At 37.8% G+C, this 58,052-nt stretch overlaps 1 long non-coding RNA gene across 1 annotated transcript; it reads left to right on the top strand.

Moving 5' to 3' along the window:
* The first annotated feature begins 13,152 nt into the window (after positions 1 to 13,152).
* On the top strand, positions 13,153 to 29,040 carry LOC118244055 (uncharacterized). Its single transcript, XR_004777436.2, has 3 exons — positions 13,153 to 13,346; positions 26,753 to 26,912; positions 28,913 to 29,040. It is a non-coding gene; the product is annotated as an uncharacterized LOC118244055 (long non-coding RNA).
* The last annotated feature ends 29,012 nt before the right edge of the window (positions 29,041 to 58,052 follow it).

Genomic DNA, 58,052 nt, shown 5'->3' with positions numbered 1-58,052 from the left:
TAAGTGTCCTCCAGATCTCTAAAATGTCTACAAATACTAGAGGAATCCATGGAGTTTCTCTGAAGTAAGGATGAAAAGAAAAAAACATCAGGCTGCCTTTTTCCCTTCATTTATTCCCAATGTCCCATCGTTAGGAAAAAAATACAATTTTCTTCTCCTTGATCTTGCTCATTCAAGTTATAGCTATTAAGAAATCCATACCGTCTTTGTAATGATGAAGAAAACATGCTGAGCTCCATGTTTTAGCCCAAATCTTATTTGAACAACTAGTTATCTACAATTCCTTATCTCATTACAAGTGTCTTTCACCTCAAGAGAAAGACTTCTCAATGGTGAGCAGCAATACACAGAACCTACATGTATGTATCTTAAAGCATTTTATAACCCTTTATTTATAAGGAAAAAAAAAAAAAAGAAAATAAAAAAACATTGTACAGAACAGAAAAAAAGACCCAAACCTAATAGATGTTAAGAGCTAAAGGAGGCATGGTCATCACTTATTCTGACCTCTTACAATATAAATGTTTTGTCATGGAAACCTGTAACTATTATTGACACAGCACTGAGAGATTTATTGCTACTTGCCTTTTCACTGGACTTCCAGTTTTTCAGAATATATTTTATCTCCATGGGTGTTCTGCTAATCCTCAGTTTCGTCCGAAGGTGGCAGCAACTTTCTTCAACAGAAAGTTTCAGTCTTGTTCGGTTATGTTGTAGACTGATCCTGATATTTTCTAGGTTCTCTACACTAGAAACTTTTAGCTACGCAAAAAGATGTACTTCTGTGCTTATCTTCTGGAGCAAAGAGCTTTCACTGTGAGATACAATATCCCTGAAAGTGTACTAATAGTTGTCTACAGATAACTTGCAATGTACAGTAATAAAAGTAGAGTAACTGAATACTTAGTTACTTACATTTTACATGGTAAAATGTCACAGAAGTCCCTTGACTGCAGCTACCAATTTCCCTGGTACGCTGTTATAGGATGCCTGATGCTATGGCCCCACACAAATTTGGGGTGCTCTTCTTGCTGTGCTGTACTCTTCAGTGCTCTTTGAGTTTTGGCTGCTCAGCATGTTGGAAGTGGAAGGATCTGGATGGGGCCCCAATACTCTGAAACAGAGGCATCTGCAGTTGTTCCTACAGTCATCATGCATGATTTGTAAACATCAGAAAAGCAAGTTTAACCTGGGTAAAGTTGTTACCCAGACCTACTACACCAGGGTAAAGAACTGTCAGTTTCACAAATTTCTGCTCCAAGACAGTTCTGTGATCAAAGTGCCTGAGGATTGGGACTTCAGTGGCTCCCCATCCTGTCATGACCTTCCCTTGGGTATTCAGGCCACTTCCCTCACCTCTGGGTGTCCCCCTTCCCCAGTTTAGGAGGAGAGAGAACAGCATTGTCTGCCATACACCTTTCTTCTGTCCTGCCAGCCTAGGCTGTAGACTGAGACCAGGAAGTGAGTCTCTGTCATTGGGCCAGGGACTAGTACCAAGAGGGAAAGTTCCTCATCCAGACAGAGAAAGCTTATCATTATCACTGTAAAATAAATAATGATTCATCATCCACTTAGCACTAGGACAGCCCCAACTGCAGCTTCTCTCTAAATGGGAGGGAGGGGGGAGCTTGCACAGCTGTGCGAGTGAAGGCTGTGCTGCTGGGGACACGCTGGGTAGCTGATAGTTTCCCAGCCTCTCTGGTAAATGTGTCTGTAATAGAGAAACTATTCCATGCACTGTTATGCTATCTGTAACACATCTCCCTGCTTTTTTTTTTTTTCCCCTAAATTTTATTTTCTGAAATGGCACTGTTGAGGACCTTCACAATGGCTAAACAGATCTAAACAATAGCTGTGCAGACCACACCAGCTTGACAAGGCTGAGTTACACACAGCCTATCCTTCATGCTCTGAGTTCAGAAGGGAAGAAAGTGGAAAATGTTTTGTGCCTCTGACCTCTTAAGTGTCATCTTCTTAGCAGCTCAAATCACTCTTCAAAATTATTCTATTACTCATCCAGCTCCCTGACATCTGTTTCATCATTTCCTATCCAGGCAGTAATCCAAATAACCAAAATATATATATATATATTTTTGAAGCAGAACACCTTTTCTGTAAGCTTGCAGGGATGACAAACCACAGTAAATATTCCCGATTGTGTGAAGTTCTATCATTTTGACTCGAAAATCCTAGTGAGAAAAGGGATGAGGTAAAGATGTGCTTTTGTAAGAAGCTGTTTTTTGCTGCTGTGTGCACACCACACACATCCCTCAGTGGTGTAAATAGTGACATCAGCAGTGATGTCACTGATAGGGATATGTCATTGATTTACACTCACCAGTCTAAATAAACACTGCTTCCTAAGAAGTAGTAAAGGAGAGTATGAGTGGATTGATAGTTTGTCTTGATCAGCTAAATTATTTGGACAGTAAAGAGTTGTCAACACCTTAGACTTATGAGTAAAGCTACAGGCAGTCAGAACATCAACCAATGCTGATAATTACAGAGCTAAGACAATAACACTGGGTGGGGTTCTGCTCTGTTAAATGGGCCAACGCTGATCTCATTTGCTGGGACAAGTGTAAATTCATTACTTCACTGAAGTTACTTGGATTATCAGTGAGATCAGAGTTTGGCTGCCTAACCATTGTTGATTTCTGAAGCATAATTTTAAAGCATTAACTGCATATTCTAAAAATCAAGGACTGTGTCTAAACCATCCACCACTGCTTTACATTACCTTTTAGTAACAGGATCCCCAGACTCCCTGGAGAAGCCGAGTAGAGATTATGTTTTATCAGAAGTGTGTAGAAGTCCCAGCAATCCTTTGGGCCACAGAACCCAGACCCTGCAATCATGGGTGGCCATGAAATGGGTCTTTTGTTGTGGAAAGCAGTCCTGAAGTTGCATGGCCTTTCCTCCTGTAGATCTCCAAACATTTTATGAAGGCAGTTAAGCATTATAACTACACATATGAGACCTATTTAAATAGCAATAAGCCACACTAGGCTGAGAATATGTAGTTTGCTGATGCACATTACCAGCGGCTGAAAGCAAGACTGCTCATGATACACCTAATACATATGCCAGTTAGTCTCTCACTACAGTTTGGCAGTTTAATGTTTTAGGAGAACACAACAAATTAGGTTCATCCAGAGTCCTAGGTGTGGAAAATGCAGTCAATATTGTATTTCATGCTTGTGGCATACCTTCTGATGGGGACCCAGCAGGCACCTGTTTAAATTAGCCGCCATGCATTAGTCTTGAAGATAGTTAACCTTTATTTATTTATTTATTTTTGAACTAAGATACACTTTAGTACATGCAACATAGGTCTTTGATATACTGCAGGAAATTTCTGAAGATTGCCCTGGCAGCATACAAAGGGAAAATGTCAGTCCCTTGTGCTTGTTGTTTAACATGAACAGTTTGAAAGGGGAAGGGCATTTAGACTTCATTTAAAAGCTGAAAATTGTTTCTGTTTGTTCCATGTGCTTTTATATGTGGTGTAGGCTTGCCCCCTAATAGAGGGGTTAGCTTTTCAAATGGGTAGCTTTTTATAGAGTAATCATGGCACATGTGAAAATGATGACAGACAAACCACAGGCAATTAAGGAATTGATCTGGCTCACTTAATCATGAAAAAGTTATGATGATTCTGTGAACCTCCAAGATATGTGGTGCATTTTGAGGTTTCTATTCCTGACCCTTGACACTGATCCTTGTCCTGTCAGCTGCAGCAATTCACTATTCTGAATGCAACTTCTCTTGCTCATAAAGAGATTCATGGGGTAACTCTGTGGTCCAATGCTCCCCATCAGCAGCAGTCAGCAGAAATGGCTAATGTGGTTGGATTGGTCAGCACTACATCTGAACAAACCTTATTTTGTTGTGTTAGACATGGCTGCAACAGTGCTCATGTTACATGGCATCACTAGTAGCCTCAGTCTATGTGACTTAGACTTGTTCCTCTTTTAAATTCACATGAGGACAATAAAGAGGATCATTAATGGGAGAGTGGCCAGTGAGACATACTTAGGGGAGACAGAAGATAATTTAACTAATATTGAACTTAAGAACACATCTATATCTATCTGCATCTGTTCCTAAGTTTATGGATATATATTGTGAAGTTAATTTCACACAGAAAAAAGATACCTCATATTTTAGTAGATTCTATTTTACTTGGTCATACTGACAGCATGGCTAAAGAATCCACAGTAAATAGTTGTCCAGCTGGCACTGAAGCAAGAAGATCTTTACAGGGAGTTTTACTCAATCTTGTTTCCTAAAAAAATGGACATGTTGAGGCAGGCAAATAAGTTTTCAAAAAACCTAGCAAGCTGTACTGCTTTGGCTACTAAGTCCTTCAGCTTCTGCCAGAATGTCCGTGAGAAGTAGCAAAACGTTTATATGAAGTATAGCAGTGAGATGAGGGTGCTGGAATGGAAACTTCATGCTTTTATTTCCACACATCACCAATTCAATGCCTGACCTTTGATAAATCCCATAGCTGTTGTACAACTCAATTTTCCTTCCAGTGGCCTTGTCTTTCACCTTCATTAATTCCTAAAAGGCTGCTAATGCTTCAGATACTTTGGTTGAAAGGTTTTAAGAAATTTGAAGCATTATACTATGCAGTAATAATGATGATAAATATCATATTATATATGTTTCTGATTTCTTGCTTTCTCAGCCTAAACAAAATCATTTTCATATTTTCTTCTCTTCCATTTTCCTTTCTCCTCAATATCCGTTTAGCTCCCCATCATCCAAAATGTCACTAGCTCTATTGCTCTAAGAAGTAAAGAATGCATTCTACTTTTAATTTACAATATCTCATATAGTCCTGTATGGAATTTACTGGGCAGATAAATGCATTTGCTAATCAGTCTGCAGTATTGTTGTCTGCCACGACACAGTACGCATCCATCTGGGGGCAATCAATGTATTTCTGTATACTTCTTTGCTTATGTCCAAATAATCTTTTATGTACATCATGGCTTTGCAATTATTTGAAGCAGAATATGGAGTGGAAGTACACTTGGCATTCAACTAGAGCACAAAAAGTTATTTCTGTGTTGTGTCCTATGGGTGAATAAAAATTCCCCATATTGGTGCTCAACTCATATAAAAGAGGAATTGGAAAGAACTGCTCTATGTTCCCTGTTGCAAAGTTGATGTTTCCTGATATTAGTGTTTCTGTGGCTGTAGTTCTGGCATCCAGAGTAGCAGAAACCCAGGGGAAAGTGTGATAAAATCATAGTTTCTGTCTTCAGTGTGTTTTCAAAGAATTTTTTTCTCTTAGGCATTCAATTCCTAATTATTTAAAGCCTTTTTTTACAACTTTTAAAAAGTTTATTTGCGAATGGAAAAATCTATAAATTCCAAGGAACTGTTGTAAAGTGGTTCTGCTGGTAACTGAACAAAGGACTGGATTGTGTTAAGCTATTCATGTGAAATGACTATTATTTGTTTCATTTTTGATAACAGAAAAAGAAAGAGCTAATATTAGGGGAAAAGCAACAACAACAAAAAACCAACCAACCTACTTTACACACTTATTTTTTATTTGTAAATGATGTTAGAGGCTGTATGTCTCTTCTGTGTAATACAAAGGTCCATAATATGAACTATATATACATACTATCCATCCATATGAAAACCATCAAGCATCTTGGAAGTCTTCATAATGATCTAAGATATCAGTGGGTTATCCAAAATTATCAGTAAAGTGCTCCCTGAAATCAAATTGAACCGTAATTACCACTATTTTTCCAGATATTTGTCTATAAAATCCTTGTCTGCACACACAAACAAGAGCTTACCAACCCAAATGTGAAAGTTATCTGTCCAGCCATGTAAAGTGCATATTGTGCATTTGAAGAGTTTTGCACGTACAATACATATGTTCATCTGTCTAGAGGTATGAGAAATGGTGCAAGCAGCTCTCATATTCTGCTTGCTTTTTTTAAGACAGTAAGGAGCAGGACTGTGTATAAAAGATTAAATGTTTTCCTTTCAAAAATCCAGATGAATGTATTAGTTTTGCATATGTGCCTATCAGAATATCATGGCAATCTTGCATTCATATCACCACAGAACTGGAGCTTTCAGAATCTAATTTCCTCTAGAATACCATGGCAGGTCTGAAGTGTAAATGGTACTTGTCTCTTCACTCTCTTTTTCCTAACACACATCTGACATATGAAATTTTGCTTTAGTTGTTGTTGTTACAGCATTATTATTATTATTTTTTAAATGGAGAGCATGACCTGTTGGCGTGCCCAGTTCTAAACTGAATTATATCTGAACTCTGCACATGGTCAGGAAACAATAAATGAAGAGTCCACAAAGACAAACAGAAATGATCTTCTGACACTTTTTTTTTTTTTTTTTGAGAAGTATTGGAAGAAAAGATTGTGATAATGTAGGAAGAGAAAACTGTGAGAAAATTAAAAAAAAAAAAAGAAAAAAAGTTAATACAATGTCAAATATGACTGTAATGAAAAATTGCTTTCCTTAGATGTACATTTGCTTTGAAATCCATGCTGGGTCTCCTAGTACCTGCTGAGCTTAGCTTTAAACCCTGAAGCTATGATTTAAAATAATATATATTTGCTCTTTCATCTCTATGCTCTATTGCATCAATTTCCTTGAAAACACCTGGAAGGGTTCTTAGAGCTCCTTATGAACTTTGACTCTAGAGATTTTCATCTTTAGTTCCTGCTGTGAACTGATGCTACACATGACACGATCTGACGAGCTGTCTGTGGTTTCTTTCTAATCTTTGGTATAAAATGTAACACATATTACAGGAACCAGTGCAAACATATTCACCTAGCCTTCTACAAATTTGTTTCTTTTAGAGATTCCAATCTGAGCTCATTTTTACTTAGAAAATCAGTATACTGGGCTGATCTCAAGAAATCTGATCTGATAATGACACTTTTTTAAAGTTATCATTAAGGCTTTTGCTCTCCATGCCAGTGAGAAGGGCCTCAGGTCCCTCTCTTTATCAGATGCTCATACTTTTCTTTTGCAAAGCCTTTATTAATTGAAATCCCACAAAACTTTCAGAGTCTGTTTTGTAAACTGAGGAATACTGATTTCATTTTGAATATGATTAGTCACTAATCTCCTACTGTTAATCAATGGGCAAAGATAAAAGCATCCTTTAGAGAATAATGTGGATTACAATTATTATGATGATGATTTTATCAAGGATCTTTAGTAAAATATGTCTGATTATCATCAGGTGATAGTATAATGATATCAACAGCTAAAAATTTATTATATAGCTATATAGTTTTAGAAAGGTGCTTAAACGTCACTTCTTTTCCAGAAGTCTTGATAAACAGAAAAATTGTGCTATATTTCAAACGTATAAACTGCTTCACTGTCCAAAAACAGAACAGAGGCACTTCAAGACTTATGGGAGGAGGACTTTTTTCATAGTTGTTAAAAACAAAAAAAATAATTCCAACTGTGTTGTAGGGTGGCATAACCAGGGAAAGTGATACTATGATACTATCAGCCATGTGAGCCAGTCAGCTATCAGTAAAGTAAATTCATATTGCTAATATTGAGGAGTAAGTTGTCTTTTGAACATAAAAGGTGCTTTGTGAAGTTTAGGCCCTTGACTACGGTCTTTTGTAAGATATTTTGCCAAAATGGGTGCTGAAATGTACCTGTTTCTAGAAGATGTTGAACAATGTTGTGCTCATCCATATGTGTTTCTCTGTGCGTGAAGATAAGGCCCCTTGGCATTTCCTTCCTCATCCTGCATTAGAAAGAGAGTTGCCAACAGGTCAAGGGATCCTTCCCCTCTACTCAGTGTTGGTGAGGCCACACCTGAAGCGCTGTGTCCAGTTCTGGGCTCCCCAGTGCAAGAGAGACATGGACATACTGGGGAGTGAATCCAAAGAAGGGACGCCAAGATGATGAAGGGACTGGAACACCTCTCCTCTGTGAGGAGGAGAGGCTGTGAGAGCTGGGACCGTTTAGACTGGAGAAAAGAAGGCTCAGGGGGGATCTCATCAATGTGTAGGCTCACCATTGAGTATAAATATCTGAAGGGAGGGTGCAAAGAGGACAGAGCCAGGCTCTTTTCAGAGGTGCCCAGTGTCAGGACAAGGGAGAATGGACACAAATTGCAATATGGGATGTGCTTAAAAATATCATCAATTCCTTCATAACTGGTTTCCAAAAGACTCTGAGATTAGCCATCTCCCAGGGTCATAGCCTTACTTTTTCAGCTACAGCTGTTTCCACATCTGAGCCACCAGGGGAGAGCAGGAAGAGATCCTGAAGGCCTTCTCCATTCCCAGATCTGCCAAATATAAAGGGCTGACCCTGTAGTGGCAGCCACTTCTGACTCCTTCCTTGTCTCATGGGAAAACCTGACAGTTGCCATACAGGTCAGATTTGTCTCCAAGGTTAACGAGCCAAGGCCCATCTTTTAAGTCTGATGCTGTAGGAGATCTGTGTCTGCCCCCACCACCCTGTTGGAGGCATCAAAACTGAGTACAGGCACCACTACTACAATGGTTTGTGAAATACAAGTATAATCTGAGCTGCTTTTTTTATGTCATTTTTTCTCAGGACCTTCCTAGAACAACTCTATTTATAGAAGGTAAATGTGGCAAATTTAAAGTTGAATTTCTTTTAAGGCGCTTTAAGTTAATGTGTTGCACAGTCCCTACAAAGTGCTGTGCAGGTTGGTTACTTAGGTCTTTTTCAGATTTTTTTTTTTTCTTTAAGCCTGGCAAAACCATAGCCTGACTTTTATATAACTTCATACACTTTAATCAAAATAGATCACAGAAAAATTGTGGCTATCACCAGAATTTGAGAAGTGGGATTTGCTAAAGCAGTTGAATGATACGAGTCCCATTAAGCCACTTGTCACCATTCCCGCAATAATTTACACAATTTTACACAATAACTAAAAGCAAGCTAAAGAAGAGAGGTCTGCCTGTATTCAGTAATAGTGTTCAGATCAAGTGGGAAGGGTGGTAATTTCCTGTCTTTCTATCATGTATTCCTTGTTAGCAATGCAGTTTCTCTATATCTGAGTTTATGAAATGAAAACAGTTCTGTCAAGCAGGTGAACACTTTTTACATTTTCTAGCCTAAAGGAAAAAAAGAAAAAAAAAAAACAAATCAAAACAAAAACCCTTCACCTAACCTGCAGGGCACTGGAAGTATATCAGCAATAAAATAATCTTGCTGTCTTTAGCTGCACTTTCTGCCATCTCAAGTCAGAGTGCCTGGAAAAAGTAAGAAGTACAAAAATCCGTTGTCACTGTGTAAATGGGAACAATCTAGTGTCTTTAGACACATAGGGAGAAATAATGGGTTTAACAGCACAGTAAATGCTAATTTTAAAAAACAGTTGACTCAAACAATGTAATGATACGATATCTACACCAGATTTTAATGTTGAGGAAGGGTCCTAGACTGGTATTTCTGCAGACTTAATTATCTCTCAGGCCTGGCTGTTCCTGCAAATGACTGCCAGCAGCTGTAGCAAACTACTTAATTCTGGGAACTGTAGGTTATAAGTTGGTGTCAGGAAGTCTGAGCAGCTGCAGAGAATTACTTAGCTTGGAAGCGAGATGTTTCTTCAGGGATTGTGTTAGGATTGTAATTTTTGCAGTTGTGGTCCTGAAAGCCTCCTGGTGTCATCCTGAGAAGGTACTTTGAGTCCCTCTCCAGAAAACCATCACTTGTTAAGGGTGGAAGCTGTTTGTTAGGTTACCAGTCTGAATGTCTATTAGTGACAGATACAAATCATCTTTGATTTGGCATATTTTCTATATTTAGCTTTGTAAAGCAAAAGCACTGTCATTCCTGGAATCTCTCTCTCTCTCTCTCTCTCTCTCTCTCTCTTTTTTTTTTTTTTTAAACACAAATGTAACCACCAGCGAGGTGGTGAATTTCTGTCAATATCTTCAGATCTGGCTGTCATTTGGGAAAATATACTCTAAGCAAAGCACACAGAATGCTTTAATCAGACATACAAGTTACTGGCCTCAAAGACTGGATGAAATTTTTTGGCCCAGGATATGTGAAAGGGCAGACTAGATGACCTGATGGCTCTTCCTGGCTTCCCATTCTATTAATTTGCTGATCACATCTGTGGGATTAGAAGTGTCTTCTGAGAGTTATGATGCCCAGGCTATTTGTTGTGTCAGTTCAGTCATGTCCCAGACTAGGAAACCAGAAATGTAGCTCCCTTGATGTCCTCCAAACACAAGAATTGCCTGATGTCTCTTGGATTAGTTTAGCCCATGTAGTGATTAAAAGATCTTATGTGAAGCGCAAAGTGTTTTTTTTTTTCCTTCAGTCTAGCAACCAACCATCGCACTAGTGGGCCTAACTCTTCACTCTGTTATGATGTAACCCTGCTGGTTTCAACAGAGTCATGCTGGAGTCGAAATGATTTAAAGGACCAGCGAATGAGACATAGCAGCTGAAATCCATAGACCATTTTAAAAAAAAACTTAACAAATCTGGAAAATTGATTCGCAGCCTCCCCCTTATCCCTCCCTCCCTCAAGACATGGGTGCTCATATTTCAGGAGTTGGCCTAAAAGATAGAAACTAAGGTCTGGAGTTTTTTTCTTGAGTGTCTGTTTATCTTCACTTCAGTTCATGGTTGTTCTTTCCTCAGTGTATTCTTTGGTACGTTGTTTAGCGCAAGGAGGCTCCTGCCATTTCCTTTGGGTGATGTGAACTTGTCTGGATGCTGCAACTGAGCAAAGAGAGTACTTTCCTACTTTTATTCTGCTTTGTATTGACTTCTCTGACTTGAATGTTTTTCCACATATTGTTTTTTTGTCGCCTCACACCCTAACAAGATATTATCTTATAAGATAGCCCAATCCGTTATGAAATACCTAGGGCTTGCCAGCAGTTTTTATTAGACACTTTAATAATGATGTTTAGGAGAAGTGGGAATTGCAAAGAACAAAGAATCTCCAGATGTCCTAACAATGTACAATGTAGAATTTGAAGAATATTTCTCTACTTGAGATATTTCTCATTTTCCTTTGGAACAGCACAGTCCTGTATTATCTCTGTCTAAATTATGCGAATACAATTTTATTTATAGTTTGTCTCTTATATTAACTGTGTACCCTGAACGTGTCTGGTTTATTACTGAAAGTGTATTCTTTGCTGCTTCTATTCTGTTTGGTTCTATAAACTTTATTAAAAATGCTTTTTCTGAACACAACTTCATGCAGCGCACCTTCTCCTCACTCAAGGAAAAAATGCCGAGAATTTAACCATGAGGTTTTGGCATATGTCTTTTGAATGGCAAGCTAACTTTCAGCTTCAGTATTTTGTGCTATTTGAATTGTGCTGTGCAGGGTCACATGCTTTAAGCTAATTGGTCCCATGCAAGGCTTGTAAGACACAGAAAAGCAAAGTTCCTGTGGTGAGTTTTTGGGGGCTGAGCTGAGTCTGAAATAGCAAAATTCATTCTCTACTCTGGTTTTCATCATTAGTGTCTTTTTTTTAAAAAAACAAAACAAAACAAAAAACCCTTGCAAATAGGTATATTTAGTAAATAGGTATATATCGCACAAGCTTAGTCAGGAGAAGAACCTTACTTGACCAGCTACTGTAGGGAACACAGGAATACGAATAAATAGACTACTTCAAGGAACTAATTTATAATTCCAATGCTTTGTTAAAACACAGTAACGTAAGCATGTTTTCTTGTATGTAACTTGTCTTTGCAAACTTTGTGACAGTTTTTCTGGATAAAGCTGTCAGTGGAGTTTTCCTGCCAGGCACATATGATGAATGGGAAAAGTGCAGAGAGGTACCAGTTTAAAGTTTTCTCCTTATCACTTCTTAATAACGTTTTAAGAGAGGTTTCTCTTAGTTTCCATTTTTTTTTTTTTTAGTGCTTCCACTTCTTTGCCTTACTTATATTTGTACTTGTAGTAAAACTATTACTCACAATCAGTTCACGTTTTTAACTTGAATTACATTCTCTTATTTATGCAGTGGAAAACAGTCCTGCACCTCATCAAGTTGTGTTCCTTAAAAGGGGGGAGTATTTCTTATGGGTTTTACATGAGCTTTATAATGTTTCTGATTGCTTATTCAGTTTCTGAACTATTCTCTGTAGACACATTATAAATAGTTTACTTCATAAGTTAAATCTTAATTTTAGTCTTTACTGTGCAGCTACTAGGCTGTGATCCAACAAACAACTTCATGGAGGGACAAAATTTTGCCTAATGTGGTCACAGGTTGTGGCAGTCACAAAAGTTTTTTTTTTTGTTGTTGTTAAAATTAATGATATAATTTTCTATTTTTCCCATAATCTGATTGTCATTCATGCTATTTTTTTATTTTATTTTTTAACAGGAGCACAATCAGTACCCCAATACTCAATGTTATAAAATACTATGCTATTAGGAAGGGTAATTTCAATACTTAAATGGTTCTTATAAAAAGGATGGAAGAGGACTCTTTACTCAGGTAGATAATGATAGACAAGGGGGAATGGTTTTAAACTAAAAAAAGGATAGATTTAGATAAGACATTAGGAGGAAATTCTTCACTGTAAGGGTAGTGAGGCACTGGAACAGGTTGCCAAGAGAAATTTTGGATGCCCCATTCATAGAGGTGTTCAAGGCCAGGCTGGATGGGGTCTCGGCCAACCTGATCTAGTGGGTGGCATCCCTGCCTATGGCATGGGTTGGAGTTAGATGATCGTTAAGGTCCCTTCCAACCCAAGCCATTCTATGACTTGTAAACTACTTTCTAGAAGCTACTTACACCCAGTGACTTTTCCAGCGCTGTCTCCAACATTGTGTTCGTGTCTGTTGAGCTGGGTAACCCTTAGCATAGTCAAATTGCTTAGGTATGTACTGTCAATAGCTTAAAAGCCTATCAACCTAAAGCCGATTCCTAGCCTTGCTGGAAAAGGAGAAAAAAGAAAATTTAGAACACAGCAGTTTACTCAGATTAAATGAATGAGTCAGTCAGGATGACTACTTCCTTGGAAAAATGCTGTTCTTGTTCTTGACGAATTCAGAAGGTAATCTGCCTTTTACTGAAAAAATGCCAATATAAACTCTGTTTAGAAGAGAAGGGCTGTTTTTTAACTTACAGGAGCTTACTAAATAGTTTATATAATAGAATTTGTTTGTTTTGCATCTAAATCTATCTGCTCGTAGTTGGATATATCCAAGCAGTTTGTCTTGTTAGGATCGTATGTATTATATTTATGGAAATGTCTTTCAGCCTGAAGGATCCCAGTGCACTTATGAATACTTTAATTCATTACTGGAATGAATTCTCTTCCCAATAAATCAGGAGGTAAGTCTAACAGAAGTCGAAGTTCAGAATTATTATAGACAAGAAAAGAATGTGGTTCGTTCGTTCTTTCTTTCTTTCTTTCTTTTTCCTTTTTTTTTTTTCTTTCCTCTTAGAAATGCAATTGTGCTAATATGTTTAAAAACCATTTTGATGTGTTCTCCTTTATGGGACCAATGTGTCTATATACATTTGAAATGAACCAATTTTATTCGTGGCTCTATGCTGATTATAAGGAAAAACTCTGTGGGAGAGGGAAACTGCAGTTATGAAAGGCAGCCCCAAGCCTTCTAGAAGTTGCACTCTTGCTAAACTAGTAATTAGTGGGTAATTTCATGAGTTACTGAGTGAGGCTGGTAAGGTGTGGGTTATGCGGGTGGTATAATGATGTCTTCTGGGCTTGTAACCCATATTTCTTTCTGTTCTTTTGCTTTTTATGGGGGTTATAACTGAAGCTAATTTTCTATGGGTATTGTAATATCCAAATAGAGCACATGACTGAGAAATGCTGTGTAAGTTTAAAGTAGGTGCAGCTGTAAAGAGACTAGAGGAAAGAGACTACAAGTGTGTTAACATCTGGGAGATGAGGGCTCCAAAACCTGGAGAGCTGGAAATATGAAGATGGAGGTGTTGAAGGGTATTGCAAGAAGGCTGAGGAAACCCTAGGAAAGATGGGGAAGTATGATGCTGTTTAGGCTGCAGCATATTTCAGAGGTAAGACAGATATGTGAGAATGTGTTTGACCATCTAACTACTTTTAAAGGAGGTCTCATTCTGCAAGAGTAAATTACACCAACCCAGGAGAGGAGAGGGGAGGGGAAGTGAGCCTTCCTGCTGCAGGAAGGAAGAAGGTTAAAGATGCCAAAGGAGCACACTGGAACAAAACTTGATGTCGCAAGTGCAGAGTCTCATACATTCTGTGTGTCTTAATCAGACTGTGCTAGGAACATATTGCCTTATAGAATATCATAGTTTCTGTGACTTGTAGGTTCAGTATTCTAAGACTGTATTTTTGAGAATTAAGTCAATAACACTCTCAGGTGAGATGAACTTGTGTGTTTACCTTGATTGTCACAAAAAGAGTGTTCTGTCCTTCTGTCCATTCATATAGAAAATACTTGAGTCTTGTAGAATTTCCAAGGATAAAATACAGATCATTCCAGAATAAGCAGAAACTGCTGAAAACATCAGTTTGGAAAACATTGTTCTACTTCTAAAACATTTAGAAACAATTTAAATGATTAATATGTTTTAAAAATAAATTTCCTATGGCTTTCAGATATTGCTTCCTCTTTGGCCCATGTTATAAATTACTGTTGTTGTATGAACACAATCATTATTCCTTTGAATGAATATATAGAACTTTGTTCTATTCACAGCCTTTAGTATTTTACAGATATTGTTATGGAAATGGTTTATCATTTTTCAAAAAGAAAATTCTGCCTCCAGGGTGTTTAGTATAACCTTATTAATCATTAAATGTGTAGAAGGTTTTATTGAAATATTGGTGCTGCTTGAAACAGCATAAGCTCCTATTAGAATATCTAACTGGCTTGAGGCAAGCAAGCCAGAAATATCTTCTGTAATTCTTAGTTAGTCATTTCCAATACCCCCAGCCCACACTATTCTGTGAAAATTTTTTTCTCTTGGGATGAAAAGGAAAACCATTTCAGAGTGGTACCAGTGCACCAGCTCTCCTGTTCCTGCTAAGCCTATTCCTGCCAGATCTCAGTCCTCAGGAGCCTTCATTCTGAGGACAGTGATGAGCCTGATGAGCAGAGATGAACTTGAACCAGAATTCTCAACACAAAGCTTCTCAATTTTAAGGATTCTTTATTGTACCACGCTCTTGAAATTTAGGTCTTTGGATACTGGTTAAATTTCTTTATTAGCAGCATGCAGTGCTCAAGGTAGGAGTAACTGAATTAAGAGTAATTTAGCAAATAACTAAAATGTTTGTATGGCCACATTAATGATTGTCTGTCTTTGCCATTCATTAATAATTGGTAGGCTTTTCCTTGGGGTAATGAACATTTAAGTGATTGAGAATGTGAGAGGCTGCCCTTCATCATATCACCGTTCATACTGAGCATGTCCAAATGGAAGAGAAGGAAATTATGTGTGTAGGTGTGTCTGGCACAACCAAAATATTTTTTGAGGTCTTAAGAAATCTCAAAAAATACTATCTGCAGTAGGACTTCCTAGATATGCTGGGGTCTTCTGAGGGAAAAACAGGTATTTGTGCAGCCTGGAGCAACTATACATATGCCCAAGGTCTGTCTGTAACCCAGACTGAGTATCAACCCACTGTATCCCAGGGAGTATATTTGCCAAACTGTAACCCTTTTCTTTTTTTTAAGGGTGTTTTGTTTGGAGGCTATTAATATGAGGATATTTCTGTGTCCTACAACAGCCACTGAAGCTCTACAGCTTCATGAATTACAACAGTAAAATTGCATTTGTATGCAAAGTGAGGAAAGGAGTGTTCTTTTGCAAAAGTCTGAAGTACTCAATTTACATAAATAACATAATAACACATGTGTTTTTCCCCTTGTAAAGGTGGAAAAGCAAGGGAGGAGTAGAACACACAGGACACACTTTATTATGGTGAGGAATGTTCCTGAAGGTTATTAATCTGAGTATGTTCAGTGACAAAAAAAAAAAAAAAAAAGTCAAAACAAGAATTCAAATTTTTTGTTCTCAGTGAAAGATTAAAAAATAATATTAAAGAGGATTAAAAACAAAACTCTAAAGCTTTTCATGAAATTTCAGTGTTTAAAAGTAGACCATTTATCACAGAAGAAGATTTTTTTTTTTTGATAGAAACATTGCATCTGGCTTAAAATCATAATGAATGATAGGAACAAACCACTTGATTCATTAGGTACATAGTTCTTCTAAAAACTTGTCCTGTTCCTATGTTGCTGACATCAGTGAAAACATTGCCTTTTATGTCAGCGGGCCAGGACTGAACTGAAAAGAGAAATAATTTATTTATAAGATGATAATCTTCAAAGCACTGAGCAGTTTCTTAGTGTTTTCTCAGGTACTGAGTACCTTTGATTCCCACTAGCTTATAGGGTTATGCTCAGCATTTTGAAAACCTGTTATATGGTTCCTCTATTTAGCAATCCTTGATACTATCATTTATTGCTTAGTATTGTCATTTTTTCCTGAAATACCTTTGTGCTTTCTCTCACCTCCCTTCAAGCACTGGAGGCTTTCTGCATAAAATGGGACCACAAAACTAGAAGATCCTCTGGAATCATTGAATTTAGACTTCATGAGTACAAAATGTCCAAGTGGGACAAAATGCTTTCTGAAGACATCCTATTGCCCGTGTTCTTTTGATCAGGGCTGAAAATACATCTGCTTTGCAGTGGTCTGTTTTGCAATGATCCTCATAAACTTATCCAGCTTCCCACTAATGGTAGTCTGTTTTTGGTTCTGCCAGCATGGTTGCAGTCTCCCTGCTCTGCTGGCTGGGGACCCTCCTCTGATTTCTAGCCTACACCTTTTCCTGTTCATTTCTGTATATTTGTTCATAATCCATCATCACCCTTCACTTGAATAGGCATCCTCTCCTTTATGTCTGTCCTCATAGTAATGTATATTTCAGGTAGCACACCTATTTCTTCAGTTTTTTTCTGCTCATGTAAACAGCAAGAAAATATATTTTTTTTTTCTTGTAAACAGGTCTGTACTCAGTACTCTGGGTAAAGCCTCACCACTGCTATGTACAGCAGCCTTAGTACTTCCATATCTTATCTAAAAGTATCTGTTTAGAATAATTTTAAGGATCATGTTAGCATTTTTATGACCACATTGCTTTAGTGATGTTGTTATCCTTAAAAGGGAACTGCTGGCTTCACTGAAGTCTGTGATGAGGTATTTTTAACAGAATCAAAATTTCATCCACTACCTTTACATTATTTTTCATGGTATGATCCTTTAACAAATTATTACATGTTTTAACATTACTTAATATCCCTTGTCATACTTCTGACCCTATCACTCATGCATTCTTTAATTCAAAGACAATTTTTTCATTGGTGCCTTTTAATACTGCTATAGTATTACACACACAAAACAAACAGACCAAAAACAACCACCATAAACAATTTTAAAAAATAAACATGGAACACAGTAACCCAACTCTTTGCTGCTATCTTTTCAGCAGAGTCAGAAGCAGAGGGTGGGTCTTTGATAAAATTCAGAAAGTAGAAGCAGAGGAATAGTGTTTGCTAGAATTCAGAAAGAACTCAACAACTTATACAATCCTGAGACCTGAACACCAACTGAACTTGCTTTAAAACGCACAAATACTGCTCAGAGGGGGTGAAAAGTCAATTTTCAGAATGAGGAAAAATGTGAGAGACCACAGCTAAGTAAATACATGGAAAGAAAGACCAGACACTAAAGGAATGGGCATAAAAATGTGGAGGTACCTCAAAAGAAACCATAACCAACAAACGCAAAGAGAGACGTTGCTGGAAAAACTTTGCAGTTCCACAATATCTTAACAAGCCAAGCCACAAGTCTATAGTTGTAGCAGCTGTTCATTTCACAGCCATGGAAGACGTGACACTTGAAGATATGCCAACAAAGTAGAAAAGTCAAGTGTGAATCTATTTTATTTATTTATTTATTTAAGAGTAATACTTTGCTCATTGTGAAATGTTACTAAGGGAGAAATGACTTGCCTGTTTAGACTGGGCTTAGTGGGCATACTGGCAGTAAACTGTACGTCTTAGCTCCTCTTACATAATATTATTTGATTAATGAAATGAACCACAGTGACACTTCAAAATTGATTATTTCAGCTAATCTAGCATGCATACAAAATGATTTCAAGAATGTGAATTTTTATGCTGTGTTCACAAAACCAGTGAAGAACTGTTCCTATCTGCTGTGTGCTTATTTAGGACATTTTTTTTTCAGTAGGCCTCACCATGGCACAGGGCAGGAAAATGCTTGTTTGAGTTTTCTCATCAGTTAGGGGCACACAGGATTTTAATTATTTCTTCATTTATTTTATTTCTTCTCCTGGCTTCCAGTGGACAGAAGGCAGTTAGCATATGTCCACAGCAGCAGTTAAGATCAACCTTAAGGTCAGCTTCCAACCCACCATTGGCCTACCCTTTCCACCTTAGTATAGAGCCCTTTTACTGCAGCCTTTAGGTGTGCGCTAATAACAAACCCATAACAATCCTGCACTGATCCATTCCTGGCTTCTGGTTCCTCTACATTCTAAATATACTACAAGTACTCCAAAAAAGAGTTAAGAAGATGGAGAAGACTGATTCTTAAAAGTTTAGCAATGCAATACAAATAACCTCTAGAAGGCTGAAGGAAGCTTCATGCTAAGGAATACACGAAGAATGTGGCTCTGACAAGTTGATGGTGACTGGTCGCGATGAAACCTAAATGTCTGTGGAAGCTTACCTTGAATTAACTTAGTCCAGAGTTTGTACTTTTCAGTAGTGCTTGCAGTTATTGCAGATTTTTTGGATTAAACCCAATATGCATGACAATGTTACAGAATATAGTCAGTCTATATCCTCTCATTTCTATGCTAAGATGAAATAAAAATCATTGGTTTTCAGGATGCAATGGAGAAGATATTAACCTTCAAGTGATCACTATAATTTGAAAAGCAGAGTCTGAAAATTGTGAAAATAAATTATACAGTACAAATAGATTCAAGTATATTAAATTCAGGTCTGCTGTTGAACAAAAGCAACATGCACAGGCTCTTTCATCATCTGATTGCTTTTTAGGCCATGCTCTGTGGCTGAAAATTAATAACATATTGATGCTCTTGAGGTTGATGATACGAAGGAAACTAATTACATCTGAAACCAATACCAGACTATTTTCAGTTAGTGTTATCTCTTACTCGACTTCAAAAACTGAACCCAAAGCTGACCCAAAATATAATACCATCTTTGTAAAATCTCCAGTTTCTGTTGGAAGAAACGCTTAAGATTTTTGGGACATAAAATACATATACTCTCTTAATATGAAGTCCTTGCCTCCAGAAATTGCTTTTTGAGAGTGGCATGGGTGTACCAAGAAGTCTGACTGATCTCCCTTTGAGTGTACAGGGCACTGCTTTGACCGTCACCTTCCTCTCTTGCCAAGCTGACCTTTGAGAAAGCTGTTACCTCTGCAGAGGTACATGATTTTGCACTAAGCCTACAAAAGGCTCTCTCCAATCGTTCTTACAGTCCCCACAATGACAACTCCATTGGGTGGGTGGTCAACCCAGTGGCAGCAGCATCTTCCAACTTCTTTGGTCATCTGCAAAGCAAGTATGTGCTGTTGCATCTAGGAGCAGAGGTTGTTTGGTTTGCAGAACATGTACATGGATGCGATATGGAGTGGGGGTAGGATGGGGATTGCAGCAGGTATTAGGTAATCTGTTTAAGTCTGTTTCAGATCTCTAACCAGTCTTTGTATTTCTGAGCTCCTGAAATTTTGAGTCAATCGTTCTGGTTTTGATCAGGGTAAGCTTTACTAGTTTCTTTATAGAGCACATATGGACCTGTCACTGGACTGTTTAACTGACACATTTACAGTAATCGTTCATCTGGCATGCAGCCATTAGCATATAAAACACTAGGTCTGCAAAGTTAACTTTAATAATGAGATATTAAAATATTCAGCAGACTTCCCCCACCTTTTTGCAGAAAAGCAGTCTGTGGGCAATCACGTTTGCTCATCACAACAAATGAGCAGCAGGCATCAACAGCCACCCTATGATCTGCTGAGGAGGAATGTTTCTCTCTTTACTGGTGGGGCAGCTATTTGGCTCTCTACTTTTTTTCATGGAGTGGTGATTAGGACTGGCCAAACTTCACACCCACATAACTTTCATTTCTGTGTATTCCACACGAGTCTGGTCATAACTAAAATACATTTGTGATCCTTGTTCCAAGGCTCCAGGTGGTACAAAACGTTTGCTCTTTTGCATAGTTTTAACATAAAGATATGTGGGTTGCCTTCCAGATGCATTATACTGAATACTTTTGTAACATTTGGAAACCTCTGGAGGTGCAATGCTCCATTTTTCCTGAGGTATATTAGATTCTTGGAGAGGTCTCCTTCCACCATTGCTAGTGTTGCTGTACAGGCCCCTTGTGTTTCAGTTGAACTATAATTATTTAGCACAGCAAATAGATGCTTGATGTTTCCATTTTTTTTTTATATGCTCAAGTAATCAGAAGCTATATGTGTAGCAAGAAGACAAGAAAGTATAGTACAAGTGTTTGAAACACATATTGAATGCAACTGAATTGTACTCATCTCAGGTAATTTTTTTTGTTGTTAAGCTTTCCAATATAATAGCAATTTGTGTTTGAGGTTCAATAATGTAGGTAATTTAAAAAAGCTTTTACAACCACTTATTTTGGCAAGACTTTTGAGCAGAAATTGCTAATAAAATTTCAGTGGCCTTAATCAACCCCTTATACAAGGTAACTGTGAAAAATAGCATGGGAAAAATGTTCATACAGGAATGTCTTATCAGGCAAAACTTGAAATAAAATGAAAATCTCCTCTGATGACAGAGAAATGTCAAATCTTTCTTCACAAGCATTGGGAGCAAACTCTTTTCAAATTGCAAACTTGTGCTCATTTCTAGATACTCAAAAGGAATGCTTGCAAAATTGGAGAAAGATTAGGGACAGAAGCAAAAGTTGCTAGCCAAGTGTTTTTAATTCTGAGACCTAGTTCAGAAAAAAAAAAAAAGTTATATCACTTTTGCAGCACTTTTTGGAACCACTTAATTAATGCATGATTGAAGGAGTAATCATTCAAATACAGTAAGTAGCTATTTCTGTATTAGCTATTCCTGCATTTCTTGCATGGTTTTATTAGCAGTGGAATTGCTGACATTTAAAATGTCCTTACCGCCATCAGAGTTAGCCTAGGTAGAAATAAATGAAACCCTTTTGCAGTTTGACTTGTTATTTCAGGTTCTCTGTAAATTCAGACAGACAGTAAGCTACATTTTTGAGGTTTTCTTTGTAAGTATAACAGATATACACTGACTTGTAGAAAAACAGCACTCTCCCTCCCTAAAATAAAACAAAATGCAGCTGAGTCTCTGGAGAACATTTTAGAAACCTGGAGAGAGTTAAATTTGCACATAAGCAAAAAGTACAGTGAGAAGATTGTTTATTTCTGATAGTAGTTGCTTCTAGTGCCTGGACGTTTTTACATTTTAAAGATAACCATGAAATTGTTCTGCAGGAGGATCTGGAGTACTGAAGTTTCATTATGTAACATCGAAATATTTAGATAATACTCTGCATGAAAGAAATCTGACTAAATTAGTTCTGACAGGGCTATTTTGCTATTAAGGTGGATACGAATAAAATGGGGCAAAGCAATAGTGTGTTGTTTTTGAACTGGGATCTATAAAAAATGCTCAGAGAGGGATTATTTCTTTCAATACAGTACACAGATGAAATATAAGTCTATAGAGAATGTTATTCTGTATGTAGATGTATTCAGTATGAAATTACAAATCTTCTATGAACCTGGTAAAGTTTGGTAGATGCAGGTGTATTCTCTTGAAGAGAAGGCTGGTGAAGCTAAGAACAGACCTAGATTATGTTTTTGTCAATCTGACTACAAAGTCCTGTTCAGCCTCAGATGGAGTGCAGGAAAATGAAGTGCCATAGCTACTGCTCAGATGAAACCCAACATGCAAAACATTGAAGATGGGAGCACAGATGGCTTGGACTTTTTTTTTTTTTTTTTCCCCTGTATTATCAATTTAAGGAGGAAATTGTTGAAGGCACACCTATTGATTGGCAAAGTGTTACAGAAAAATATATTTAGAAGGAAAGATGAAGGTCACTCAGGGAAAGAAAAATCTAAGAAAGTCCAGAGCTATTTTCTGCTGACTTCAGTGAACAGTGACATTGAGAAAGCTGTTAATCTTTGTCATAGATACTGAAAATACAAGCCAAGTTGAGTCAAACTGCTCATATTAACCTATAAAAAACTGTTCTCTTGGAATAAAGTGTGCCTGGCTTTATTGTGTTAGCTAGAAAAATGTGTGTAGTAGTCCCAAACTATTTTGTTTCATTACTCAAAGCAAATCTTACCATGTTGGATAGTACATATCGAATGATTTTTACAGATTATTGTATTCTTGAGATGGCAGAGCTGAAAATGAGATGTACATTCATAGGCATGATTGCAGTTAACTGTGACTAAAACAGATAATTCTGGAAAAAAAATTAAAGTAACACATCTTTTAAAATAATAAATTACCAACATTGAGATGTGGTCTCAAGCTTTTTGACGGCCGATTTGGCTAAAAACTTAAACCCACTACTTTGGTAATATTAGAAAATGGTATCTTGGTTGGTGTGAGAATTGCAGAGGAATGAAGGATCAGATAAGGCATCAGAGGAATCTGCACATATTTTGTGTTGAGAGTTTGCACTGGTTCAAAAAGGGGAGTCTGGGTATGCCTTAAAGAAAAAGATTGGTCATAGGAGATAGTACAGTCCCAAATTCTGAGATCATCAGCATTTGCTCAGACATAGGTGTCCCATGGATAAATGGGGAATATCTGAGACAAGCCTGCAAGTAGCTGTTTTGCCCAGGAAAGTCTAAGGCAGGTGACAGATGAACAGGATTGAAATGGCTGATCACCTGCCCTTGCACAAGTCAGGACTACCTATTATCAACTCATACCAACAATGGAACATTGCACAATTTAGAAAGCCCAGAGTGGGGTTAGTAACACTGCCCTAATGTGCACTGTATTACTGCTGAAACAGATCAGTTAGCTTGTATGGGTATCTCTGCATGACATGGTCTTTGGCCAGAAAAGTAACCTTTACTTAGAGGGTCAAAAAAGAGAAATAGCTCATTTAATAACTGCATTTTTTTTTCAAACAATACAACATTTTCCCTTTGGCTTCCCCTGCTGCATGCCAAGAGGCTCCTTTCAGAGAGAAAGAGGAAAAGTACAGAAAGGACGCAAAATGTGAACACAGCAGGTCCCTCCAGTGTTTTGTGCAGTGCTCAAAGTACAAAGAAAACATAATGAAGAAACATGGTCTGACTGTCCAGCTTTTCATACCAGCATTTAAAACAATAACCTGGGGCAAAAGATTAGCAAAGAAGGTCAGATGGAGAGTTACAGGGAGCAGGAAGGCTGGTAGCTTTAGAGGAATATCACTTTCACAAAACCAGCTGAATAAATTACTGCCTTCATGGAACTGAGCAGAAGATTGTAGAGACTTGAGCTGGGTGTCCCTGAGTGCAGCTGAAGTGGTGCTTGCTTTTCTGAGCCAACAAAATGCTCATTAGCTTGTCCACATTTGCAAGAGGGGAACTGGGCTGGCACGATCACCACTGGAGGGGAAGAGAAAGGAGAACAGGAGTGTGGGGAGACTAGGGTCTTCTGAGACAGGATGTTGGTGGGAAGGGCCAAGGGCTTTGGGCCAGCATTATTTGCTCAGTCTCCTACTCCCTAAAGGTGGCACATATTCCAGCCAGGCTGCAATTTGGCTAAGGCAGATAATACTCAAGTAAAAACTGAACTTGAATATTCCTATTATTCTTTGTTCTTTTTAGAAAAAAAAAATATTACTGTGACAAGATTCTAAGAGCTGACAGATTGGAGAAGCAAATTTTCTGACACTGAAGAGAAATTCATTTGGCCAAATAAACTAAGGGAGCTTGCCTATTCTTAGAAATTATTATCCTAATAATGATTGCTATGGACTTTAAAACAATGTATGTGCTAAATACCAGCAGTGAGCTCAGTGGTGCCCAGAAAGGGAAGAATGTGCAGATCATATTGTGAGAGCTTCACAGCCTAAAACATCATTGCTGTAAGCTAGAAAGCAATAGGAAAGTTGAAAGCTTTGTAGGTTCCACTCTCCGATACCAAGGTACTCCAATTCAAAGCAGTGCTGCAGTCTGCAGAAATCAGGAAGAGCCCTTCTCTGCCTGTTTTCCTGTGGTGTGGGCACAAGGAATGGCTGAAGGGATGGGGACCTCTGGTTCACCTGGCTACAGCTGCTGGCCCAGCCCGGTGTCAGCAGCACACCAGGAGGGCAGCAGGCAGCGTTCAGGGGTGCCAGCAGCTGCCTGGAGGGAGCATGGTGCTCCCTCCCATCTCCCAACTTTGTAGGATGCCTGCTTGCTTAGCGTGCTGGGAGCTGGGGAGCTGCAGCTGCCTGCACCTCTCACGGCTCGAGCTGCGCGAAAGCACCGTGGGGAACCTGGCCAGTTCTGCTGAGCGCCAGTGAGGGACTGGGAATTTTGCTGTCTAGAGGAAAAATGTTGTTATGTCTAACATTTAATGCAGTGCTGGCACCACGAGGCTGCAGGCAGATTTGTTTATTTGACAGGCTCTGCTAGCTTGACTTTCTAAGGGTAAAAACCTACATTCCTATCTGGAGAGGCTTCCTTAAGAATGGATGGAGCAGTCGCATTGATCAGTGATCTCTCAAGAGGGCTGGCAAGGTGTTTCTGGCCGGGGTTTCAGCCCCAACCTGATGCCAGGGTGTCATGGTCTAATGCAACCACCGGTTTTGTTTTGTTCTTGCAAAAGCCTCCCAAAAGGACAGTCTTCTGCACTTCTGCAGTTGTGGATGGTTCTTCTCTTCCATAATTATATTGATAAAGTATCAGCCATTGTGGAATCAAAAATGCCACTTGCCTCCACAAGTAGCTTTCACATTATCTTTATATTACAAGAAAAACATTTCTTGTTTTTTCTTTTAATGTGACACTGGTTAAATTATATCTTAAAGGGAAAAAATGTTTGCAGATATTGTTGATGACCCAGATTGTTTATAAGACAGGCTGTTGTTTTAAGAGCAGCATGTGCTTGTTCAGTGGACACCCTCAGTGCCGTCAAACATTACTAACACTGACCAAAAAAGGTATTTCATCTTGAATTTGAGAAAGCATAAATATTTGAATCAAAGCAAAGATATAGCTGCAGTCTCAAAAGGCCAGTGGAAAAACAACATGCACCATCATATCTAGAATCAAAGCTTTATAAAACACCTTTAATATAATAAATATCCAGCCTGTGTGTTGAAATGGACTGTATGTTCTATATTTGTACTAAGGCCAGTAAGGAGAACTGTTGATCTTTGAGGTAAGTATTACCAAGACTTCTGGAAAAGTAGAGGAAAGTTCATCCCAGGAAGGACTGCTCCTTCAAATCTCATCTTACTGATATTAAAAATAACTTACAGCATCAGCAGACACCGAGAAGGTAGAACTGGAGCTCAGATCTGGGAATAGGCACTGGGGAAAGGAAAACAAAGGAAACCAGTAAAGAACCAGAAACTAAGGATAAAAGCTGAGCAAGGAGAAACAGGGTCCAAGGCGAGAAATCAAAGCAACAAGCTCCAGAAACTCCTGAAAAGTCTTTTTAAAAGACACTCTCCTGCTGTCCTGCTGGTAATTTTGGCAGTGAGGAAGGAAGGCCTTAATGTTCCACTTGTCCCCAAGCTGCTCAGGGTCTCTTTGCAATATCCAAGTGTTTTCTGATCATCTATGTTGAAAGGTATGAACCATAAAAATTAATTTGTTCCAGGTCCATATTTACAGGAATTTTAATGAACTAGCAGTGAACCTGGTCTGTACATTGAGCTAACTAGCACTGAAGCCCAGTTTCCATGTAATAAAAGTATGTGCAACACCATGTATTTTTAGATATGTGAAAATACTTTGCAAATAAATATGTACACAAAGATAAACACATGCAGACAAAATCCCACGGAAAACAAAGTATGTTCTACATAGTACATGTTTGATCTACACTAACTACACATACAGAATGTTCAACTGTATTTATGCTTCTGAAGCTTAAATGAAAATAATAGTACTAAAGAATTTTAACTATCAGTCTCAGTTTCATATCCCTAAGTTTCCTGAAACATTTAAAACTGTGACTGGAATCTCATGCTTCCTATGCTAAATTTAATTTGGAACACAGGCCAACGGAAATATAGTTAATTTAAGCCAAAGTTTGATTTTGCTATTTGCAAACAATATAAAGTGGTTAAAGTCTTGGGTATTTATCCTCTGAGGTAGCATGTATTTGCCCCTATTATGTGATTGCCACCCTTCTCATTAACAGCAAAGGATTTTATTAGTTTGTTTAGGAATTTTAATGCATTAACGCTTTCTAAATGAAACCTGCTACTAGTGATGTATAACAGAAAATCAACAAAATAAAACAATTTGTGTAGCTTTTTATATCTGACATGACTGAAAGTTAGTCATCTCGTGATTCACACAGAAAATACTGTGGGTGATGAGGTTTTCCTTAAAAAGAAAAATATCAGTATGTCTTTGGGAAGATTTACTGCTCCCAGCTCTCATATGATTTTCCCTTTTCCCTTCTTTTCCAGAATGAAAGCACCAACTTTGCTGCTAGTGACCTGACTAGGAACTGCAACTAATGTCTACTTCTTCACAGCACATAGTCTCTCAGATTTTCCGATCACTGTCATTGATCAGTCATCAGATTTATTGTGAATTTGTATCTCTTTTTGCATCTTTGCTTCTTAGGTGAGATATGCTGTGGTACAGCCATACAGATGGGTAGAAGCACATAGCTTTCAAGACAGTTTAAACAACTATGTTCATCAGATCTTCCTGGGCATGGCGACTATGAAAACATACATGGCTTTATTTATTTATTTATTTTTATTTTTTTTTGTAGGGGAATATTGACTTAGGATTTTTAGTATTTTACACAGGTTTAAATTAGAGATGCCTTTTCTGTTAGTTCTTCAAGGCACATTCAATGCAAAAGTAAAAATCTTTTATAATACATTTACCGCATATACTGAAAATATGCTGCTTTTTTTCTTTCCCCCAAAAGAAATGAACACATACACCAATGTAAAATAGATACTAATCTAATAAGATGTGTAAAAGTGCTTATTTTGGATCTAGCTCAAGTCCCCATGAATTTGATCCTTATTTAAATCCAGAGAAAAATTAAACCCATTTTTGGATAGGTATACAGAAGAGTACAGTGCTGAAACTCTTGAGAAATTTAGGCAGGGCAATTGAATTATACCAGGCTGGAATTTGGACATTTGTTTAGACTAACATTTTTTGCTTATCAAGGGTACCTTTCACTTACTAGTTCCTTTACTTCACAATTAACAGCTCAGGTTGGGATTTTGGCCTAGAAATCATACTTTCATTGACTTTAATGATCTGCAGTTCAGCACTTGGAGTTCGTGGTACATATTTCATAATGCTGATAAGCTGATAGTGGAATCATTTTTTAAATGCTACTGGCTATCTCACAGCAAATTTCCATTTAGAGAGAGTCACGCAATTCTGTTATCTGTTCTCATTTAATCTGTGGACAGGGTAGAACTTACACAAAATTAAATGCATGCTCATGCACAGGTTTAGCAATAATAAGGTGGCAGTTGTGAAATATATCTAAAACTTCAGAAGATAAGGTCTCAGATGAAGATGAACTTGTTCCCTAATAAGCATGTATTCTTGATATGTTTTGTGCAGACATATTGAGTTTGTGCAAGCTCCAGTATCTGAATCAACAGCAGGAATGGAGACAGAGCCCAAACTAGGAAGTGATGCTATGGGGACTCTTGTGCTTGCCTATATAGCCAGTGTGGCCACTGGTGCCTTGAGTTAGTAAGTAAGGGCTGGAGTTTGTACAGAGGTACCACAATTCATTTAATTTCCTCAGTGTTTATTATAAAAATGTGCAAGTTCAAGCTGAAGACTTAGCATGATCCATGTTAACAATGTAATAGCCTCCATTATTGTTTTACAACAATAAACACTGCTGATAGTAAAGAGCAATATTTTACCAAGAGATTCCATGGAGTGTGACCCCATGCAATGCAATATTTCCTGAGAGGAGTGTCAGCTTACCAACCTGACTATTGCTATAACGATTATTTCCAAAAACAGAATACAGGTCAGATGAGTGAAAGTGAGAACTCTGCCATTTATTTAGAAGAGCTTTCCCATCTGGTTCCTTATGATTTAAGGAACTACACCAGAAGCCACAGTTCTTCTCTCAATTAATTATGCCTATATTTAATCTGATTTTTTTTTCACACTATAATAAAAATGAGTTATGCCAGTCACAGTCAGTAAAGTCAATTGCCTTTTGATGGGCAATGTCCTGGTTTAAGACAGCACACTTACCACTCCAGTGGTAAAACAGAAGGCATTATCCAGTGCTTCCAATAGAGAATGCAGTAAATATGGACAGAAAGGAGGAAAGACAGTGGTTGTTTAATCTCTGCTTCTCTTTTGCATATCTTCATAGAATCATGTGACTCTATGTTCCATAAAATCACATGAAGATGTGAAAAAGAGAAACAGAGATTAAACAACCACTATTTTATTAAATGCATTTCAGATGGTTCTGTGATGGTGATGCAGGTTAAATGGTAACTGGTCTTTATTTTGACTTATGTTTGGGGGTGAAAGCTGTTTTTTTGACATTGTGTTATGTTTCATTCTGTCGTTATATTAATAATTATTGTTTTTAATTTCTTTCTTCTTTCCAGAGCTAGCAGAGCTTTCCAGAGATTTCCCTCACCTGCTTGCCTCATACAGCTGCCTCCTTATGGATGGTCTGCTTCTCCTCTTTCATTTACAATATTATCTTTCAAAAGACCAAATAAATGCAGCTTTGAAAATCTTTTCTTGTCCTTCTCCTGCAAGTGATCATGTCCAAAAGCCTGACAGCAGAAGTCCAAAAATAATCACCTTGTTTACAGGGCTTCCTAGTAGGAGTTGCCAACTAATAACCAACTAGACAGAACAATTAACAGGCAAAAGGACGTATTACCAGACACATAGTTAAAAAGTTTAATTGGAAATAGTGCAGGATGCTTTTTACTGTAAAATGGCTTTATTTTTCTTGAAAGCAGGACAACACTGCAACAAGCTGGTGTTTCACTTTCTAATAATAAAAATATCTCTGGGGTCAAAATCAGGATTAAGTGGCTATTCTTATTAACCAGTATCTTGCAGCATAACAGAGTTGCCACAAATGACATCAAACTCAGTATAACCGGGAAACTTGTGGCAAGAAAAAAATAACTTCATTCTAAAATAACAGATATAACAACTTCGTCATTTAAATGTCAAAATATTTGAGCTAAGGAAATGTAAATATTAACAAATTAAACCAACCTGCCAAATCACAGTTTGCAAATGTTCCAAGTAGGAAGATGGTGAGTTTCACCAAACGGCAGACTTAAGGCTTTTCTTTTCTTTTTTCTTTTTTCTTTTTTCTTCTTTTCTTTTCTTTTCTTTTCTTTTCTTTTCTTTTCTTTTCTTTTCTTTTCTTTTCTTTTCTTTTCTTTTCTTTTCTTTTCTTTTCTTTTCTTTTCTTTTCTTTTCTTTTCTTTTCTTTTCTTTCCTTTCCTTTCCTTTCCTTTCCTTTCCTTTCCTTTCCTTTCCTTTCCTTTCCTTTCCTTTCCTTTCCTTTCCTTTCCTTTCTTTTCTCTTTTCTTTTCTTTTCTTTTCTTTTCTTTTCTTTTCTTTTCTTTTCTTTTCTTTTCTTTTCTTTTCTTTTCTTTTCTTTTCTTTTCTTTTCTTTTCTTTTCTTTTCTTTTCTTTTCTTTTCTTTTCTTTTTTCTTTTCTTTTCTTTTCTTTTCTTTTCTTTTCTTTTCTTTTCTTTTCTTTTCTTTTCTTTCTCTTTTCTTTTCTTTTCTTTTCTTTTCTTTTCTTTTCTTTTCTTTTCTTTTCTTTTCTTTTCTTTTCTTTTCTTTTCTTTTCTTTTCTTTTCTTTCTCTTTTCTTTCTTTTCTTTCTCTTTTCTTTCTCTTTTCTTTCTCTTTTCTTTCTTTTCTTTTTTTTTTTCTTTTCTTTCTCCCTCCCCTCCCCTCCCCTCCCCTCCCCTCCTCTCCTCTCCTCTCCTCTCCTCTCCTCTCCTCTCCTCTCCTCTCCTCTCCTCTCCTCTCCTCTCCTCTCCTCTCCTCTCCTCTCCTCTCCTCTCCTCTCCTCTCCTCTCCTCTCCTCTCCTCTCCTCTCCTCTCCTCATTAAAAAATAAATCCATGTTAGAAAGCAATGCTATTCATTATATGGCTTTTGTCCTTTTGTGCTTGTAAATTCTTTTACAGGCCAAGAAAATTGGCTGTGCTCGCTGTTTTTAAAGACTCTGACGTTCAGCCTTTGAAACTTTTAAATATATTATTTGACCATGGTCAGTTATCTTTTCCTTTTACTGCACCTTGCAGAACCATGACAAAAGAATGACTCTCAGAGTAGAGAATACAAAACAGATTTAAACACTTAGCATTTTCTTTCAGGCATCTGGCTCATCCACAAACATTTAAATATAGTCAAGAAATTCTTGAAATACCTTTAAAGTTTATGTTTTGGGAGAAAGGCAAAATAAGAATTCCTGTGACAAAGAAAGAAAGAAAGAGAGAGAGAGAAAGAAAGAGAGAGAGAAAGAAAGAGAGAGAAAGAAAGAAAGGAAAGAAAGAAGGAAGGAAAGAAAGAAAGAAAGAAAAAGAAAAAGAAAAAGAAAAAGAAAAAGAAAAAAGAGAGAAAGAAAAAGAAAAAGAAAGAAAGAAAAGAGAAAGAAAGAAAAAGAGAAAGAAAGAAAGAAAGAAAGAAAGAAAGAAAAAGAAAGAAAGAAAGGAAGGAAGGAAGGAAGGAAGGAAGGAAGGACAGACGGGTGGACGGACGGATTAAAAACACCAACCAAAAAGCACTGGCCATATCTGAACATTTTATCTCCTCTCTGCTTCATCTTGCTTTTTCTGCTGCAGAAGGAAATCCATTAACATGCCTCTTAAAAAGGTTCCTTCCCCTTCAGCATGACATTGAGCCACTAACCAGAATATTGCTGTGGACCTTAGCCATATTTTTGTTGTCATTAAAAAGTACTGATCTGGGCAGTAAAGCTGGAAACAAATTTTGTATATCAAAACATTCACAATTCTGTCACATATACCAGCTTTGCTGAAAACTTCTTGATGAATAGACGCAGTAACACTTCTAAGAAATAGCTCCTTTCAGTGTGTATTTAGACACTTCACAAGTATTTTGTGGTGCTCTCTATTTTGTTGTGAATTTTATTTATTTATTTTTATTATCTAGTAGATATTTGTATTCAAGATATAAAATTCTTGTAAAATTCTTTAAGTTAGAAGTGAATAGGTGTTGAGGACTATGAGAGCTTCAGGCTTCCTGTTAACACTCGTGATGTAGTAATATGGGTCCTTGCAACACAGCTGTTGTTACGGCTTCACGGCTAAGTAGCATCACTCTGCCCTTGGGCAGAGCTACCACAGAACATGGGGCTTGTGGGAGCGTGCAGTGTCTCATCTCTTACTACCTGACTGACTCCAGTTCTGGGTGCAAATACTTAAATGTTGTTCATAAATCCATCACACTTTATAAAATAATCTGGAGAAATGGATTATGACCCATGCAAGCAGGAAGTCAGACTTGACGAACATCCTACTTCTTCTGAGCACCCACTGTGTGACCCCAGTCAACACAGAAGGTAACAATTTTTTTGTCTCATTTGGAGGACAAAGTGGCACACACCACTCTGCTGGGAACCTGTTCCTTCAGAAACAGCAGTGAATGCTAAATGAGCTGGTGTTTAAATAAATGGAAAAGAAGTAGAATGTTGGCTCATAGAGGTTTATATTCCATCGCTGTCTTTATCTGGATCTGTTGCCTGCATTTGATTTCTAGTTGAAAGAACCATTAGAACTGAAAGCATCTCTCTTCTGCAGAGATCAAGGTCTTCTTGAAAAACAAGTATTTATTTCAATTTCATATTTGTGATTTAAGTGCCCTAGAAATAACTTCCTTAAAATTTTGTGAACCTTCCTGTCCTGGAAAGAAGGAACACAGAACCAGAGCCTTTCAGGAACACTTATCTGCCAAGAGTATAAATGAGTTTATGTGGCATCACTTAACAGCTATTACCCAGAAGACTTTTAGAAGCCATTAATCATGACTGCAACACCAAGAACTGTGGAATGGAAAGAAAACTCATTTTGTTTTCTTCTTGTTTCCAATTGCTTATTCTCTTGATGCTGTTTCTTGACAGCACTGCGAAAGCAATGTAGTTTTGTCTGTGAAGCTCAGAAACATTGTATTATGTTCAAGCTTCAACCAGGACACAGCTTGTAGAGATCAGAAACATCCAGCCTTCCTTTTCCTTCCTTGCCCAACAAAATCTGCCAAAGACAGTGTACATCTTTAGAACAACTAGTGCAATGAGTCAATTTTATTTTAAACAGCCAAATGGAAAGGCTTCCTGCATTTGTCTTGGGAAACTATTCCCCACTTCAGCAAGTGTTTTCCTGATTTTAACTGTATTTTCCAACTGGTGAACAGAGTTAAACCACTTAATGTTTGATCCAAGCCAAATATCTAGGCTATTTCTGTAGCTGGTGGAGTAACATTCATACCAACCTGTATTGGAGATCGATGAGATGAATAGCCTTTTACAAATGATTTTTGGTTTGTTTTGGTTACAGTGGGAGCTCACAGGAGTGTACTGGACTGGAAACCAGACTTCTAGAAATCTTGAGAGACAGAGAATCCCACCAGAGCAGAGCAGAACAGAGTAGTAGTTTCCTCTTGTAGTACCTGGTCACATGTGGCTCTGATGTACAGTAGTAGTAGATGTACATACTGAAATGTATGGAGAAATGAAACTGCGCCAAAGAAACTGTCAGATGACAGACTGTCCACTTCTCTTCAGGCTCTAATAAAGGTATGCAGGACCCTAGGTGCTGAAAATCAAATTTCATAATACTAACAGCTTAGGAGCTGTTTTGTTGTAGCAGACCAATATTTGTTTCGTGCCCATGACTGGAATCTGAGGCAAGATTGCCATCTCTCAGCCCATCATGGTACATCTTAGAAAGATAGAAGATAACTATCTGTACTGTACATCACAGGGAGATGGACTTAAAGGTGTATTCCTCGCTGTTAATCTTTTCAAATTAAAAATTGCTTTTAAATTCCTCTTTAGGCATTCTCTGATCCTCAGAGTGAGCCAGAAATCACTTCCCAGTAGAAATAAGTGCAGAAGAAAGGTAGCCTTAAGAAAGGACTGTTTCTTCAGCTTTATAATATTTTTTTGTTGTTGTTGTTTCCTCCAAGATGTGAGGAATGTCTAAGCAGCTCTGTCATCCGTGTCTGTCTCCCCCTCACTCTGAACATAGCTGATGATGGCTTGCAGCAAATATTTTTCATCTTTTCATCTGCAAAGGTATTAAAGGTCCCTGCAGGATGAAGGGAAGAACTACTAATTGGATTTATGTGGGACAACTACTGTACCTTCTGATGAACCTTGTTGAAAGGGATTTTCATAGATTTCTGCTCTCCAGCAGTTTGTGGGTCTCAGTATAAACTACTGGCCGGGGACTTTGTACCACAGGAGTATTAACAGCTTTCCAAACTTGCATATAAACACAAATAAGAAGTTTATGTATATAGTATTGTACTAGAAAGCACTTTGCATGGAAACTAATGAACACTGAGATCAAGAAAGAAAAGTAAAAATGAAAATATTCCTCAGTGCAATTTAACTCAATGGCTCTTATATGACTGCATATAGTGGACAGAGTCTTACTTTTCAGGTTCTTTGAAGATTCTACATGCAGTAAGCTATGTGGGATGCAGCTTGCTATGGGGAAAATCCCTATTGAAGTTACTGGCCCAAGAATCATATCTTAAGCATGATATTTATGACTTTGCATCAAATGATCCTTAAAAACCTACCTTGTTGCACCACTAGGATCCTGAAAACCCACTTTATAGTTTTCAAGTGTGGGCCCAAGTCTGTGATTGATCCCCAGTGTTTTCAGGCACAGATTTTGGCCAAACTTGCTGCACTGAAGCTCACTCTTTATAAAAGGATCTGCACACCCAAATCTGCAGGTGGCCATGCTTATCTCCCCAAGTCTTCTGTCAAACATCCCATGACATTGTAAGTCAACATCTGGTAGATAATTTGGCCAGGCTCCTTTCTAGCAGGGTCTGAAATGTCATGAAGGGCAGATGGAGGACAGATGTTCTCTTGCTAGCCAACTGGATGCAGACAGCGTGGTTTGGTTTATTTTTTGAACTTTGCTCTATAAGACAGTGTCAACATAGTCTTTGAGTATTTTCTGGCTTCAATTCATTCACTCGCTGCCTTACTGTCAATTCTCACACACATTTCTGTCTGCTATCCTTATTTCTGACCTCTCAGGTTGTTACTTTTATGAATGAATGCTGTAGTTTTACATCACACATTGGGTTAAATTCTGCAGTCAGTTGCAATTGCAATGGATTGTAGCCAATGGCGTTGAAAATACTATAGTCTTAAAAAACAAATCTGACTCCAGGTATTTCAAACCTGCCATTTGTGGCAAAACAGAACTGGTCACATGAAAGATGAAACGGAGTGCAAGGGGGTCAAGGTCAAAATGATAATGCACCAATGAAATTTAGCATGTTGTTACAACTAGTCATAGAATAGAACAAGGTCCATGGAGCTTCATTATAGCCTTTATATTATACCTAAATATATCCTATCCTATGTACACATATATATCCTATGAATATCCTATATATATCCTACATATTCTTTTTATATACAAGGAATATGCATATATTTTTATAAAATTGTTAACCTTTAAATTAACTTCAGTATCTCCATAGATATGGGTTAGATTGCTTATTTTAGTTCCTTCCACTTAATCTGGGAGTGTGTTCTTTAATAATATGGCTTCACTCTTAATGACCGCAGTCATCTTAAACTCATGCCAGAAAAAACATTGTAATACAGTGCTCTATCATGTGTTACATTCATTATCTGACTGAAAGTCTGCACTCCTACATACAATTACACTGAGGTCGAGCATAAAAATGTGTAAATGTGTGTACTTGTAATAGGAATGTGCTTTGAGGGTTAGATCTCTTAAACAAAGGCAGGAATTATCTCATTTATTTTGCCAAATCTTGATCTGTCCTTAAAACAGATCAACATCTAGAAAAGCATATCCATGGCAGCTATCATAATAAACTCTATCTTAAAACAGTTAGGCAGTCTTCAAGGTCCACTCTGAATTTGGATAAAAGGATAAGCAGCAGGAGACAACAATGGGCAACAATGGTTAACTATAAGAGAAACAAATTAAAACTGTACAGTAAAGGAAGTCATAATATTACAAATCAACTGCAAATGTTCAGTGCATTTTTTAAATATAGAAAATAAATTAGAAAAACACATTTTGGCTTGTTTTGTTATCCTGAACATTTGTAGTTAATTTCTGTGCATTGAGGTCATTTTTTATTTAATTGAATAGGATCTGTGTTTTCCTAGGGATGTCCAGTGCCCTGGCAAGGACAGAAAGGTCTGTGGTGGCAGAAAGACTGAAGAACTGAGTGTTGGGTTTGGTGTATGCACATGTATGTAGAAAAACAGAGTGATTGGAAACCCTCTGTGCAATGGGATGCCTGTTGCATTGTCTAGATGAAGCAAAAACATTTCTCTAAGCCCAGCACCAGGCAAATAAATCTTTGAGGTCCAAGTACAAAGAAATCAGCAATAATGAAGTCAGGGAGCAGTTACTGAATCCAAAGGGATATTTCTCTCTCTAGCTGAACTTACTAGCTGTGTGCAAGCTGAAGGAAAAGTTCTTTCTTCCTTGCAATTGCCTTGAGTATTCAATTACCAGCCTGCAGGTCTGCAAAGGGGTTTTGGTCAAGTCCTTTCAACCATCTCATAGAAAGTTTCATAAATGAAACCAAATAAGATCTATTGGGCTAAATTGTCACCTAAGGTATTAGTAAGGTTTATTATAATATATGTCCAATGAAAGGATTAATTGCCCATGGGCAATTAACTTACTACTAGTAAGTTGCACAGCACTAGGTAGGATTTCTGTTTCCTGAAACTAGTTCTGCTTTTGGTGTAGGAGCATTTGTTAGTGTGTATGGGGGCTGTCCTGTGCTATTTGACCTTGATGCCAACATTTCATTCACCCGTGCCAAACATGCCGACTGAGCAATAGAGTATAATAATATATATATGCTCCCACACTGAGGACAAATCTGTTCTCATTCTCAGCAGAAACAAAACCACTGCTAGCAAACTAGTGGTAGAACTCATCCTGATATAAAAAGAAGGGTCTGTTTGTATATGCTTAATCATCTGTGAAGGATGATCCAGTAACTATTCCCACCAGTACATGTATCAGTGGAGTATGGAGGTTGTGGCCTCCTTCTCTCCCCTCCACTTTAATATGGGACTGTCCATCAGACTTCTTCTATGGCAGGATGGCAGCCCTTTGATTGTGCAGAGCACCTATCTATTATGTTGTTCTAATTCTGTTTTTCCTCTTATAATCTCACAAATTAATGAATGAAGTATGGCCTTATAAAATAGGCATTACTGGCTCTTATTTTATGTATGTGCAAGGAAGTACCAGGAAGTAATAATCAGGCTGGAAATTCAGAAACCAGGATACACTAGGATTGAATGGTGTTTGGCACAGCAGTGGCATGTGGGGAGTCAAGATATCTCAGGTCAGTTCTGTATATAGGATCCCAAGCAGTACCAGCCCCACATCCCCAGGAATGTAATTTCCAACAGCTTTTGTCTGCTGAATATAAACATCTAAGAGATGTACAAAGCAAACATCAGTCAGACTAATGGGTTTTAGTGGGATGGGCAAGCATATCTTTATTTCAGGCTGCTTGCAAATCCACACAGACTGCATTTGCAGTATGTGCAGGTTATATTTCTGCCAGGTTTGGCAAGTTTCCTCTAACTAGATATGTCTAGAAATATTGATTGGTTTATGCTTGAGACGAAGCTGAAATTCTCCCCTGGTCATCAGGTTTGTTTATGTGGAGCGGGAATACAATGCAGGGCTGAGGCCCCCAGAGTCTCTCCCAACATGTCCTCCTCCACCAGAAGGTAAGGAGAGCACTGGCACCTGTCAGAGGAGATTCACAGTGGAGGGAACTGACCCAGCAGGCAGCAAGCGGAGAGGAGAGAGAGGCAGCTCTGTTCCTGTCCTGTGGGAGATAAGTGCAGTCACTGGCAGCATATCACTCTCCTGCCTCTGCTGCCAGAAAGGCAAGGCTGCGAAACTGAAGTGAGGCCTGAAGGGGAACCTCTTCTGTCTGAAAACTATGAGGAAATAAATAAACACAAGTGGCAAGAATGTGCCCAACCTGCCTGTAGTCCTTGGGAGGATGACAGTTATATGACATCCAGCAGCAGACAGATGACATTTGGGGTTTCTGTATGTCCCCAGCAATACAGACTGATGGAGGACTGAGTTCCTTCTCTAGCTCTGTTCCTCACACGCTGCCACAACAAAAGGTTGTCATTTTAGGTTTGAGCCAGACTTGCGTGACTTAGATTAGAACTGCTTGGTGTGTTGTGAATTTGTTGAAGTGTGCGTAAAGACATGTTGGCATGTCGAGCTGTTAAATGAAAAATGTGTTTTACTGCCGTGCTGTAGGGGAGCCTTAGAGAAGAGCAGTCAATCTCAATTAACGTGAAAAGAATCTGGCCATGTGTATATTGAAAAAGGTTTGCTTTCTGCCATCAAAGTGCTCCACAGCTGGATGTTGTTAATAAATAATCGTCTGGTTTCACTTACTGCCTTAAAGTTCAAAATATTCACATTTTATGGGTAGTCAAACAAAGTAGAAAGCAGGAAGATCAGGAGATCTGAGTTACCATTCCTGGATATTACAAGTCATTTTGTATAACCTGATGGTACAGAAGATAATTACTATGGTCGTATATGAAAAGCTCCCTAGCTGCTGCCTGCACTGGAGGGACCTCTTTAAAACTACACAAATTTTTCCTCAAATTTCCTGGTTTGGGGAGTTGACACTTGCATCTTTTTCAAATATTATTGGTGTTTCTTTTCCTAAAAGTATCTCTTGATATAATGTAATGAACCGTTTGTTAATCCTTTTATTTAGAAAGCAATCACAGTCATACAAAAACCCTACTATATTTTACTTCAGTGCATTTTATTTAGTTGAAGGCTATGTATTACAGCACACCAAATCTGTGTTTCTTTTGTCTATAATAAAATCTAACCAAGAAAATAGGTGTAATGCAATTAGTATTGGTCTACTTTGCATTTTACCCATACAAACATATATTATATTTATTTTCTAGGCCCTATTTGTTGTGAAAATTCTTTTAATCACAGATAAGATATCCAAAGATGCCTAAAGGACTTGGATGCTCAAATCCCATTTGCTTTTCTCCATTTGCTTCTGCTTACTGCAGAAGTTTTCCAGTGGAGAAAAGTCTGGGAAGTGTTTAACAGAGGACTCACCTCAGAAATGTTATGCTCATTTTTGTCTGCTCTTAGATTCCAGGAGTTCAGGGCATGGAATGAATTTGTGCTTGGTTGATGTTTCCAAGGTTTTACTCTGAAAGACTTGAGCAATTCCTCTCTTGTTAGTATTCCAGGACTTTCGTTTTGGGGAGCTGGTTTTCTAGCTGGCTATTTAAGATCAGTCTTGTGAGTCACCTTGAATTGACATTTGCGCCTCAGTATCTAAGATGGAAATTAAAAGTAAAAGCCTGATTCTATCATCTGAAATCAGAACTCTGAATGGTTTTCATTTCAGCTCAAAGTTAAATCAGGTCCAGCCGTGGGCATTTGAGTTATAAACACTTCTTCATTTGTAACCTAACTGATATTTCCAGCAGATGAAAAAATCTTATGAAAGACAGGCCTCAGCTTAGCTAAATGGTCAAGCACAATGCTTTAAGATGGCCTTAAATGTACAGTCCATGCTAAGGTTTTTGTGCCAACACACCAAAACAGTGTCTGCAGTCATCTGCGCTATAGACTAGTTAGCTTGCTTGTCTTCCTAAGTAAGTAGGCTAGGATCCTTCCAGTAAAAACTGAAAGGATGGTAAGAAAATGAATAAGAGTAAGCAGCAATGATTCTCCCCAGTCCTGCCCACAACACCCCCACTCTGCAAATCCCTCTGGTCTTTTAAAAACATGTGTTGCAATTTCTGATGAAATATTGTGTTTGGCTATATATAGGCTGTAGGTGTAGGTTTTTCCACAGACTTGTCTGGCTCACAGGGCCAAATATGAACAATAGATTCAAACACTGCTAAATGTAGGAACTTGGATGTCAAAACAGAGAGTGGGCCCTGCAAATGGGGGCTGAGAGGACATGGTGTCAACAAAAGGCCTCAAAGTAATGGCAGATAAGAATCTGAGGCTTAGTTTATTAAAAATGAAATATATGCCTTATGATTGTATATCTCTGTACATGAACACAGTAGGTTGTTGCTCCTTAGCAGTGCTAGGTTGAAGACTAAGGATCTTCTTGGAAGCTAGACTACAGTTCAGACAGAACTGTGTCGTGCCCCACAGATATGCCTTAATGGTGAGGTTCATTACAGGCAGTAAACTACTTAAGCTAATTAATTGGTATGTGCTCTTTTCTGTACTTAGGTAATGATCTGTATCCTTGAGTCAGCCTCCTACTGGAAATGAGACAGTTGACTAAGACTTTGGAGAAGACTGAGACTTTACTCGGGAAGAGTGGAGGCTTGATGTTGCTACCACCTTGAAGATGGTACTCCACTGGTCAGGGCACTTGGTTAGCACATCCGACCTTTAGGTTAAATACCTTCTGTGAAAATGTAGTAACCTTGGGATAGGAGACCATTTTGGTCATGGCATTGTACACCTCAACTGTAGAAATGTTTCTACCCACAGAATGGTTGGAGTTGGAAGGGACCTCTAGAGATCATCTGGACCATCCCTCCTGCACAAGCATGGACACCTAGAACAGGTTGCCCAGGACCATGCCCTGATGGCTTTTAAAGATCTCCAAGAAAAGAGACTCCACAACCTCTCTGGGCAACCTCTTCCAGTGCTCTGTCATCCACAATACTAAAGAATTGCTTCCTGATGTATAGATGGAACCTCATGTGTGCCAGTTTGTGCCTATTGTCTCTTGTCCTAGCAGTGTGCACCACTGAAAAGAGACAGGCTCCATTTTCTTTGCACCCTCCCTTCAGGTAGGGAGGAAGACACTGATAAGACAGCCCCCCTGCCCCGAGCCTCCTCTTCATCAGTCTGAACAGTTCCAGCTCTCTCAGCTTCTTCTCACAGGAGAGTTGCTTCAATCCCTTGACCATCTTTTCAGCCCTCTGTTGGACTTTCTCCAGTATGTTCAGATTTCTCTTGTACTGTGGCCCCATAACAGGATTCCAGGTGTGGCTGCATGGAAGGATCGCCTCCCTTGACCCGCTGCCAATATTTTGCCTAATGCAGCCAAGAATACTGTTAGCCTTCTTAGTGACAAGGACACATTGCTGATCTACATTCAACTTGGTGTCTACCAGGACTCCTAGGTTTTGTTCTGCAGAGCTGCTTTCCAGTTTGGTGGCCCTCAGCATGTGCCGGTGGCTGGGGTTTTTCCTCCCCAGGTGCAGAACTCTACACTTCTTGTTGAATTTGGGGTTCCTGTTAGCCCATCTCTCCTGCCTGTCAAGGTCCCTCTAGATGGCTTCATATCCCTCTGGTGAGTCAGACATTTCCCCTAGTTTCATGTCATCTGTGATTTTACTGAGGGTTCACTCTACCCCATCACCCAGATCATTAATGAAGTTGTTAAACAAGACTTGACTCCTGGGGTATTCTGCTTGTTACTGGACTCCAACTAGACTTTGTGCCACTGACCACTACTCTCTGGTCCATCCGTTCAGCCATTCATTACTAAGGATTGCATCAGCCCCTGAGTAAGCAGGACCTTGTAACGTCAATAAGAACATTCAATTCAAAAAAGACTTTTTTTCCCCTAGGTCCAGGGCTTTGATGTGAAACGACTTTGCTTGTAAGTCCCAGGCCACATGGGGCACCAAGTTATGGGCTCTTCTGAGCTCTAATGAGTCACAGTTCTGGCTGGAGATTCTTGGGCCTCTGCAGACCTAGGCACAACTTTCTTGTCTGATTAAATTTTACACTCCAATGTCCTATTTTTGATCAGGTCCACAGAATTTATTAGTCAACTTTAAAGAAATAGCATGCCTGTTTTTTTTAAAAAACATAGAGGGTCAAATAAATATCTTCAGGAGAAATGAAGGATTTCCTTGGGAATATAAGATTTTTTTAGCTGGGCTTTACATGTAAAATACACATGCACTGGACTCAGTCTGCAATGGTTTTTATCTACCTTGGTCTGCAATGGTTTATATCCATCTAGTAGCAAAATGTTATTTTTTAGTGAAATTACTCTACTTGATAACCAAAGATGTGTTTTTAAAACAATAACAAGGAATTAATATATTATTCTGAAAGAAAAGGTTTGACTGTTCAAGGCAGTTAAACTCCTACCTTGCAGAAAAGAACACAATTCTGCCTCTGTCAAGAAACAAGACCAAAATTCATAGCTAATTTCAACAACAAGCTTTCAGATTTTGAAAAAGAGATTTTGTTTTACTGAATATTTGATATTGTCTCAGAAATATACAGCTAAAGAATTAAAGAAACAGTTCTTGTAGCACTGTATCTCTGCAACAAACAGAAAATTTTATGTACTTTACAGGTTTTTTGTTTGTTTGTTTGTTTGTTTTTTTCACCCAGGTTTTCCTACCACAAGTGTTTGGTGTGTGAAGTGAGCTGTTATGTTATTTGTGTTCATTCTGACTAATTTCAATAGATTTAGTCTCCCTCTCTCCCTCTTTCTCTCTCTCTCTCTCTCTCAGAAATATATAAGACTGAGAAAAATAGGGGTCATTTCTTTCTGGTTCAATGTATGAAATAAAATGTTAGCCTCAGCTCAGTTCCTTGTTAAGAAAAAAAGTGTTGCCATTGAAAGCAATTAAAAAACTGGAATCTTTCACAAAAAGCATATTCAGTTTTGGAACTCAAATGATGAAAACCAAAATTACATTTGAAAATGCTCATTTTAGTCAGTTTCAGATTTTCATAATCATAAGAAGCAGAAATTTTGACTATTTTAAGATAGTAATTACTGGTTAATATAAATTTTAATATTATGCTGCTCCAGTGTATCCACAGCCCTTTTGTTGTTAAAAGTGTTACTGATAAAAAATATGAAACAGAAACACATGATATATGTCACTGAATTTAATGGTACACATTTTGAATGTAGAACAATCATCTCAGTGTTTACAAATCAGGCTGAAATTGAAGTATAACACATTTATAAAAAAAAACTACCAAGCACATGATTGATTCACAGAAGCTGTGGGCAAGTAACCCACATAAAAATGGAGAAAAAAGTGAAGAATAAGTAATTTATTATGAATAACTCTTCTACAATAATGTTCAGTAAAACACACAGACATTTTTTGTAGAGAACTTTTTTTGCTGTATCCTAGACCTAACTACCTAACTACTCATGAAGGTAAATTTGTAAACTACTTTCAGCAAAAGTAACTTCTTTCCAGAAATGAAGTCCAAATCATAATTTTCATTCAGACTACGCTATCTTTTAGATGATGAGCTGCAAGGCAGCCTCTACTAGGAGTCCGCACAGCTGCTGCCATGCAGTTCTCAGCTTAACCAAAGGAATAGCCCTACATCATTTTCCTTCATGATCATGGTTGTGTGACATCTCTATGGCTGCTGCCTTCATAAAGTAATGTTATGGAAAAGGTTATGTGTTTTGTGTTTTTGTATCTTCTGCTTTTTAAGAAACTGAATGAGAGGAAAGAGAACCACTGGAGTGATCCTGTGGTAACCAGAGTGAAGAGTTTGGATAATGTTTAGGTGAATGGTCAACTCTTCACAGATCACAGGAAATGTTCTGTGTTCTACCAATTCTTGCACCATGACTTAAAAACTTTTCTTTAAAACTTGCTTTTGTTTGGTATGACTTCTCAAAATTAATCTGGATTAGAAATTAAGTTTTTTTGTTTGTTTGTTTTTGTTTTTGTTTTTGTTTTAGTGGGTCCTCAGTCTCTCAGTCTACTTTAAAATGAACAGATCCTTGTTTAATTCAGGAACATATGAACATTCAGTTCTGTTTACAGAGTTATATAAATGATAGCATTTTTATAGACTTGTCAATGGTGTTAATCAATATTAAACTGCTTATTTTAACTATCAGTAAGAAGTTACAAGCATAAGAGAAACAGAAAATGATGGAACTGAAGATATTTGAACCTGTCATTAAAGGATTCATAACTCGTAGTTCATGGTCACACAGTGATTCTGTTACAGAGTAGCGAACAAAATTCCAGTCTAATTTCACTAAATCTGATTTGAACTGTAAGACCATTTTTCTCCACTGAATTTATAAATGTAACTATGCTGACCACAGGTAATTTAGTTTGGTCAGATGCAGGTATATATCTTACTCATTTTCATCTTCCCAGACCAGGTATATAACGACTTACACCTGTGAAAATGTTCTCAATATCTACACTTATTAAAGCAATATATACATCACCTCATATCAATATATTTATTTAGCCAGATTTATTTTTTGAAAATAAATGGAATTTTGTTGTTGCCAAATGCATGTTAACTCAAACCAGTACATGTTTCTATAATTCAACCAGTAAGCCTTGATATATTTTAAACAAGGAAACTTGCCTTTGAGAAGAAAGGGCACACTAAGAATAGGGATAAATCCTTCATCACGCCATATGATATTGTGCATTTTCATCTTGATCCTTTCCTTGTTAGGCTTCTATGTCAGTTATGGGCCGAGTGGGCTATGCTAATCAGCTGAGTTTGAAAGATCACAGATTTTTAACTTAGAGTAAATTGAATCTCTTCTTAGTTATAATGACTAACTGATGAGCACACCTGTTCATTTTTGATTGAAGCAAGGACCTAGGTATTGTACATCTTTGTTTTTAAATAAATATGCTCAGACTGATTTTATTTTTTATATTATTTTTTATTTTTTTATTTTATTATTTTTATTTTTTTTCTCAAAGTATCCACACTGTTTCTTTGTGTGGAACAGTCATGAAGCATTTTTTTGAGCTAATTTCATGACCTCCTTCCTGCTTTGTCTATCCTCTGGCATAGATGGATTTGTTACCTTTCCCTTAGGAGTTGGCTTCAGGCCATAACATGATGGTTGTTAATAAAATGGTGGTATCCTCTTTTCCCCAGCGGCAGCAGTGGTCACCGATGACATATTTCTTATATAACTGGCAGAAAATTCAGCTCAACCCTGCATCTTCAGTCCTACTCACAGGACTCTCTTATACCATGTCCTGTCTTTGCTTTGGAACTTCTTACCACCCAACTTAGCCCTTTGCTGGAAAACCCTTCACAGGCATGTTCATGGTCTCTCTGGGCCCATAACCTTGTGGCCAGGGAAAGACCATACCAGGAGAAACCTCTGATTCCCGAACCAAATTTTACCCTTTTTAGGATGAAAATTAAATAGGTTGAATTTCGTCAAGTTTGAAGGGAAGCCATGAGCTGTAAAGCACACAGCCTTATTCAGGCTGCTGAATTCATGGAGAAGCATCACTTCCAGGAGGAAAACATAAAAGTGTGAAAAAGAGACTATGAAATCAAATTATGTTTTATTTAGAGACAGAAAAAAAAAAGAAAAAAAAAGTCTGGCTTCATTTTCTGAAGCAGAGGCATGGTTTGCCATTTTCTCTGAACCAGTGAAGTTTTTGTATGCCTGTGGTGGAGATAGTAATTTAACAGTTTTCTGTCTTGGCCTTGGTCTAGGCATAGTGCAGAGAGCAGAACAACTTGAGAAATTGGTTGTGCTTGCAGCACTGGTGTTTCTCTCCTTTCCCAAAAACAACTTTTATGTGAAGACTGGGATTTTGAAAACCACGCGGAGCTGGCCTGATTCTCCTCCTAAATGTCACAGGGAGTGCTGGAACCCACTTCTTCTGTGGTTAGCCTGTGACACATACAGGCTTTGGAAACTCTGTATAACAGCACAGATTTCCACGTGAATCAAAACCAAATGCAGTGTCCTGAGAAAAGTTTCAAAGGTTGGACAGATCTTATAAGTCAGAGCTGAGTGTCACTCAGAGGCAGTAGATGTAATGTGTTGCAGTCCCTCTCTTCTCCCCAGGAGCACAGAAGACCTGGCAGGCTCTTTCGTGCATTGTAGATGAAATCATGACCCTATTGACGTTAATGGGAGTCACGCCACTGGCTGAGATGTAGCCAGGATTTTACCCTCTGTGTGTATAAGTCATCCAAAATTGGAGATGCACTGAATAGTCTCTCCATTTTATTACCCGGAATTCCACGTAATGCCTTTTTCCTGCTCCATTCTCAGCATGTCTTTCCAATCTACATTTTTCTGGCTACTAAAATTTCCTAACACTGCACCACTTTGTATCTGTATTTGTATTTTCATAGTTCAATCTGTCATTTATTGAAAATGAATTTGTAAATGAATGCAAGAATTGCAAAGAGGATAAAGATATTTTATGAAATAGAGGATGAAATACTACCTTGAAGGATATTTTCATTTTCAGTTGTGGTTCACCTGAAAATCTGAGAAGACCACCCAACAAACATTTAAGGGTCTTTTCCAACCAAATAATTTCATGATTCTATGATCTAGAAAGAATTCCTTATTCAGCAGGGACAGAGTCTCAAACCCCTGCTTCAGGGTGAGGGTATGTACATCGATGAATTCGATTGTAATGCAGGAATCAGGTGGTTTCTTCTTCCCAAATAGTGACAGTTAAAAAGAGAATCAAAAAAGTAGGGAGAAAACCCTTTCTTCCTCTAGCATGGTCTGCCCCATTAAGGAGCCAATGTGGAAGAAGATGAATTAAAATGAGCAATTGCGTCTTTCTTTTGCCCACTCATTTTTCTCATGCTTTTGATGGAAATTATTATATTATAGAAATCTCTCTGGAGCTTCAGGGGCAGATGTCACCTGTGATAAATAATTGTCTGGGTGAAGGGAGGGGAGCTTTTCTGAGATGTCCTGAACTTTTCAAGGATCAAGGTTGCTTGCAAAGTTCTAGCTCAGGTGAATAAAATCTGATCTTACTCTACAGAGGTTTCTGGTTATTTTTCAAGAACAAATCTTTATAGCACAAATATATACATGAATAAATGGCAACTGGCCACATGTAAGTGAATGCATGCAAAGATCTAGTATCACTCTTGCCAGAGACAACATCTGAAGCACATTATCAGTGTCTGAGAACACTTCTGTTGTGCATATCTCATGCTTACTCCTGTTGAAAGTAGGAGATGAAAGGAGATGAGGACTGTTTATTTGTTATTATTTATTTCGTTGGAGACAAGGGATGTTTAATGCCTCTTTCCCTAATTTCACAGTCATGATGACAAAAAAAAAAAAAATAAATAAATCAAGGAAAATATAGTCTAACTACAGACTTCTTTCTGGAGTTGCAAAATATGAGAAATCATTTGGTCACCTCTATCTCAAAAGAATATGGAAAAAAAGTGCTACAGGTAATAGACCACGTAATGCTAATATGAGTCTTCTAAAACATAAAGGCTTCATTACTTATGACTTTAATAGTCTGAGACCAAAGACTTTCAGGGGAAAATACAGTGAGTTAATATAATCTATTGTTTTGAAGAAATTTGAGTAAATTAATCACATGCAGAAATGCTTTAGAAATCCTTTGGACACTCTTTAATAATTTTATGTCTTTCTTATACTGTGGTGGCCAAAACTACACACGCTACTCGAGGTGAGGCCACCCCAGTGCAGAGCAGAGCAGGACAATCCCTTTCCTTGACTGGCTGGCAATGCTGTGCCTGATACACCCCAGGATACACTTGGCCCTTTTGACTGCCAGGGCACACTGGTGACCCATATTCAGCTTGCTAGTGACCCAAACTCCCCAGATCCCTTTCCATGGGGCTGCAATGCAGCCTCTCATCCCTCCAGCCTAATATATTAGGTTTCACATGTTAACTTTCCTTCTCCTACCAAAAGGCCTCCATGCTGGCCAGTAATCTTTGCAGGAATTACAACATTGCTTTTTTCACCCTCCACACAGAGGGTGAGAAAAACCAGTGGTGGGCACTGGTGTCAGTGTGCAGGCAGTAGCTTCTAACTGGAAGATAGGGAGATGCAGGGGTAAGAGAAGCACAGTTATACCTACCTTCCTCCCTTCCTGCCCCTCTTGCCCCACCAAACCTTCTTGCCTCACACTCTGCTACTTTCTTCCTGGCTTCCTTCTTTCATGCCCTAACCTTGCTCCTGTCCAGCTGGTCTCAGGGTTACATTCCCACTTTTCCTGCTCTTCTCTTTTTTTGCTTCAGCTTGGACATCCTGGCCCATTTAGCTGCCGTGTTCTGATGGAAAACCAATGCTCTGTGTAGTCCTCACCTGCCACAGACTGGAGGGGGAATGCTTTAATGTCCTATTTACTAATGATCAGGCTAAGATTTTTGTTTATTTACTATATCTGTTACAGATTTACTAGATATGTAGGAAGATATTAATGACATTTCTGGTTCAATGACAAAAAAGAACCATTTTGTCCCAGCTATTTTCCAAAAGCCTTTCTTGCAACATATCCACGCAAACTAAAACTTTTGCATCTGCAGAAATCTCGTGAGTCCATCTTTAATTTCCCATGGAATGTTTTAGAGTGACGCCGTGGGTTCCTATTGTAACATTACATAGTACAGAAAATATGAGTTGGAAGACACCATCAAGGACCTTTAAAAATTTGAGGTATGAAAAAAGTCCACTTGGGTGTTAGGAGACTACAACCAGGTCTGTTTTTCCATGAAAAGCAATGAAATCCCAGAACACAATAATGCCAAGGCACAGCTGTTGCCTGGCCTGCTTGCACAGCTCCTTATCAGAAGCGAGGCAACCCAGTTTAGCACATTCTAGCCTTCTGTGTCCCAGATGAGAGTGACACTATTTTTGTAATTAGGTAAAAAAAGAATTGAAAACCAAAATGTGACAAGCTGATAATACTGCTCTTAGCCAAAGCAGAGGAATTTAAAGATATATATGTAATCTAGTAATTTTAGAAATGCTATATATGTAAGTTGCACTTAAAACCCTCTGCAAGCCTAAAAGGATGTTTGGAGTTACAGTTTAAAAACAGTGGGATTTAGTGCAACAGGTTTTGGCAAATGAATCACTGCAGTTCCTACAGCTGACGAATTAATGTGGACCCGACAGACTAACATGTACCATGTGTTTGTTCTGGCAGCAAATACGGAAAAATCATTTGGAGAAAAATTGTATTATTCAACAGATTTCTTTTTGTGTTTTGTTTTGTGTTTTTTCCTTCCTTTAATTGAAATCTCAAAGGTAAGGTTTAGAAAGTCCTTCTGATTAGTACCACATTTATCATGTTATGAGAAACTAACAATACTATTACATGATTTTTTATGTCCTACGCTGTCTAATCATAGTAATTCTCTCAACTACTAAAACTGAACATTACTCCCTCTGCATCCCTTCTTACAGATAAATGTAGCAGGTAGATGTCAGAACAGAAAATGCTCAGCAGTTTTTTAAGGTTTCTCACTCATTTGCAATATGAAGCTTTTGCATCTGATTTATGGAAGTCCGAATGTATCTGTTTTCAAGCTAGTTTATGAAAAAATAGTAGTGTTTTCCACTGCAATATTAACAAACTCTTTAACTTAGTTGTATGTAGAGTAGAATATATCAATAACATTTTGTTTAAATCATAACTTTACAGATTTCATTGTATTCAGCTGCACAAGTTAGAACTTTTCGTGACTGCAAGGATAAGAAGGACAAAACTGTACCTTGCCTAAATAGAATTTGCAAGTTCATTGTTTTTCAAACCTTGAAAACCCCTGTCGCACACTGTTTTTTGTACATTAAATTTATGCAGGAAAATAACAGCTGTTTGTTTTCAATAGCACTTTTTTTTTTTTTTGGCTAAATTTCTCTATTTCCTTCTTTCCTTTTCCTTCTATCTACTTCCTTCTTTCCTTTCTTCTCCATCTTGCTCCCTCCCTCTCTTTTTCCTTTCTTCCTTCCATTCATCCATTATAATGCACTGTGAGATATAAACCCAATATTCCTGGTAATATCAGGTCTCTCTTTTCTACAGGCTGAGGCATAGCAATGCTTTGTACTTCTCCAGACTTCACCAATTCTTTTGTGACCATGTCTACATACCACAGAAGCAATAAGGCTATTCTTGTATACAAATGTTTAAATTAAACTGGATGTGTTGGAAAAACAAACAAACAAACAAAAACATCCACCCCTGGACCAATTATGAGAACAAGCTAATTTTATGTGTGACATTTTAAGAATTTCTACCAATTTTGTTATGCAGGAAGTAGATTTCATGATATTAATGTCCTTCAGTCCTAAGATTTCTGACAGATGGTATCTTTTCAAATTCTTTTTGGATTTCCCAATCCTGCTGAGTTTCTTTTTTTTCTTTCTTTCTTTTTTTTTTTTTTTTAAATCTTTTTAAAAGGTCCGATTTACCAACAATAAACAAATAACTAGTCTTTTCCATCTGCAGAACATTTAAAAATTTGTTAGCGGTTGGGAAAGTATGTCATGGAAGGCTGGAGTAAAGTGAGGCAAGGAGAGTGACCTCTAATGACCATCAGGCCTGTATTTGCTTCCTTGTGTGCTCCTTCCTCTAAGCCAGCAGCTGGCAGAATCTGTAGAGACTGTTCTGCCACCATTCGTTTAGATTCCTGTGTCTGTGTCCTTCTTTTTCCACTCTTAAGTATGGAGAGTTCTTCTAGTGTTAGGAGGGGTCTAGCCTCTTCTTCTCCTAGGAGACTGAACCGAGTGAAGGGCCAGAAGTGGATGCTTAAGGAAAGAAAATAAAAAAATAGACATGCAAAGCAGGCTTTTGCCTCACACCTTCTAACTCAAACCACCCACAGGTCAGGGCCTCCATCAGAATCTCTGCTAGCCTATTTGAAAACCTCGTTATACTCTTTTCCTGAGGCAAGAAACAAATTCTTGTCAAATATGATGGAACAGTCACCTGCCTCTGAGTCCATGATCAGAAAAAACAACTTCAGAAAGACTAAGACTCGCGGTGACTTCCAGAATTTCACTTAAGTCGAGTTTAAAGGACAGAGCCAGGACAGAAGGGCAAATCAGAATCCAAGAGGACCTCTGGTTAGCAGAGGCTGAATAGCTTTTTCTGAATATCATGGTGGCTGCTTGAGAGCTATCATTGTGCCAGAGGATGTCTGAAGATATTCATTTCCAAAGGCTGGTTTCAGTCAAAGCTTTCACAGCCTTGTAACAATTTTGCTTAATTTAATTTCCTTTTGTTTAATATAATTTCCCCTCTTTTAATCTAATTTCCTATGTTGTGTTTTAATAGAAGATGAAAAGTGAAAAAGGAAACAAAATATCAAGAACAGGGACAAAAAGGAGAAATATCCAAACATATATCCAGGCTCTTATGATTAAGTAAGTTATAATTGACATATTTGGTAAGACTGTGGACAGGCAAATGTCTTTTTTTTTTTTTTTTTGTATCTCTCTTTCCATGTCTCTGTCTATAAAGTAAGATAGCTCAATACCAATGTCTATGTTTTATGAGGACATGAAAGAAATGCAAATGTCTTGTCCTGTAAATCACTGTGGCTTCATGTAAAGTAATGAGTCTCTGAATAAGGAATCAATGTCACAAGCACATCCCAGAATGAAACAACAATCTTGCTCATGTTTGTGCCTAATTCATTGTCTTGTCTGCTCCAGCTGGTGTTGGGACAGTGCTGATCGTAAAAAATAAGGGGATTATGTGTGTCCCTTTCAGTAATGCTCTGAGAGGAAAAAGCATAACAAAGCTAGCCAAAGAAAATTTTAATTTGCTAACACAATAAGACAATAGTTACAAAGACAAAACAAACAACCAAACTAAACCAAATAACAACAAAACCACTTTAATATTTCCTATAGTTATTAGAAAAAGTTTAGACTTCAAAAGAAAGATAAACATAGTAAAACATTTTAGATATTTAAAACATCTTATTTTAGAAAATGTTTTTCTTGGGAACCAGCAGATTGACAATATTAAAAGAGTGAAAAAATTAATTGTAGTCACTAGTTAGTTTTCAACATTTAAATTTCCCATCCTCTTAGGTTTGTTTAGTCCAGGTGTTGGTATGTGATTAGAATAAGCTTAAATGCCAAATAACAACTGTCTGAAGTGGATGCAAAATTATAAGTATCAGGTGCTCTTTGTTTGACCTTATTGCACGTGACTATAAGGCTTACAGGAGTGCTCAATGAAATTTTTGTCTTTAATTTTAATTTTGTAGCCTGGCTGCAACTCTGGCCAATTAATTTAGGCTCATAAAAATTAAGATGTCTTAAGTCCTTGGTTAGAATTATTTGGGGAAATCTTATTAAAACCACCCTTCTCTGCAGAAATCAAACATGTTACACCAATTCTTACATTTTAGGCAAGTTTTTTCCCCAGGGAGAAGTTAATCTGAAAAATACCATATTCTTACTCCCTGGCTTAAGTCTGTTTCCAACAGTTATGTTCATAGAGAGAGGAAATATATTGCTGTGAAAAAAAAAATTGGCAACAGTAAATATCAATGGTCTGGTGTTCAAGAAATTGTTCTCATTTTTGACAAGGAGGATGACAGTTTGGAATGAAGTTGGAAGGGTATGGATGATTCAGTAATTAAAAGAAGTGTGCTTATACCAGAAGCTATTCATGCTGCCATTTATTACAAAAATAATTGACCGAGGAAAAGAATATTTTGGCATTAAAGAACTCTTTGCAATATATATATATTTTTTTCTAGGAATTCAGTGTAGCTGGCTGCACATTTGAAGATTCAAAAGTCTGAGATGAGTGGAAAATATAAGGAACTATAGAGATAGCTTCTGAGTATATGTCTATACATGTTCCTGTTGATAATTTTTTTCATGACATTACAGATGGAGAGGAGCATCTGCAAAGAACACAATAATAAGAAAAAAAAAAAAAAGGCTGGTGTTGACAAGTTCACCCAAGGCAATTAAGGATAATTTATTGCTTTAACAACATATCCCTGAACATGAGGCAGAGCAGAATTACATCACCTAAAGAGGAGCATCTGCAAAATTTTGCTTCTCAAAGCACAAATCCTAAAAGCCTTTCTTCCTGGGTAGGAAGGCTGGCACAGAGTTTTCCTTGTGGTCCAGCATATTTGTGTGAGTAATGCCCCACGTTTTCCTGAAGAGAATGAAGAGATTTATTTTTTTTCTGAATAGCTCTTGTGAAAATCTGTGAAGTGAATAGAAGCTGCTGGATTGCTCAGGCACAGTGGGTCCACAGCTGGCAGAAGATCATATGGCAATTTGGCAGTCTACTCATAACCTTTTATTTGTACAAACTCTGCAATTAATGGGCGAGATTCTCAGCAGATGTCAATCCACATATTTATATATCTCCATTCATCACCATGGCTTTGTACCCAGTGCAGATTTTCTTGATATTTTTGTTTTCATTTCCAGGGGTTAGTGTATTGTTTGCAGTCAGATCTGATATGTTCTACCAGTTTGTCCTCTTTTGCTGCTTATCTTTCAGTTGATTTTCCAGCTGAACAATAAGTTGAAACAAGAAAACCTTAGTTATAAGTGGGTGTGAGTAGCCTGGAAATGTGAATAACATCTGGTCTGCAATTAAAGAGCATTTGAGCTTGTCCACTGCCATCTAGTCTTTCTTTTCTCACTCAGAGTGGTTGCCACGTGATCCACACACAAATGGCTAAAAAAAAAAAAAAAAAAAAAAGAGAGAGAGAGAGAGAGAAGAAAAAGGAAAACTTACTTGAATCTTTTCTTGAAAGGCTTTAAAAAATGTAGTGAAGTGACATGACTGCCAAAAAAGCTTTATTAAATAGTCATTAAACATAAAAATTATGTTTCTCTAAGAGTCTTGGTCCCAGTCAGCTCTGTGGACTTGGCATGCATTATGAAAATTCTGGATTTCTTTTATTTCTGCAGCTTTGCTTTATAATCACTGCTTGACTTTGGGGCTGAAGACCTATATACTGCTCAATAATAAGTAGCTCCATCTTGTATCTGAAGAAGTGCTGAAAGATTTGTGTCTAGTTTGGCAATTCTGTGCCCTTTAGAAAATGCCATGAAATGCAGTTCTTCTCTACCACTAATTCATCACAATATTTACCAAGTCGGACTTTTTATTTGGTGATATGTTGACACAGAAAGCCCTGAAATATTACCAGTAGGACTTGGTGAGACTTTGAGGTCATCTGTCACTGTAAATGATTAAACTATATGTACAGACAAACACTCCTGAGCACACCATCCATAGTTTAGTGAGGGGCTGAAGGTTTTCTGTATGTCTTCTGCTCTGCTCAGAATTTTTGATAAGGGTAAACTTAAAGCTCAGATATTACAGTACAAAACCTAATGGTACTACCTCTAAAGATGTCTATTTCCATTCACGTGCTGTTCTTAATACACTCATAAAAACATGCTTTGAAAACCTTCCACTTGGGAAACTAGCAGATCAGCTTGGGTAACCTTGTTGTGGAGGTTTATTACAGTGCTCCTGCCTCCAGCTGTCCACCCTGTGCTTATGCCAGAAACTATTAAATGATACATTTTTATTTTTTTTTTGGCTGAAGTGGTTGAAGCAACTTCATATTTTTCTTAATTGCATACTTGACAGTAGGATGATAACCTCTCGTAGGGGGCAGAGCAAACAGCTAGTGGTTGTATGGTTGTATAATCCTAAACTGCTACAGTGTAGAAAATTATCTAGACTTGCAAAAATTGTACACATATTTACATATATCTTCCACAAAGCCACTCTCATCTGCTTTAGAAAGAGGGTAAATTTCTACCCAGACAGTTAAATGGTATTTATGTTTCAGAAATTCCTTGAATTCCCTGTTTTGTTTTTTTTGTTTGTTTGTTTGTTTTTCAGCTTGAAGAAAACTACTGTGTGTTTATTTTGAATCCTAGAACAGAGAAATTGGCAAAGTACTGAAACTGCCTGAATAGCAGTGCTACTTGCTAGTGTGACACAAATTCAGGTCATGGTCATATGTTGAACAGTAGAAGCAGGACATTTTCCGTAAAACACACCTGGTGGGCTTCTGGTGGCTGAATGAAACCGGCTCGTGATGTAACGTAACCTTTTCAAACTTTACGAGTTGCTGTGAAGCTGCATTCCAAAAATGTATTGTGATTACACACAGGCATGTCTCCATGAAAATTCTTTATTATTTATTTATTTATTTATTTTTTCCCTTCAGAGTTCTGATCCAGAAGCAAGACAGTCATTCCTGCCTCTATCTATTTTGCCATCCCAGGATCCAAACTACCTGGAAAGACAGGTCATGATGTAATTTGTCAAAATAAACCAGTAGGGATTTCAGTTTTGCTGAAATTCACTGCAGTTCAGTAGTTGCTACATGGTACATGACTCAAGCAGAAGTGGGGAGACCACTACCATCGGGAAACACTTTACCTATCCCAAGGTAAGCTGCTCTCTGCCTTATGTAGGAGGACAAGTAAGCTCATGGAAAAATGAACTTAACTGGAACCCCAACTTCACAAGAGTATAAATGTACTTTACTGCCTTAATTCTGTTTTAATCCTCTACAGGTTTTGATTGCTAAATTGTAATTGCTTTGTATACCTAGAGTTACTGTTTGTTTACACAGCAAAGGAAAGGTGTGATTGCAGCATGAACTGGAGCATAAGACCTCTGGGCAAAAGGGTTTATATGTCATTTGCAGTCAGTGTTAAAATCTGTCCCAGTATATCTTCATTGCTATCTTTACCTCTGCAAACTACTTTGGTTGGTTTTGGTTTGTCTGTGTTAGAGTTGCCAAATGCAGCAAAAAGGAGGTACTTTGCTGCTCAGACCTGTCCTAAGGAAGTTTAATCTAGTCCAGACAACATCATTGTGTGGGATTCATCTCACCTAATTTTAGCTATTTAAAAGTTCCACAGCAAGTTGAACTAGTTAACTAATAGCCACTGGAGAGGGATGGCCATCTCCAGAGAGTGACTTGTCCTGGCCTGTGTCTACAATGAATCATTCTCTGTAGGCACCCATCTCTTTCTGTTTATTGCTGAGGAGTCTAGATGACTAGCTTAGATGAAGAATCTAACTTTTTGGTAGCAGGAGTTGAGTAAGATGAATCCCTCCAAATAATTTTTATCTAGGTAAGACAGAGTTCCTTTCTCAAGGTATGTCGCATATAGCCAGTGCTTGACATACAATACGTACAAGAAAATTGCTATAGAATCTGCGAATACAAAGAGTATTACAAAATCTTCAAGCCTTCTTTATCCTGGCTAGAGAACAGGGCTCCTCTTATGTTTTCCTTCTCAATATTTGGTATAATTTACCTTGAGCTGCCTTTTTTCCCAGCCATCTTTATGAAACCATACACAATAGGGAATGATATCGCTGATCTTCATTCATGTTTATACAGTAATCTGCAAGCCACAGACAGAGGCTTAAATACATGTTTAGACTATCAAGAATTAAACTTCAGGGCCTTGTGCAGCTTGGCATTATAGCTGCCAATAAGAAGAAGACAGTCCTTTTCCCAAGGACTTAACACAATTTAACAATAGATGGGTATAGTGTTCTGGAGGTGACCAAGGTATTAAATGGACTGGTCCTAATGAGCAGATTCACACCAGGCCCAAACATAATTTTATTTGACTAATGCCCATCTGGCTCAATTATATTGACTCATAGCTTGAACAGAGAGAAGCAACCCAATGTTTGAAATGATTGACTTTTCCAAACTTGTTAGGCATGTAGTTTATTTCTGATCTGAGGAGATGGGGAAAACCAAACCAACCTGCCCCTCCCCCAGCATGTAATGTTTCTATTCAGCAACAAGCAATATTTCAACAAGCAATATTTTCCCCGTTGCTTTAGTGATCTTTTGTCATGCCTTTTTTTTTTTTTTTTTCCCAGCTCACTCAGATGCTGAGCATGGGAAAGTTGAATTCTTTGTCAGCTCTGAGTATTTTTTGTGAAAACTTCCCAATACATGAAAGGATTTAGTTTCACAACACCTATTTTATAGGCAGCAAACAAAGATGTCTTTTTTTTTTTTCCACTTTTTCTTGGAATTGCTTCTTAGAAAAAAAAATCACAGAAGAGGGGTTAATTTTTATGTAAAAGCTGCTACATGCAAGTGACTTTTATGTGCTTAATGATTTAAAAGAAATATTGAAGCCTTTGATACACTACACAGCCAATGGCCTTCACATGAAAATCATTGTAGATCACTCAACTACCACATAGTCTTTGTGTTGTAATAATCTATGGTATAAAACTAAACAGTCATCAAAATAATCATCTAAGCAAAAGGCTGTTATTTCATCCAGCAGTATAGTTACTGTAATAATAGCATATCTGAGACATGAGAGACTTTAAGAAAGGAGGAGACAAAAAGAACTTTAAAGCAGCTAGTGTCTGTTTCCACTAAGCTACTAAATCACATCTTATTTCAAACCAAGATACATGTTTAAATTTCCATCCAGTTCTAATCCAGTGGCTTTAAGCTAAACTAGTATCTGCTGCTGAACTGGGTCTGCTTTTAGACAATGTTCCGGTAATTTATTTTTTTTTAAATCACGCCAAGCCACTTGGCAAACTGCGTGCTTACAGATCAAGGGCACAGAAGTCTTTCTCCTGCTTCAGGTTCATACCCCTTTTATCTTTCTGCTTGTTCTGGTTAAAACAATCTATTTTAAATAAAGTGTTATCACTATAAAGTTAAAGTACTATTAATATTAGCAGAATAAGAGAATTCTGTTAAATTATTCATATTTAAGCACGCACTTAAACACTGTGCCAGACTACACCCAAAGGATGGCTATTTACTATATGTGGCTGCATCCGCTTTTTGTGGGGGCTTTAGCTCAGTGCTTAGTCTCCATACATAGCAAAGACTGAGACGGGCACTTTTAAAGGCTATTTTTAGGTGGGGTGGCTTGATCTCTAGAGGTGTCTTTGTGTCTCCATCAACTATATAACAAGTGTGTATTATTACATGCCTTAACCTGGATGAATCTAAGTTAAAATACATTTTCAGCTTGCACTTTGGAGTTCCCTAATTTACAAATGCCAAACTTTGTAAACCCATGACCTTTATATATATACATATATATATATATATATATACACACACTCTATTTTCATATATCAGTTACATGCTAAAAATACAGATGGGTCCGTCACATGTAATATATATTGGTAAACAGTGAGTTTATTCCTGCAGTCTCCCACTTTCAATACCCTCCATGCTTTGATCTCCAATAACTTGATCCCACTCCCCTGCTAACCATGCTTTGTTCCCACCTCCTTCGTCATGGCAGATAACCCCAACAAAAAGTTAAGGATGATACTGGCCATTTTAGGAGACATAAACAACAGCAGCAGCTGTATAATCTGTAACAACAGTTCACATATTACTTTGAGCTCCTTTTACCCCCCACCCTCTTCAATAACCTCCTTCCTCTTGTCCACTCACCTCAATATCCATCTTTTCTCATTTGCTTCCCTCCAGACGCTCAGTGAAGGGAACATATGCTAAGATGTGGGAATTTTCTACTGCCCTTAAAAGGCAGAAAGTGAGGTGATCAGAACAGTAGGTCAGCTAAATTTGGGGCTTTATCTGTGAAAACAATTTTGTTTGTGTGCACATGCACACTTGTGTATAATGGTCTACATTTACAAAATGCTTCAAAATTTGGAATTTGTCTGCCCA

The sequence above is a fragment of the Cygnus atratus genome, chromosome 3, assembly GCF_013377495.2.
Source record: "Cygnus atratus isolate AKBS03 ecotype Queensland, Australia chromosome 3, CAtr_DNAZoo_HiC_assembly, whole genome shotgun sequence".
Classification (NCBI taxonomy): Eukaryota; Metazoa; Chordata; class Aves; order Anseriformes; family Anatidae; genus Cygnus; species Cygnus atratus.
Note: the sequence above shows the minus strand (reverse complement) of the source record. Positions and strands in the feature narration are given on the sequence as shown.